Source organism: Miscanthus floridulus, chromosome 2, assembly GCF_019320115.1.
Source record: "Miscanthus floridulus cultivar M001 chromosome 2, ASM1932011v1, whole genome shotgun sequence".
NCBI classification, from domain to species: Eukaryota; Viridiplantae; Streptophyta; class Magnoliopsida; order Poales; family Poaceae; genus Miscanthus; species Miscanthus floridulus.
In genome coordinates this window covers 129,295,335-129,367,423 of record NC_089581.1, presented here as the reverse complement: position 1 = coordinate 129,367,423, position 72,089 = coordinate 129,295,335, and the positions used below count along the sequence as shown (strand labels likewise).

General features: G+C 44.6%; 2 protein-coding genes across 4 annotated transcripts; one reads left to right on the top strand and one right to left on the bottom strand.

Moving 5' to 3' along the window:
- Positions 1-19,857: 19,857 nt before the first annotated feature.
- On the top strand, positions 19,858-22,162 carry LOC136529793 (co-chaperone protein p23-1-like). Of its 2 annotated transcripts, XM_066522863.1 has the most exons (6): positions 19,869-19,968; positions 20,504-20,687; positions 20,772-20,931; positions 21,022-21,050; positions 21,122-21,197; positions 21,883-22,162. In XM_066522863.1, the coding sequence occupies exons 1-6, from the start codon at positions 19,964-19,966 to the stop codon at positions 21,954-21,956; spliced, it is 528 nt and encodes a 175-aa protein (XP_066378960.1). In that variant the 5' UTR covers positions 19,869-19,963; the 3' UTR covers positions 21,957-22,162. The 2 variants fall into 2 exon arrangements, with proteins under 2 accessions (XP_066378955.1, XP_066378960.1); XM_066522858.1 differs by having other exon boundaries at positions 19,858-20,687.
- A 2,368-nt stretch (positions 22,163-24,530) lies between these two features.
- On the bottom strand, positions 24,531-27,917 carry LOC136529765 (probable F-actin-capping protein subunit beta). Of its 2 annotated transcripts, none has more exons than XM_066522839.1 (8): positions 27,567-27,917; positions 27,074-27,144; positions 26,158-26,271; positions 25,904-25,986; positions 25,756-25,817; positions 25,450-25,569; positions 24,963-25,058; positions 24,531-24,848 (listed from the first exon to the last, which is right to left on the bottom strand). In XM_066522839.1, exons 1-8 carry the CDS (start codon positions 27,693-27,695, stop codon positions 24,765-24,767), a joined length of 759 nt encoding a protein of 252 aa, XP_066378936.1. In that variant the 5' UTR covers positions 27,696-27,917; the 3' UTR covers positions 24,531-24,764. The 2 variants fall into 2 exon arrangements, with proteins under 2 accessions (XP_066378936.1, XP_066378942.1); XM_066522845.1 differs by lacking the exon at positions 24,531-24,848 and adding an exon at positions 25,186-25,249 and having other exon boundaries at positions 24,961-25,058.
- Positions 27,918-72,089: the final 44,172 nt, after the last annotated feature.

Below are 72,089 nucleotides of genomic sequence, written 5' to 3'. Positions count from 1 at the left end.
AGGATACCTTGAGAGAGTGAATGAAGATGTGATTGGAAATCTAAGTCCCAGAGTCCTTCGATCTTGATGCAAATCTCCTCCGATTCAATCTCCCTCCCTTCTTTTTCTTGGTGGAATCACCTCGAATCGCCAATTTCGGTGGAACAGCAGTGGCGGCGTTGGCTTGGAGGGAGAGAAGAGAGATAGAGGACCAGGGCCAAGGGGTATGGGCTTTTTATAACCCCGCTCATACCTACCGGACACGTCCGGTATTTGTGGGCTGGCTTGTTCTTGTTCCTAAATTTCATTCACTTAATTCCAATCCCCTTCTCTATCATTTCTTGATCCAAAAACATGTATGTCCTTGATCCAAATAAGGTGTAATTACTTTTCTTATCCAAATGCCATGAGTATCACTACTCTTTTCCAATTATTTGGCATATATAGATTTTGATTACTTGAGAGAGAGATTGTGAGACATAGTAGATTGTGGACTTAAGAAAGCCATGTCATGTGTAATTAGCCAATCAAACAATCAAGGAGAGCTATAATTATCACATGACAAGGCTAGGTCACAAAGACCAAGATTCAAATAGTTTTTTCAAATTCACACCACCTACACATTCTAGTTATGGGTTTTGAAAAACATCTCTCCTATGTCACACAAATGCACATTCTAACATATAAAGGGCCTTAGATGCACTTACAATGCATGTATGTAAAAACATACCTTTGCCTTGAGCCCACAAGAATACCACTAAGTAAGATACATAGCATGATAATCTTTATGTTGACCTTAATTGCCAAATAATCATGCTAGATACGAAATCAATTTTTCATCCAAAGGACTACAAAGAATGCTAGATAAATTTGTTAGTCCACAAGGTACAAAATAGAAACTGAGCTCCCCCTAAATAAGTGCTTTAAGTAATTTGAATGACTTTCAACTAGCACTTTATTCTATTAAGAATTTGGGAGTCAATTTTCTATTTTGAACCAGCAACCAAATAATTTGCCATATTTAAATTTGAGTTCAAGAGATGCTCACAATTCACTTAGATTTGGTAAATCACAAGCTTCTGAGTAAATTAAGGATATATGAAAATATATGGATCAAAGACTCAGTTGCAATCCAATTAGTGTTCTGGTTCCTGCAATACCAGACACGTCCGGTAGGTATACCGGACACGTCCAGAATACGCAGAACAGAAACACTTTCTTTCTAGTCCCTAGCCATACCGGACATAGTCCAATAGTAATACCAGACACGTCTGATAGGTGCAGGACAGAAACAAATAAATTCGTTGCTTGTGATTCTTCGTTTAGGTCTATTATTTATTGTATACCTACATCTCAACAAATGAATTGCTCTACTAGAGAGCTATTAAAAGCAATCATATGGCAAACATGATAATTATCAAGTAAAACTAATTAGCCACTTTCAATTTTCACAAAAATGTCCTATTTGTGAGTCATTGAGCACAAAACAAACAAAGTGGCTATCCTATAACGGTTTAAGTACTTGTTACCAATGGTGAAGATGAAGTAAATGATATATTCATTAAATTATCTTCGGGTCAACCATATAGGAGATTATGATGAGAATTGATTGATAGATTGAGTGAATATTTTCAATTTACTTGCTCAACCCCCCCCCCTCCGAAGCCTTCATCTCATCACCAAGTACCTACATCATTAACCTAAGCACACTTTGGTACCCAACTCTTGTTGGGTCCTTTTGGGTTAGTCAACAAGTGCTTAGGCACCCAAATGGCTTTAGCACTAGTTTGTGGTGAACACATCACCTTGCTAGTGCTAACTCCATTTGTGGTCTTCCTAAGCATATCATTATAAACAAATGTGTTCGGCTTAGGAGCGTTACCATTTGGGCATTCATAGCTTAGATGCCCCTTTCTTCTACAAGCATAGCATATGCGGCCTTTGTTTGCTCTATGCTTGTTTTGCTTGTATGGACATCTATCAACCTTGTGGCCCATCTCATTGCATCCATAGCATCTTCTTGTTGCAACTTGGGCTTCCTTTCTTGCCTCTTTGTACATTGGGCATTTCTTGGTAGGATGCCCCAATTTCTTGCTCATGAGACAAGCGCTTTGTCCATCACTTTTCTTTTGGTTGGCCAACTTGTTTGAGGCCTTTTGTTCGGCCACTTCACACTTGTCGGCCCAACTCTTATGTGGACACATGGCCCACTCATGTCCATATAATCCACAACCATAGCATAACCTTTTTCCATGTTTCTTGCTCTTGGTTGTGTTGGCCTTACTTGAAATGTGATTCTTTTGTTGGGTTTTGGAGGAAGCAAGGTTTGAACCCTTCTCAAGCTTCTTCACCATGTTATCACGGTTATCTTGAGAAGGTTGTGCTTTCTCCTTACCCTTCAACCGAATCACATCTTTCTTTAATCTTTTCACCTCTTCTTTGAGCTCTATGTTTTCTATGAGATTTAGCTCAATCGAAGATTGGCTTGCTTGAGGAGCACACTCATTAGTACAAGAAATATTTAATTGAGATGGTGTACTAGTGAGTGAATGTGTAAGAGGTTGAGAAAATTTTACCGATGTGATCACAACCTCATGAGCTACCTCAAGCATGATGCTTGATTCTACTACTTCCTCATGAGAGCACTTTAGATGAACATAGTTTGCTTGTAGCACATTATACTTGCTTGATAGTTCATCTAGCCTTGCCTTGAGCTCAAAGTTTTCCTTCTCTAGTTGTGAAACACTAGAAGAGGAGTTAGTAACTAAAGCATGCTTCAATTGACAATTTTTCATACCTTTCACTTAGAGCCTTTAGTTCTTCCATCTTGGAGATGAGAAACAATTCTTGCTTTTGAAGTGATTGCTCTTGCTTCTCAATCTCTTCTTCAAGCTCATCATTCTTTTCAACTATCTTCATGATGATGAACTTGTCCTTGCAGTTGAGATGATCAAGGTTGTAGTTGTCTTCAACTTCAACATCACTCTCATCTTGATCATCCACTTAGTGCTTTCTCCTTTTCTTGATCTTTCTTGTTACTCTTCTTCTTGCTTTTCTTGGCCATGAGACACAAGTGATGAGTATCATGAGATACTGAGGTTGACTCATCACTTGGTCACCACTGGGCTTGAGCATCATTGCATAGACAGCCTGCTGCTCCTGCTACCTCGGCCATACCGAATACGTTCGGTAGGCATACCAGACACAGTCAGGTATGTGTAGGCAGACAACATGTCATGCGCTGCTTGCACTTCTGCTCAGGCTCTTGAGGTCTTGTGAGGCTTCTTCGCTACATGAAGACACAATGGACATACTTTCCATTGACTCGATCTCAAGTGCATCATCACATTTGGATTTTCCATATAAATCAAAAAGTCTAGTCCAAATGAGATGAGCACTCTCCTGGAGGTGGTTGTCCATTGAAGATTGCCTCATCTTGAACCTCTACACTCAATGTACTCAACATGACATTAATAGCTTGAGCATTGAGTTGCACGCATATCTCTTCCTCTTTTGACAAATTTTTGTAGTTGCTCCAATCAACTATAGGAAGAGGTATGCTTGCATCCTACAATATGCTCAACAAGAGGACTAATATCCCTAAAAGCATTGAGTACATGAATTGACCAAGGTAGAAAGTTTGAACCATCATTTTGGAGAAGCACCGGCTCCAACTCGATAGGCGTCGACATCCTTTTCTCACGGCAGTGAAGCTTTAGGTGAGAACCTTGCTCTGATACCAATTGAAAGGACCTAGGATGCCAGCCTAGAGGGGGGTGAATAGGCGTTTCTAAAAATTAACACCTTTAAATGCGGAAACAATTAAAAATAGAGTTCTAATATGGAAACTCCAAATTAAGAGTAATACCACCCCTCACAAGTTAGCCACAGAGTAAACAATGTATAAAGAATATATCTAGAAGTTACAACCCAGCAACACAAAGTTAGAACAGAGAATGAATATATTCAACATAGGCAGGAAATACCGGACGTGTCTGGGATCTATACCGGACGTGTCCTATATACACGGTTTCAGTGGAACAGCCCTAAACTTGCTCCTTTCGATTTCTACCTTCAAATCAAATTATAGGTACCTACTAGATATGACAATATACCCAGATAACCTGCACAAGAGCAAGAGCAACATAAATATCAAATGAAATGCTAATTGAGACACGATATTTGTTTTACCAAAGTTCAGACTCGTTCGAGTCCTACTCTCCGTTGAGGGGGCTACGGGCGACCCAGCGAAGGTCAGCCCTAGAGGGTACCACGAAGGTCACTCTAGTTGGAGTCTTTTCCAACTCCTTTTTCCTCCTTCCACTAGTTGATTTGAGGCAGCAGAATCGACCGTTACAAACTTTTCGAGGCACACCACAATCTCTTGGGTGCTCTTCGGCGATGCCTAACCATCCTAGGACCGAAGATCAAGAGTAACAAATGCAAATCATGAAATAGACAATATGCACAAGTGCTCAAGTGGTGGCTTCTCTCTTTTTCAATTCTCTCTTAACCCACAAATGGATTTTGCGATTTGGATCACACACTCACTAAGAGAGGGTTTGGAGAGTTGGCAAGGCTCAAAAACGTGTATGTGTATCAGTAGAATTAGCAGCCTCCAAAGGTGGGGGCTTGGGGGTATTTATAGCCTCCTTGAAAAACTAGTCGTTTTTATAGCCATTGCCATGCATACCAGACACGTCCAGTGTGACTTACACTGCGCCAACGGTAATAGAGTTACATGACGTTGTGAGGCGTAGGAACTCCCGATGAATGCCAGAACTTCCGACCATCAAAACTCCTAACTCACGTCAAAACTCCCAACCCGCAGCATATTTGAAAACACGTAACTGAGTTAAAGTATGTGAGGTGTCGGAACTCCTGACTCATGCCGGAACTTCTGACCATCGGAACTCCCAACCCTCAAGATTTGAAAACTAGCGTTGGCCTCTGGCCATCCATATCGGACATGTCCAGTATGAATACCGGACACGTCCGTATGACCACCACAGTGAACTCTCTAAGTTAGTTAAGCGCAAGACGTCGGAACTCCCAACAACCAACCCAAGATCAATAATATTACCATTGCTGGGCAAATACCGGACATGTCCAGCAAAAACCAGGTTAGCTCTTTTGTCTCTCAAACACTCAAAACTCACATGGGTTGGCTTGAACACTTATGAAACATTATCTATCAACATGATGCATCCCTCTTAATAGTACGACATTCCTATTAACTCAAATTTAAAAGTATAACGAATTTAAACCTTTGAGTTGATCTCTTTCAACCGAACCCGTGTATTCCATTCTTCATCAAGTGAGGGTGCCAACATGTCAACTTTAATCTTTTTCACTTGAGCATAGCCATCTTGAGCACGTGACTTGATTCCATTCATTAAATATGAATAACTCCAAATGCATCAAGTCACTTTCAACACTTTGTCCAATATAGATTTGATCCTCCACATCAATATGACCATCATAGCTTGATTAGTACCTCAACTAAATGCAAGTACTTTCTTCTTCACCCTAGCTAGGTTCTTCGACCGCCAAGCCGTCGCTTGCCCTTCACCCTTACTTAGTACCTCAAAGCCTTTCCTTGCTATCTTCATCATCTCAAGCCATCAAGTCACATCTTATGTTGAATCATCCATTCATTTGTATTGTTATCTTTTTCATTTTAATTTAGCAAGCTTCAAATATGAGACCATTCCATATGCAATCCCTCATGTCTCATCAACTAATTTTTACCAGGCTTGCTTTCACATAGTATATAGAAATCCCATAATAAATAAGCCTTTGTATGAATTCCATTTGCATTGTTGTCTTGTGCTTGAACTAGATTGTTTATACAACAACACATCATTTTGGCTTTATTAAGTACCTGTGAGATAACCTATTACCTAGTCCACACTTAGCAAACAGGGTTAGACCTTTAATCACGTTGTCATTCAATCATCCTAAAACCCACTAAAGGGCTAGATGCACTTTCACTCACCACCGCCATCGCATGGTGGGCTGTGGGCTAGACATGGTTTGATCCTCGGTGGGTTTTTCGTCCGAATGAGTTGAGTTGATGGGTGTCTTTATTGTTCCTTTGTGTAAATCAGCGTCGGAAAGCGCCTTTTGGTGAAATTTTCCATGCATTTATGTTTATGTCCTGCAAAACAAATGAGGGCACCAAAACTCATGGAACTTGTTAGATAAAATAATATTTTGTTATAATGTAGCCTGAAATGTTGTCATTTTAATACACTTTAGTGGGCAAAATATTTGAGTTAAGGACCGCCAATAGCTGCCTAGGTTCTAATCCTATCAACTAGCGTATCAACTAAGTTAGGAAGGTAAAGCACACAACCAAGGTATACACAATGTAAATGTGGAAGCCTAATTGAGATAGAGATGTAAACTTCCATCGATGACTCTGGTATTTTTACCGAGGTATCAAAAAGCACGCAAAACTTTTCCCTAGTCCTCATTGGAGTCCCTCGCAAGGAAGTCCTCACAAGGGCCAAGCTCCAAGTCAGATAACTTTGTGGATGGCATTAGATCATCCCCATGCGCAAATGGGTCTCCGAAATGCCTCTCCTAGACCGCTCCTCATCGTTGTAACAACCCAAAAATCCACACACCAAAAATACCAACTACAAATTTTTTCTCAAAACTTCCATGTGATGATGTGTGTCATGTATAGTAACCCAACCTAAGAAATGCATTAGGTCTAACCCCAACCCAAGTTAACACATAAGCATGGCATGTCATTAGTTAATTGTGTTTATTTAAATTCTAACAAATAAGTGTTGCATACATTGAATGTGATTTGGATTTCCATTTGAGTTATGATATGCTTAACAGCTCCAATAAATTAGGTGCACCAATTTGGAATTCAAATTTTAGAACCAAATTTGAATTCAAACAAAAGAGATGAAATGAAAAACAGAAAAAAGGAAACGAGGAAGAAGGCCTCGCAGCACAGGCTGCTCGGCTTCGCGGCCCAGCTAGCCCAACCGCGCCCACCTTGCACCGGTGCACCCGTACACAGCCCATGAGTCAGCCCAGCGCGTTGCCCACGCCCGCGCACCCGTCTGTCTCGCTCGTAGCCACTGGCCGCTGGACCCCGCATGTCAGCCGCACCCCCCCCCCCGTCTATAGTGTCATCTTCCTCACCCATGCCTCAACCGCCTACACGATCGGTGCCCAACAGCTATGGCAGGGGCGGGCTAGGGGGTCACGCCCGGGGCATGACCCTGTCCCCTTGCGCCACGCCCACGCAACCTCGCACCACCGTCTGATGCGATGCATCCGCCTCCACCGCACGATGCCATCTGCCCTGGGAGGCACGGTGCTCAGCTATAAAGCCAGCCCGCACGCCGCTCACGCCTGGCACCCTAGCTCCTCCCTCAGCCTCTGCCGCCGCTTGGTGGCACAGCAGCCACACCACACCAAGAGTAGAGGGCCGAGAAGGAGATCGTGAGAGGAGGATCGGAGCCCCGCACGCTGCTGAAGTCACCGGAGCCAAGGGCGACACCGTCGTTGTCATCATGATCGCGGGTCGGCACTGCACGGCACTGCTTCCGGAGCTACATGGCCGCAACTTGACATTGCACCGCCATCCTTTCTTCCACAGCACCCACGGTGAGCCCCGGTTCATTCCCTGCTCGCCACTGGACCTTGCTACTCCGGCCATGGCGCTCCATACCATGAGCGCGTAGGCCAAGGCCATCCCTGGCCTCTAGGCACATGAGCACATCACACTCACGTTGACCGTGACCATCCCTAAGCCCTTGGATGTTGTAGGCCTCTCTAGGTTCCTCGGACGCCATAGCCGAGCACGCATGCTGCGCTCACAACGCCGTCGCCATGACGCAGCCACCACCAGTCCGAGCACCCGACCACTAGTCCGAGCACCAAACCACAGGTCTGAGCACCTGACCACCAGTCCGAGCACTAGACCACTGGTCCGAGCACCCGACCACCAGTCCGAGCACTCGACCACCAGTCCGAGCACCAGACCACAGGTCCGAGCACCCGACCACCAGTCTGAGCACCAGACCACAGGTCCGAGCACCCGACCACCGGTCTGAGCATCGACCGCCATGGCCAGTACCGCCGGGGGCGCCTGGCGCCTCCTTGACTTGCCCGTTCCATTCGCTGAAGCCATGGGTAACTCACGCACACACCGCAACCACCCCGCAGGAGCCCGTAGTGACCCACGCGCCTTGCCGTCGTCACCATGTCGCCGTGGCCGCCGGGAAGACCCTACCGGCCACCTAGGAACCGGAAGTCCTACCCTGAGCTCTGGACGCCCTCGCCGCATCCACACGGATCCGTAGGAGCCTACATGCCCCACTATGACGCCCTTCGAGGCCATAGCCACCACACTAACGCCACCGACATGATCGGAAGGCCGTCCGCCATGGCCAAAGCCATCGGAGGCCCTAGAGGACCCCTCGACCTACCCAACATGCCCGCTGGAGCATTGTGATGCCCATGCGCACCATAGAGCCGGCCAATGCCGCTGCACCTGCGCCATTCCCGCACGCCGGTTGTGCTCGAGCCACCGTTCGCTGTGACCAGTGACTTAGGATGCACCATCCGTTGCCCTGACTCCACCATTGCAGTCGCCGTGGCACAGGGAGGCTTTTCCCCACCTCTATTGGATGCCTGAGTCATTATGGGAGCTCGCCAGTGAGCACGTCGCCGGTGGGAGCGCGCCATGGAAGAACAGAGGAGAAGGGGCAAGGTGAGCAGCGCAGCCCTGCACCCGGTGCACATGAGTCGAGCCGAGGAGAAGAGACGGTGGACTTGATCAACCATGCGCCCTGCCATAAGTCCATGGACCATAAGCATTGGTCCACCATGAGCCACACGGTGTGAGCCACACTGTGGACGAAGCCCAATAAGAGCCCACAGCCATGACGTGGCAGCGTCAGCATGCCACGTGTTCGGCCCAGCCTGGCCCACACCGGCCCGACCTGAGCCCACCAAGGCCCGTTTGAGACCGGCACATATTGACCGTTGACCTATCAATGTTGACCGTTGACCTGGCCCCACATGTCAGCAGCACAGACATGCTGGACCCACACGTCAGATGCTGACATCACGAGGGACCCACATGTCTGCGACCCAAGAGCCCTTAAACCCACCTATCAGCTCGGAATTGAGACAATGACATCATGCTGACGTCAGCATGCCACGTGGACCAGTGACACCGTGACACGTGTCAGCCTAGGATTAATTCAGCCTTTATTCAATTCCAGAAAGGATTTAAACTTCAGGAATTCATAACTAATTCATACGACCTCAGAAAAATACGAGACCATGACCAAAATTCATCTAAAATCAAGCTCTACGCAATGAACTCATGTTTGAGTGCATTTGACTCTTTTGAATTTTCATTGCTTCTTTGTGCTACTCTATAGACGCCGCTAACGCGACTATAATGCAAACGTTGTAGACTCGAAGGAGAACCTAACAGATGAGGACCATGAGTATCGTGTGGAGTACGGAGATGACTATACTGAAGGTGCCACATCCCACCCAATCTCATAGCACCTATTACGCATGGCTAATATAAAACTGCTATCGCTTTACTTTACTACTACAATTATACTATGCTAGGACTTGCATGGTAGTATGCTTGCTTGAAAGCCTTTACCTTGACGCAACCATACCCCTGCATACCCTGCTATTAGGCTAGACACATGCTTACTGCTATATATTTCATTACTCATACTTCTACTACGCTTATACTACGTGCGTGGTGGATACTGGTGTTATCTGGACTATGGGGAGAGTGTTGCGTGTGTGACTTGGGTGTGTGGAGGGTGAGGGTTGTGTCGACCAAGTTGGAGTATACGACGAGCCTGGGGCAAGTCTTACTATGGGATGCTACCTGGGCACCCCTGGAAATGGATACCTGTGGTGGGTAAATGGTATATGAGGTGGACTTGGGTGTGAACCTGTGACGGGTGGAGCCTGGGATGGAGGTGCTGTGGTGGCACGATGAATGGAAACCCTGATGGAGACATTCTGGCTTGGTCATCCCTAAGGACTTACTAGTACTCAGATTCACCGGGAAGCCTTACGTACCACTCGCCCTATATGGTGCGGGATGGCTGGACTACTTGGTAGGATATTGCCACTACTGTTAGGTTGATAGCGGATAGTGTAAGGAGGTACAGGGCACAGAGGATTTCCCCCACACCCTTCCAAGACTTCATGGAGACCTTGTGGACCCGGCTCATGACTCACAGTTTTAGCCACCCCAGACTTGACTTGGGGTGAACCAGGGCTGAATGGTAGAGTGGCATTATCCTAGGCTAGCAAGCGGCCGGAATCAGCCTAGTTGACGACGGTCAGCGAGGAAGGCAGATCTTGTGGTTATGTAAAACCTCTGTAGAGTGTATGGTTGATCGATCGATACATGTGCTGACTTGTTGGCTATGGACCTTTCCTAGGTGTCACTTAAACTAGATAGTGAGATGAGTCCTTCTCTTCTTCCTCCGTGAGAGAGTGTCGGTCGTAGCTAGGGGCTACAGGCCTTGAGACAGTGCCGAGAGGGAGTTGGCCTGTCGACTGAGCGATGGTATGGTATGGTATGGTGATGGTATGGAGATGGTGGTGTATCGATCCCAGGATCGAAACCTGGCGTGGAAAAGGGAATGGGGTGGAATAGGTGTGGGAATGGTGTTCAAACTGGACAAACTATTACTATTTACTTGATATGATATTGCATAGGAAACCCTAGCCTTATAGGTTCACTTTGCTTATACCCATCTTGCATCCAATTTCCACAAAGCAATGCTCATAGGGATGGGAGTGGCCAGTACAAATCGTACTGATAAATTTTGGCACACAGGTTCTACTGAGGAGTATAGCTCCGAGGAGTTTGACGGATGAGGGGTTCGTGCCTACGCTCGAGTTTGGTGATCTTATCTTCAAGCTATTCTGAATGAATGCTACTTTTGATTCCGCCAATGCGGCGATGTAATAAATTATGTAATTTCGCACTATTTGTACTCTGATATTATCGTCGTATGGATGTGATATTTGACTGAAATTTGGGTAATATGATCTACAATGATCTTATTACACTTCGACGTTGTGGATTTCCCTTCATGGAAATTGGGTCGTTTCAATCGTCTTCACTATCGAGCTTCCGGCCAAACCACCGTGAGCCTCATTCCCTTCGGTACATAGTGGCGGCCACATCACAAACGCAATTGGTGTGGTCTCGCAATACTACAAGCCCTATCGAGTGCAAACATGGTACGCACAAGCACCTTTCTATTCGAGGTGGGCAAACCTCACTACACACTAGGCCTAAACCTAGAACAAGCGCAATTAAGTAGTTGGCAAAATAGTTGAGTTAAGGACCGCCAATAGCTGCCTAGGTTCTAATCCTATCAACTAGCGTATCAACTAAGTTAGGAAGGTAAAGCACACAACCAAGGTATACACAATGTAAATGTGGAAGCCTAATTGAGATAGAGATGTAAACTTCCATCGATGACTCTGGTATTTTTACCGAGGTATCAAAAAGCACGCAAAACTTTTCCCTAGTCCTCATTGGAGTCCCCTCGCAAGGAAGTCCTCACAAGGGCCAAGCTCCAAGTCAGATAACTTTGTGGATGGCATTAGATCATCCCCATGCGCAAATGGGTCTCCGAAATGCCTCTCCTAGACCGCTCCTCATCGTTGTAACAACCCAAAATCCACACACCAAAAATACCAACTACAAATTTTTTCTCAAAACTTCCATGTGATGATGTGTGTCATGTATAGTAACCCAACCTAAGAAATGCATTAGGTCTAACCCCAACCCAAGTTAACACATAAGCATGGCATGTCATTAGTTAATTGTGTTTATTTAAATTCTAACAAATAAGTGTTGCATACATTGAATGTGATTTGGATTTCCATTTGAGTTATGATATGCTTAACAGCTCCAATAAATTAGGTGCACCAATTTGGAATTCAAATTTTAGAACCAAATTTGAATTCAAACAAAAGAGATGAAATGAAAAACAGAAAAAAGGAAACGAGGAAGAAGGCCTCGCAGCACAGGCTGCTCGGCTTCGCGGCCCAGCTAGCCCAACCGCGCCCACCTTGCACCGGTGCAACCCGTACACAGCCCATGAGTCAGCCCAGCGCGTTGCCCACGCCCGCGCACCCGTCTGTCTCGCTCGTAGCCACTGGCCGCTGGACCCCGCATGTCAGCCGCACCCCCCCCCCCGTCTATAGTGTCATCTTCCTCACCCATGCCTCAACCGCCTACACGATCGGTGCCCAACAGCTATGGCAGGGGCGGGCTAGGGGGTCACGCCCGGGGCATGACCCTGTCCCCTTGCGCCACGGCCCACGCAACCTCGCACCACCGTCTGATGCGATGCATCCGCCTCCACCGCACGATGCCATCTGCCCTGGGAGGCACGGTGCTCAGCTATAAAGCCAGCCCGCACGCCGCTCACGCCTGGCACCCTAGCTCCTCCCTCAGCCTCTGCCGCCGCTTGGTGGCACAGCAGCCACACCACACCAAGAGTAGAGGGCCGAGAAGGAGATCGTGAGAGGAGGATCGGAGCCCCGCACGCTGCTGAAGTCACCGGAGCCAAGGGCGACACCGTCGTTGTCATCATGATCGCGGGTCGGCACTGCACGGCACTGCTTCCGGAGCTACATGGCCGCAACTTGACATTGCACCGCCATCCTTTCTTCCACAGCACCCACGGTGAGCCCCGGTTCATTCCCTGCTCGCCACTGGACCTTGCTACTCCGGCCATGGCGCTCCATACCATGAGCGCGTAGGCCAAGGCCATCCCTGGCCTCTAGGCACATGAGCACATCACACTCACGTTGACCGTGACCATCCCTAAGCCCTTGGATGTTGTAGGCCTCTCTAGGTTCCTCGGACGCCATAGCCGAGCACGCATGCTGCGCTCACAACGCCGTCGCCATGACGCAGCCACCACCAGTCCGAGCACCCGACCACTAGTCCGAGCACCAAACCACAGGTCTGAGCACCTGACCACCAGTCCGAGCACTAGACCACTGGTCCGAGCACCCGACCACCAGTCCGAGCACTCGACCACCAGTCCGAGCACCAGACCACAGGTCCGAGCACCCGACCACCAGTCTGAGCACCAGACCACAGGTCCGAGCACCCGACCACCGGTCTGAGCATCGACCGCCATGGCCAGTACCGCCGGGGGCGCCTGGCGCCTCCTTGACTTGCCCGTTCCATTCGCTGAAGCCATGGGTAACTCACGCACACACCGCAACCACCCCGCAGGAGCCCGTAGTGACCCACGCGCCTTGCCGTCGTCACCATGTCGCCGTGGCCGCCGGGAAGACCCTACCGGCCACCTAGGAACCGGAAGTCCTACCCTGAGCTCTGGACGCCCTCGCCGCATCCACACGGATCCGTAGGAGCCTACATGCCCCACTATGACGCCCTTCGAGGCCATAGCCACCACACTAACGCCACCGACATGATCGGAAGGCCGTCCGCCATGGCCAAAGCCATCGGAGGCCCTAGAGGACCCCTCGACCTACCCAACATGCCCGCTGGAGCATTGTGATGCCCATGCGCACCATAGAGCCGGCCAATGCCGCTGCACCTGCGCCATTCCCGCACGCCGGTTGTGCTCGAGCCACCGTTCGCTGTGACCAGTGACTTAGGATGCACCATCCGTTGCCCTGACTCCACCATTGCAGTCGCCGTGGCACAGGGAGGCTTTTTCCCCACCTCTATTGGATGCCTGAGTCATTATGGGAGCTCGCCAGTGAGCACGTCGCCGGTGGGAGCGCGCCATGGAAGAACAGAGGAGAAGGGGCAAGGTGAGCAGCGCAGCCCTGCACCCGGTGCACATGAGTCGAGCCGAGGAGAAGAGACGGTGGACTTGATCAACCATGCGCCCTGCCATAAGTCCATGGACCATAAGCATTGGTCCACCATGAGCCACACGGTGTGAGCCACACTGTGGACGAAGCCCAATAAGAGCCCACAGCCATGACGTGGCAGCGTCAGCATGCCACGTGTTCGGCCCAGCCTGGCCCACACCGGCCCGACCTGAGCCCACCAAGGCCCGTTTGAGACCGGCACATATTGACCGTTGACCTATCAATGTTGACCGTTGACCTGGCCCCACATGTCAGCAGCACAGACATGCTGGACCCACACGTCAGATGCTGACATCACGAGGGACCCACATGTCTGCGACCCAAGAGCCCTTAAACCCACCTATCAGCTCGGAATTGAGACAATGACATCATGCTGACGTCAGCATGCCACGTGGACCAGTGACACCGTGACACGTGTCAGCCTAGGATTAATTCAGCCTTTATTCAATTCCAGAAAGGATTTAAACTTCAGGAATTCATAACTAATTCATACGACCTCAGAAAAATACGAGACCATGACCAAAATTCATCTAAAATCAAGCTCTACGCAATGAACTCATGTTTGAGTGCATTTGACTCTTTTGAATTTTCATTGCTTCTTTGTGCTACTCTATAGACGCCGCTAACGCGACTATAATGCAAACGTTGTAGACTCGAAGGAGAACCTAACAGATGAGGACCATGAGTATCGTGTGGAGTACGGAGATGACTATACTGAAGGTGCCACATCCCACCCAATCTCATAGCACCTATTACGCATGGCTAATATAAAACTGCTATCGCTTTACTTTACTACTACAATTATACTATGCTAGGACTTGCATGGTAGTATGCTTGCTTGAAAGCCTTTACCTTGACGCAACCATACCCCTGCATACCCTGCTATTAGGCTAGACACATGCTTACTGCTATATATTTCATTACTCATACTTCTACTACGCTTATACTACGTGCGTGGTGGATACTGGTGTTATCTGGACTATGGGGAGAGTGTTGCGTGTGTGACTTGGGTGTGTGGAGGGTGAGGGTTGTGTCGACCAAGTTGGAGTATACGACGAGCCTGGGGCAAGTCTTACTATGGGATGCTACCTGGGCACCCCTGGAAATGGATACCTGTGGTGGGTAAATGGTATATGAGGTGGACTTGGGTGTGAACCTGTGACGGGTGGAGCCTGGGATGGAGGTGCTGTGGTGGCACGATGAATGGAAACCCTGATGGAGACATTCTGGCTTGGTCATCCCTAAGGACTTACTAGTACTCAGATTCACCGGGAAGCCTTACGTACCACTCGCCCTATATGGTGCGGGATGGCTGGACTACTTGGTAGGATATTGCCACTACTGTTAGGTTGATAGCGGATAGTGTAAGGAGGTACAGGGCACAGAGGATTTCCCCCACACCCTTCCAAGACTTCATGGAGACCTTGTGGACCCGGCTCATGACTCACAGTTTTAGCCACCCCAGACTTGACTTGGGGTGAACCAGGGCTGAATGGTAGAGTGGCATTATCCTAGGCTAGCAAGCGGCCGGAATCAGCCTAGTTGACGACGGTCAGCGAGGAAGGCAGATCTTGTGGTTATGTAAAACCTCTGTAGAGTGTATGGTTGATCGATCGATACATGTGCTGACTTGTTGGCTATGGACCTTTCCTAGGTGTCACTTAAACTAGATAGTGAGATGAGTCCTTCTCTTCTTCCTCCGTGAGAGAGTGTCGGTCGTAGCTAGGGGCTACAGGCCTTGAGACAGTGCCGAGAGGGAGTTGGCCTGTCGACTGAGCGATGGTATGGTATGGTATGGTGATGGTATGGAGATGGTGGTGTATCGATCCCAGGATCGAAACCTGGCGTGGAAAAGGGAATGGGGTGGAATAGGTGTGGGAATGGTGTTCAAACTGGACAAACTATTACTATTTACTTGATATGATATTGCATAGGAAACCCTAGCCTTATAGGTTCACTTTGCTTATACCCATCTTGCATCCAATTTCCACAAAGCAATGCTCATAGGGATGGGAGTGGCCAGTACAAATCGTACTGATAAATTTTGGCACACAGGTTCTACTGAGGAGTATAGCTCCGAGGAGTTTGACGGATGAGGGGTTCGTGCCTACGCTCGAGTTTGGTGATCTTATCTTCAAGCTATTCTGAATGAATGCTACTTTTGATTCCGCCAATGCGGCGATGTAATAAATTATGTAATTTCGCACTATTTGTACTCTGATATTATCGTCGTATGGATGTGATATTTGACTGAAATTTGGGTAATATGATCTACAATGATCTTATTACACTTCGACGTTGTGGATTTCCCTTCATGGAAATTGGGTCGTTTCAATCGTCTTCACTATCGAGCTTCCGGCCAAACCACCGTGAGCCTCATTCCCTTCGGTACATAGTGGCGGCCACATCACAAACGCAATTGGTGTGGTCTCGCAATACTACAAGCCCTATCGAGTGCAAACATGGTACGCACAAGCACCTTTCTATTCGAGGTGGGCAAACCTCACTACACACTAGGCCTAAACCTAGAACAAGCGCAATTAAGTAGTTCTAACTAGCCTAAGCACTTTACAAAGCACTCACACTAATCACCTAATCTTCTCTTAAGCACTTGTGGTGGTTAGAACACTTGGTGGGGTGTCTCAACACTCCTATAATCTCAACACACTCCAACAATTCCAAAATGGCTAGTTGGGTCATATTTATAGCCCCCAAATGAAACTAGCCATTTGGAACTTGGACAACCTTCGCTACGGACTGTCAGACGGTCCGATGTTGGATTGTTAGATGACTAATCTTATCAGAGTTCGATGTCTTTGTTTCATGTGACCGTTAGCTAGCCATTGTCGACCATTGTCATCGTCTGAGTCACTGACGACTAGGCCATGTCATCAGATGGTTCGACGTTGCCCCTCGGATGGGTCCAACGCCCCAAAACCTTCTCTAGAACCTCTCTGTTGCCCATCAGATGCTACCTCTGATGGTTCGTCCCCCTAACTGTATACAAGGTCTTACGCCTACTGCTCTGCTTGCTGGCTTCTATGAATAGTGCTACTAGTTAGTCCGACGCCTTGATTCTCCTTTGTCCAACACCTACCTAGCTAACGCTAAGCTAGGGTTTCCCCTCTGCCAATTGGTCCAGCGCCTCAATGCTCCGATGACTTGTGCATGGACCACGTTAGGACTTGTAGAGATGAATTCTCTAACCATATCAAGGAGTTAAAAAGATATTTTATAGAGACGTTAGTTGCTTGCCTATGCATATTGATACACATTTATAGATACATTTATATAACGTGTGTTATTGTGTAGTTACGTTGTATAGCAGTGCTTCGTTATGTGTTAAGATTAATAGAGACGTTCTCATAGATATACATCTATATTATGTGTGTACTAACATAGTCCATGTTGTGTATAGTGACAAGATATCGTGTACTAAGAAATATAGAGATGGTTTAGTAGATACATTTATAGTGTGTGCCTACCAAAATAGATACATTGTACAACGTGTGGTTGAACTTGCAACCTTTTGCATGCAACCTTACCACCACTACCACTATGACAAGTATGGTTGAGCAACTAGAGGTAATAACTTTACGTGTCTATACGCTATTGGCGATGAAAAATGAGTCTAACACCGTGTCATTTTGAGATGTTTTCAATATCATTCTAAAAAGTGTCTTTGCATACCTATTGATAGTGAAAATGTGTCTAATGTTGTATCATATTGAGATGTCCTTCAAATTGTTTCAAGAAGTGTCTTTATGTACTCATGTAGAGACACTTTCGGCCTACTTTACTACGAAAGCATGCCTAGAGCGACTTTTTCTTGTAGTGTACTTGGCTATTTCCCAAGATGCCCTTACATAAAGCACTTGTCCAATTCCCCCTAGGGGCAAATCTATCCAAGTTTTTCTTTAATTGATCCAATGGACCCAAAACCTTCTCAACTCTACTTTTGTGCATCGACATAAGCTCCAAAATTCCACCACATGTCTATTGATCTCACAATCTCCAGTTTTGAGGCCCGAACCGGTCAAACCTGCCATCGATGGTTTTAAGGCCCAAACCACTAAACCGTCCATGCCTGGTTCTAAGGCCCAAACCAAAAAACCCTCATCCAATAATTTTGAGGCTCAAACCATCAAACCGTCCATCCCTGGTCTTGAGGGCCAAATCAGCAAACCCTCATGCATGCCTCGCCAAAGCATGACTAACTGATGTCAATGCATGTCTGACATTCATGTCCTCGGCTCGGCGACCCAAGTGCTTGCGACACCTCGCTGTGACCTGGTCGAACCCCACCCTATGACTTAGTCAACGTCGTCTCCATTACCCATGTACTCTTTCTCTTCATGTTTCTAATGTGAGCCACACACTGTTTGTTCTCCGGCCTCTGGTCCTTTGGCTCAAGCCTTCTCATCCGGCCTTCACTGCTCCCGGTCCATCGCACATTGACTCCACACTTGACCTTCTCCATTGCCGCTGACCGTCTTGGCACACCCAACACTTGCACATTCACAAGCCAAGAGACATGTTGCACAACACACTCAATGTAACAGAACATGATGCCTTCGTTAAACTATTAGCATAACCAAGCATATATGAATATGAACTCAACTAGAAAAGCCTTAAACCTCTCAAATCTTATGTCAATCATTCATCACGCATGGATCATAGACGAGACCAAGACACTTCTCAACTTTGGTCTCTCATATATGGTATGTCAACTTTGGTCTCTCATATATGGTATGTCATATATCCTCTATTTCATCAATATATCTCTCATCGTTTTGTTAATAGGCAAACGAGGTGCTTTAGACTGTCTCCAACAAGCCATGCATACCGCTACCCAAACCCATTTTGCGTCCTGCACAGTAAAAAAACAGCATCCAACAGAATAGGCAAAGGGAGCGCCTATTTTGGGTAGAAGGAGAGAGGGAACCCAGATATGCGTCCTCTTTTCGTCGTATCTCTCCTCGACCCAAATCCTTGCGCCGTCAACATGTTGGGCCCGTATGAGGTGGCGAGGAGCGACCGGCGCGGTGAGGCGGGTTCACGACAGGGAGCCGCCGTCGCGGCAAGGTGGGACCGCGATGGGGAGCCGTCGGCGCAGCGAGACGGGTTCGCGGTAGGGAGCCACTGGCGTAGCAAGGTCCGCCTCGAGGCGCTGCCGACGGGTACCGCGACAAGGCGGCAGGCACGGCATCACCCACGTCGGGCCTCGGTCGATCCAGGGACAGCCGAGCAATGGAGACGCGAAACCCTAGGCTGGCGTTGTCGTCTCGCCAGGGGCCGGCTGGCTAGCCGGCGTGCCGGGGTAGGTCACCGCACGCGCGCATCGCGGGGATCAGTGGCGTTCGGGGCGAGGAGCGAGGAAGAGAGAGAGGGCAAGGGGAGAGACCAATAGAGGTAGAGAGAGGAGGAGGAGGTCAAGAGCAGAGAGAGAGGGAGGAAGGAGGCGGAGGGGGAGGGGCCACCGACGTGCCACCCGCGAGGGCGGCCATCGCCGCGCCAAGGTCCGGGCAACGCCGAGGTGCGCTCGCGCCGCCGCTCTATCCGTTTCGGGAGATTGGGAGGAAGAGGGAGGGAGGGGAAGAGAAGTGATGAGGGGAGAGAGAGGAGAGGAGTTATTTTTATCGTTGTACCGTAGATGACGGGGAAGTGATTTACGTTGTTGTTGGAGAAGCTAAATTTTCATCCTGTTCGCTTGTTGGTTTCAACCAGTCCAAACCAGCTAGCCAACAGTATTTTCCTCTCACAATAAACCAGCCCCAACTAGTCTAAACCAGCTCAGAAACCAACCAGCGAATAGGACCGTTTAGGTGCGAACCTATTTTCCTGTGCATGACTCAAACTAGAGAACGGGTGTTTTTGTTTAGGTTCTGTACACAGTCTTATACCCTCAGTCTTGTACCCTCCTGCTGCCCCCCCCCCCCCCCCCCCCCCCCCCCCCCCCCCCCCCCCCCCCCGCGTGCATCCTCTCCCCCATCGGCGGTCTTCCCCCAAGTCGTCTAAACCCTAATCCCCAAATCCCCGACGCAGACAACACGACGCGCACCTGCGTTCGCGAGGAGGAAGCATGAGGCACAGCTCGTTGCGATCTTTCCGTAGTTCTTGTTCTTGGATTCATGAGACGTGGTGTGGTTGTTTTTGGTGCTCTTCTGGTTGCGGTGTGTGTGGGACGTGTGATTGTGTGCGAATAACATGGCGCTATTTTGCTCATAGGTTCTCAGAGGGTCGCCTGTTCTAGTTTGTTGGGTAAAATTGACTTGGAGACACGGATGCGCCTGAGAAATTTGTTGTTACTGACTTGTTTAGCGTGGTCGCTAGGAAATCTGAAACTATCAATCTTCTGATTGATGTAGCCATGCTCTTGATGCTTTCCGTAGTCCTACATCTAGCGCTTATGTTTGTGCTTAATACTGCTTCCTTAATCGGGGTGAAATATGAGATGATTGCGTCAAACGGCCAGTAACCTGCAAGTTGCTGGTGTTGCGAGATTCGAATATTCTGTGGTAGCATCTCTTGGTTATGCAATACCTGCTTAGAGGATGAGATATATATGTTGATTTTTTAATATGGTTTTGAGGAATTTCATGGGTCCGATTTTGCTTTGCAGTCGCCACCCAGTCACTAAGTGGGCACAGAGGTCCGACAGGGTGTTCTTGACGATAGAGCTGCCCGATGCCAAGGATGTGAAGCTGAACTTGAAGCCTGAAGGCCATTTCAACTTCTCGGCAAAGGGCTCAGATGACTTGCCCTATGAGTTTGACCTTAAGCTGTTTGATGCTGTGAATGTGGAGGTTGGTTTACTATTTAACACATGCTTTCTCTTGTGGATGTAGCATTTTTTCAGGTTCTAATTCTATCGGTCTTGCTGTTTGCAGGAGAGCAAAGCAGCTGTTGCCCCAAGGACCATATGCTACCTGATCAAGAAAGCTGAGAGCAAGTGGTGGCCAAGGCTGCTGAAAAAGGAGGGCAAGCCACCTGTGTTCTTGAAGGTTGACTGGGACAAATGGCAGGATGAGGATGATGAGGATGTTGGATGTTAGTATTTCAGTTTTGGTTGATTCTGTTTTTGTTTCCTTACTACTATTTAATTTAGCTTGAAGTGACATATTATTCATAACATTGCAGTTAATGACTTTGGTGATATGGACTTCTCGGTAAGTGTCTAGTGAAAGTTTTTTTGATGATTAAGATGGGAGCAAAGTTTCATGGTGCCTTGTCATTGTAGAAACTGGACATGGGAGGTGATGATGATGACGATATTGAGGAGGATGAAGATGATGTGGTTGAAAGTGCTAGCAAAGGTACATCATTCTCCTTGTCATCCCAATTGTTTATTTACTTAAGGGCAGCTGTTCCTAGATTTAGCCATGGATTTACACTATCATGGGGGTACAAACATTCTACTACATATTTGGGTGGTTTGGATACTTGAATAATCTCTTGTTGATAGTTAACTTGTAATCCAGAATATTTCTGAGGGTGTATTGACATAGTAGTAGAAGCTCTTGCAACCTCAGTATGGCTCATGACTCTTTTCAAGTGACATCAACAGTAGCATACAATAGCTCAATAGCTCACATCAGTATCACCCTGTCAGAAAACAATGACGGTTTCTAGAATTTCAATTTTCTTAGGTTGTTGCTACATCTTGATGTTTGGCTGCTAAAATTTGTGACAACGATATCCTTAAATGTTCTGTTGACTGTCGTGGACACCACATTTCAAGCTGCTAGACCCAGTCATTTGCTGCGTGTTGCTTCTTAGGCAAGACTGTGCCAGTCTTATGTGTTGATTTCTGCACAGTGATGTATGGTCTAAGTGTAGTGGTCAAGTGTTGACTTGTTTACCAAAGTGATGTGGGGAGTCATATTAGAAGTCCAAATTGTTTTGCTCCTGAAGACCATTTCAGCCTTCACTGGTTCCATTTCTTTGCGTTTTGAAGACATTCTACTCTGGTACTAATCTTGTTTTGCGGATAAAATGCAGATGAAGAAGGTGGTAAGATAGAGGAGAGCAAGGGGGAGAACGCAGCAGCAGCCGCAGAGGAAGTGAAGCCATGAAGAAGCATTTGAGTTTGCTCCATGCCATAGGTGTCTGCAGTATCTAGCTAGGCTAGATGTTCCCTTAGATTTTTGGTGTAAAATCTGATGGATGAATCACTCACTGCCTATGAAGTAAAGAATACAAAACAGTTGTGCTGTTTTAGTTTTTGGCTGAACCTTGTGAACTGCTGATATGATATTTGGTCAGAGCTTATTTGCATCCATCATGGAACGTGACTCTTGATGACTCTTGATGCCGCTCGTCAGACGTCAGAACATGTGATACTGCTTGAACAGGTGTGATGCTGATAGTGTAATCAGAATAGAGGAACCGACACTCCGTAAAACTGGATGCAAGTTACCATATCACTATGTCGACCTCCCAGCTCGACTCAAAAATCGACCTAGGTCGGCCAGGAAATTTTAAGGAGTGGCATGCCACCTAATTAATTTTAAGGAGGAGTGGCATGTCACCTAAATAATTAAAATTAAAATAATCAAAATGACATCGACATTTATGTTCATGTCAAAGAAAACCGTTAAGTTGATAAGTTTATAGAGAATATTATTACTTCTGACACTATTGTGTTATTAAAATATAGTTGATGATGCTTATTTGATGTCATTAGTATATTTTCTTTTGTAAAAATTTAGTTAAATTTAAAATTATTTGAGTTGGGTAAAGTTAGAGACTAACAAGTTTCTAAGAAAAATATAGTAACTACTCCCTCCATTTAAACTATACACTATTTTATCTTTTTATAGATAATTAGTAGCTTTTGTTATACACTTAGATATATGTTATATTTAAATATATATAGTAAAAACTATGTGGCAACCTTCGCCTCAAAAAGGTGTATATCTCATCTCCTGAGAAGTCAACCAATTTTAAAATAAATTTGACCAAATATTTTTAAAAATAATGTAATATATTTTGATGGTAAACATAGATAGAGATATAAATATTCGTACTGCTTTTTTTTATAAATCTAGTTAAATTGGAAATTAATTCTCTTCAAAAACGATCTGTGCATTCTTATCGAGACGAATACAAAGGAGGGAGTATCTATCTATCTGTCTAATTTGTCCAATGGGCATTATTATTGAGGCGAAGACAGAGGAGGGAGTATATATCTATATCTATATTTAATTCTCCAAAAACGATATGCATGTTCTTATCGAGATGAAGACATGATAGAGTATCTATCTATATCTATACCTAATTTCTCCAAAAATGATATACATGTTCTTATCGAGAAAAAGACAAAGGAGGGAGCATATATATATAGATATATATATATATATATATATATATATATATATATATATATATATATATATATATATATATATATATATATATATATATAGATAGATAGATTCTCCCTTCGTTCTAAAATAAATGCACATCTCACGATTTGAGGAGCCGACCAATCTCAAGTTTGACTAAATTTATAAAAAATGGTATCAGTATTTGTATCTCTAAATAAATTTACCATAAAAATATATGACGTGGTTAACAAATGATGTCTATTTAGTATCATAAATATTAAAATATTTTGGTCAAATTTATAATTAATTACTCTTCGAAGTGAACACTTATTTTAGAATGGAGGGAGTAATATTAAGGAGCGAATTGATTCTTTTGGTCCAGCTTTTTTACTTTCCAAAGGCACCTCGCCCTCTGTTTTGTACGTGACCTGAACTCATACAAGTCAGAACAACTCGTATCCCGCAATGATACGAAGTCCGATTTTAAAACATATTGGTTTCGTTGCAAAGTACCGATAACACTAGAAGACACCGTTGGGAAACTGTTGGTACTGACACCCCCTACTTGGCTACTTGATCGCTGACGTTGGACATGGTTGGCATAAGAGAATGGCACAACCGGAAAGAGGCATCTTCGTTGTGGACAAATGGAAAGGTCAAGGCGGACTGTAACTGTTTCCAGGTAGACCGAGGCAGATCGATCGGCTGATAAGCTTGCTGTTTCTTCTGAAATCCAAAAGCCCGTCGCCCGTCGGAAAGCTGTGCCGGCAACCCCCACTTGTGTGCAGCCTGGGCATAAGCATGCCCAAGCAGTGCAACCAGCTGTTCGGGCTTTGATCGACATAGTACTTGTGAAACCTTGGGACCAGTACCGGAACTGAAAGTCCGCAAGAACTCATTCTGAGCCCAGCTTTGTCCTCCGGTCCAAAAAATTAGGAGGTGTTTGATTGGAGAAATATGGTAGTCCTACACCTCTTTTTTTATTTGATTTGTGCAACAGAATAAGTTCATCCAGCACCACTTCATTTCCTAAGCATTTGGACCACCAAATTTAAAATTGGACTCACGATGCACCCCCTTCAGCCTGTTCGGCTGATGTTGATACGATCCTATACGATCGTGGATTATTACTGCTGGCTGGTTTGGTGTGAAAGAAAAATACTGTTCTGGCTAGAAATTTCCGATCGTTTACGACCCAGTGAACAGGCTCTTATCCGGTATGAGTTGGCTCCTCAAACTAAACACCATATTTAATGCTTTGACAGATTGCAAGGCCAAACACAACACCATCAGATCTTCAGAAGATAAAGAACGCCAACAACAGAATTTTGCATGGAGATTCATTTGTTGGTAACTCAGTTCTGCTCCAAACACTTGCTCCTGTCAAAACACTTTGCGGATACAGCTGACCATGGTTCGCTCAATGTTTTCCATTTAATCACAACAGCTCCTATGATAGATATCTCAACAAATGTCGATACAGATGCAGACAACTAACTATGAAGCACAGACAGACCACGCCTAGAGTGAAGATTGACACTTCTATGCACTGGCTCAGCTGTCAGGTAGTCTCATATTAAGCACTTCTGGTGGTGGCCGAAGAGTGCAAACCATTTCTCTGGTCTTCCCGAAATAAACCTGCCAACAGAATGATATTGCATGCAGCTAAGGAATTGGCAAGTTGCAAATGACGTCGGCAACTTTGGAAGATCTCAATATTCGCCATAATCATTGTCAATGCAAAACTGTTACCTGGTCCAGTGAATTTCTCAGCTTCCCCTCCATTTCTTCTATCATTTTCCCCATATTAACAAGGTGTCCATCAGCTACATCAAGGGTCATACTCATCTGCAAATAGAAACAGATAGTTGTCACATTAGCTTCTTCCAATTGTCTATATACCTCGGTAGGATTTCTAATCAAAGAAGTAATGCCCTACATAATGCTTATTTAGTTCAGAAACAGATTATCATACCTAGTTTGGTAGTTCCTAAACAATTGAAAAGTTGCTAATTTCTTGTTAGTTCATAATAGCTAGCCTACAAATTCACAAAAAAAAAAAATCAGTGCGTATTGTTAAGTGCACGAAGTCTCAGACGTATTAAATAAACAACAAGAGCAGTGGAAAATAGGGATGAGAGTTAGTTGTGCCCCTAATTAGAAGTAAGACACGGTGCCCATGGTATGGAAAACATTTAATACTAGATGGACTAAGAAGAGAACAAGTGGGAGACAGAACCTGCCGTCTAATTGATCCAGACAAGTTGAAGGTTCCAGACTGCTTGTTGTCTGTTGTCAATGAGAGCATCACAGTGCTGTTCAAGCAGTAATGTGCCGCTCCTTCTTCTTCAGGACCAACCTATTAACATCAAACAAGTGTTTAACTGTTACACCAAAACTTAACAAAACAGCAACACCTGGAGACAGAAATGAGGCAAAAAAAAAAAAAAAAAAAAAAAAAAAACTATTTGCCAGCAAAGGTTAACATGAGGAAAACAGATAGTCTAATAATTGGTTATTCATAAGCAAGGCTTCCATAAGTTACCTGAATAACATGAATAGCATCCCATGAACCAATCTGCATGTACCCTCTTTTTCCTTGTCCGTCTGAAATAGCCAATAAGAAATTCAAGTAAAATGAGGTTTAACCGGTCTAATTTAAAAACTATATCACTTCAGGCATTTGTGTAGACCTTTCTTAATTAAGAAGCATGCGATAAACCCATTATCTTCATCCTCCCAAATGTAAACAGATGAGATGCCACCTTCATAGTACCTAATAGTTAACGGGAGATCTTGTTACTTGTTTTATATCCACATGATAGATATCATCAAAAAGAATAAAAGATACTAAACTAAGGACCATGCTGATCATAGCCATCTTTCATATTGCATTTACTTAGCACTGCTGCTTTAAGGAGACAACAACATGTAACACGAATCTTACTGATCACGATACACTGAGAAAACTTCATTTGCCTCAACCTCAAGATTCCTCATCTCTTGAGAAGGAACTGTCCCGTCTTCCAAAGGGGGATCATATTTGTTTGACCAAGGAGATCTGCAAATCGACCACACAGTCAGCAAATGACAAAACAAAAGAGACCCGCAAGATTTGAAGTTTGCCCAACTACCCAACTGAATCAGTAATTGTTTTTATGTTGATATAAATACTGAATCAGACTCATTAAAGCATCCATGGATCTCGCCCTGCGCACTAATTTTATTGATTGGGAATGCCAGACAGCTTTAGGTCGGAAATAAGGGCTTCCTTCAAAAAGGATTTAAAGTTCTGTCGTGGGGTCATGTTTACTCGTTCAGATCAGGCACTGCAATGAGCCTTTTTGCAACATGCGCTACAAAATAAAAATAGTCCAGTCTAACAACTACTGCCCCCAACCTTCCAATGCTAATGGAGAACAAGAACATGAATAAAATGTAAGGCCTCATTTGGATCCTTGGAATTGAATCTATTCTAATAATCATAATTTAGGCACAGATCAATTAAGCTAATATGGTTGTATGCGAAATATATTTGTATACTACCTATTGGCCATATGAGAGAGATACTTATATGCTGCATTTCTACTGTAAGGGAGCGAGCCGAAGAGTATGCTATAAGTTGCAGAGTAGAAACATAGCATGGTGATCTATAGAATCTCCCACCCTATGAATTTAAGATAGACTTAGTACATCTAAACTTTGGAAAGTTATGGAATGTCAAATTCCAAGCCAAATAGCCTGGAAAGTTGTGGAATGTCAAATTCAAAGCCAAATAGCCTGAGGTTCCAATTCCTCAAAAAAAAAAAAAAAACGGCCCCTAAATGGCTAAATGTAATCATAGGGGAAATCTTGATTCTGACCTGTAGGAGTCAGCGTCACGATTATATTCACATAGAATGTATTCCTTCAAGCCCTCCTTATCCATGCAAACCTGAAAAACAATAAACCGTTTGACCCTGTGTTTCAGTATAAGAGGATGGAAGCACAGTGAGATGAGAGAGAAGCAACGAGAATTGAAGAATCTAACAGCACGCGACAGGGAAGCATTCATTCGGCGGGTAGCATGATTTGGATTCAGTGCCACTGAAACGTGTAAAAATGGGTTTGGACCAGCGCGATGCCACCTGACCTCGATTCAGACGAACCCATGCGCACTACAGGCGCGAAGGCAAGGAACACGCATTTCTTGACGAACACGGTGCAAAATGGCAGGGCAAACAAGCCCACGCCCGGCGGAGCGTCCAATTCCGGCGAGCGATTTGAGACGAAGGAAGCAAATGCGTTGGCGCAGTTTAATCCCTATCCGAACCAGAGGAATTAGAGGCCCGAACCGGGACGGCGGAGGAGGGATACCTGGAGCGGGAGGTCGACCTGGGAGAGGAGGTCGAGGGAGTGGTCAGGGAGGAGGGAGAGCAGCGCGTTGAGCGCCGTCTCCGCGCTCCGCGGCGGCATCCGCCGCATCAGATCCATCGCCGCCTCCATGCGGAACGGCTCTCTGCTCGCCTTATTCTTCCTTCCTGCCCACCACCCTCCTCTCGTAGATCCCTCGTTTCTTCCCTTCTCCTCCTGCTGCCGCTACGACGTCGTCGTCTTCCTCTCCACTCGCTTCGGTTTCGTTGCTTTCGTCCTAATTCAGCTGGTCGTCCCTCAACCTGCTGCTCCTGTGGCTCTCCGATGGCCTTTCCATTTCAGTCTCTTTTGTTATCTTTCTTGGATCCCTCTCTAATCTCTGTTTGCTGCTCATGTCACCAAACTGCGTTTTTTGACGGTTTAAGATAGGACTACAGGAGATGGTGAATTTTTTTTAATTTTAACCATTTTTTTAATATAATTTTAAATCTAACATTGTCGGGTTTTTTTTAAAAAAAATTAACACTTTTGACCGTGCCTATTACCCTGGCGCGGCCAAATGCCTATGCCGCGCCATGCATGGTGGCGTGGCAGAAGGCTGATGTGGCGTGGGCCGGTCTGGGGGACCGATGACGTGGCAGGTCCTGCCGCGCCACCGACCTTGGCGCGACAGTGTTGCGCCCTGTTGCGTGGCGCGGCTGGACCAAATATACCGCCCGAGCAGCCACACCACCTGGTCGCTGCGCCTGCCGCCCGCTTGGGCTACTTGATGGTTGAATCGAAATGCGTCGCGCCAGTATTTTGTTGAGTTTTTTTTTACGGCCGAATAGAGAATTTGATAAGCCAATGATTAGTTTTTCGTCTTTCATAATACGGTTATGCACCATTTTAACTAATCAATTACGAAAAATTGCCACCGGCGTCTAGATACGCCGGGACTGCCAGTTCCCAAACGCAGGGTACTTAATCTCGCCGATAGTGCTGCCGCGACTCAAAGAAACGAATAAGAATCAAGTTGACAAGCTACCACATAACATATTCATTGTTTTGACATAAGTTTGAGATAACATAACCAAATAACCCCGCAAGTTTCGGATGTCAATATTCGTTTGACCTAACAAACTAAGACTCAGGAGTGTAACGATCCCTCGGACGCCTCTATCTCTTCGGATTTATTGGCAACACATTGTGAGTGTAGCCAACGTCGGTATGATTGCGTCGACAGTGCGTACGATTCGTACCCTGTAGGTATATGATACGCACGATTACTTATAATTCTTTATGATCGTTAGTTCATGGAGCGTACGTATTTAAATAAACTATCTTTGATAGTACCTATGAGGCTCCTTGGGTACTAAGCGGGGCACCACCTAGCTGAGACATGCCGATCTCGTGCTGTGGCCAATCGTCCCACTGGTCGTGCTGTCTACAGAAGCCCGAGGGGTCGTCGTCATCGTCGTCCTCGGTTGCAGGGTCCTTCCCAGCGCTATGATGTGGTGGTGTACGCACCGCGAAAGTGGCACCCAACTGCGTCGAAGTCATCGGCTGAGAAGGGCCGGCTGGTGTCCTCAAAGAGGCTGAAGACATGCCACCCGACCGCGCCGGGAGTGGCAATTCCTTATAAGGAGTGTCCATGCAACTCAGCTTCTGAGCTAGCTTCCTATAGCTCTTCTTCACCTTCTGCATAAATAGACATTAAAGTTAGTGCATTACCCAAACGCATATACACTAAAGAAACATTTTCGAAACGGATAAGTTTATGTTTACCTCCATAAAAGCCGCGAGAATGTCTGGCCCCTGCCCTCTAGACCCGTGAAGCCGGAACGTTGCTTCGTTGAACAACATTGACAATTATGTCGCCTGGGTATAGAAATACAGTTGGATAGTTTTAGTACACATAGTTAATACCAAAAGGATAACAAATTATACCATTTAAGTATCTTATCATGTATCTTTAAAGCGGGGCTCTCTGTAGCTGTGTGTCCTCCCTAGTGGTAACGTTGTACACATCTTCGATGACATCTTTCTCCGAGTCCTCATCAATCGCCACGTCAGTGTACGGGAGCTTGATATGTGTCCTCGTAGACATGTAAAAGCCACCATAGGTACTCGTCGAAGGTGTAGTGGTCGTGTGGAGGACCTACAAGGACCGCATGTGGTACCCTGGTCTGCCACAAATGGATGTACGAGTTGTGTGTCACGTGCCAATCCTTGGTCTTGTACCTCTTCCTACGGTCAAACCTGCAACAAAACGATGTTGGTTATACCAAACACACCTCTGAATTATAGCATTGTTATTAATCGATAACGCACTCGTGCAATTCTTGATTGGTGGAGTAAAGCGGTGGTGGGCATCATGTCATTCTTCCAAACTGTTTGTAGACCTAGATGGGCAAGTGAATCTCGACCACATGGAAGAAAATAAGAGGGACGTCGTAGCGATACTCATGTGACTCGTTGAAAGCTCTAGTTTGGTTTTGGTGAATTGATAAAACCCTAAGTGCTAACCTAGTTTATCAAGTGATCATGAGATAGGTAGCACACCTCAAGTGGAGAAGCTAATGAAGATCATAACATGACAATGGTGATGGCATGGCGATGATCAAGGGCTTAAACTTGAAAAGAAGAAAGAGAAAAAACAAAAAGCTCAAGGCAAAAGTATAACTTGTAGGAGCTATTTTGTTTTGGTGATCAAGACACTTAGAGAGTGTGATCACATTTAGGTTTGATAGCCGTACTATTAAGAGGGGTCAAACTCGTATCGGAATGCGGTTATCAAAATTGAAAGCTCTAGTTTGGTTTTGGTGAATTGATAAAACCCTAAGTGCTAACCTAGTTTATCAAGTGATCATAAGATAGGTAGCACACTTCAAGTGGAGAAGCTAATGAAGATCATAGCATGACAATGGTGATGGCATGGCGATGATTAAGGGCTTAAACTTGAAAAGAAGAAAGAGAAAAACAAAAAACTCAAGGCAAATGTATAATTTGTAGGAGCTATTTTGTTTTGGTGATCAAGACACTTAGAGAGTGTGATCACATTTAGGTTTGATAGCCGTACTATTAAGAGGGGTGAAACTCGTATCGGAATGCGGTTATTAAAATGCCACTAGATGCTCTAACTCATTGCATATGCATTTAGGATCTAGTGGAGTGCTAACACCCTTGAAAATGTTTGTGAAAATATGCTAACACATGAGCATAAAATGATACACTTGGTGGTTAGCACATTTGAGCAAGGGTGAAGAAGACGGAGGAGATGCCAGCGTCGGTCAAGTGATCGAACGCTGGATATGAATGCACCGGACGTTGACTGCCTGCGTCTAGTTGTGCTGACTCGGTGGTACAGTGGCTAGGGTTTACCACTGGACACTGGGTTGTGTCCGGTCGAGGTGGACCAGACGCGTCCAGTCGAGGAGAAACAGATTTTGACCCTTACTGTACTCGACCGGACGCTAGGGCTTCAGCGTCCAGTCAGTTTTGCCGAATCGTCCGGTCAGCTTCATAGCCGTTGAAATCTGACAAACAGCGTTTGAAGCTGGTGACGCGTGGCATCTATCGGGCGATCGGACGCTGAGGGCTGGCGTCCGGTCAGTTAGACCAGAGCGTCTGGTCAGAGCGCAGTGTGCCCAGTGAAGGGGTACAACGGCTCTATTTCGTGGGGGTTTCTATTTAAGCCCCATGGCCGGCTATGGCTCACATCTTTGGCCATTTTCATTGACATAGCAACCTTGTGAGCCTAGCCAAAGTCCTCCCACTCATCTCCATCATTGATTCATCATCATAGTGAGATTGGGAGTGAATCCAAGTGCATTGCTTGAGTATTTGCATCTAAAGGCACTTGGTGTTCGTGTTTTCACTTGTTACTCTTGGTGGTTGCCGCCACCTAGATGGCTTGGAGCAGCGAGAATCATTGAGCGAAGGGTGGTGATTGTCTCTGGCTCCGATCATAGTGATTATGAGGGGTTCTTGACCTTTTCCTAGCAGAGCGCCAAAAGGTACTCTAGTGAATTGCTCGTGGCTTGTGTGATCCTCATCTTGTGTTGGTTGTGCGGCACCCTATTGAGGGTTTGGCGTGTGAAGCCAATTAGCATATGAACCTCCAAGTGAGTGAATCGCCAAAACGAGGACTAGTTTGCTGGCAAGCAAGTGAACCTCGGTAAAAAATCATTGTGTTTATCATTGATTCTGAGGTGATTGGTCTTCATTGTTATTCATCTTTGTGATTGATTGGTTCCTTCATCTACAAGGCAGTATAATCTTCTTGATCACTCTCTTTACTTTATCGCAAACTAGTTGTCAAGCTCTTTAGTGTAGCTAGTTTTGAGAGCTTGCTTGCTTGGTTAGTGTGGCTCTTTAGTTAGCCTTTGAGAGCACACTAACATAGAGTAGTATCATAGCTATTGTGTGATTAGATACTATCTAAACTAGAATTGTGGTAGGTGGCTTGCATTTTGAGTAGGCTAGCGCAATACTTGCTTCGCCTCATAATTGTCTAACCATTTTGTTAAGTGTTGTTGTAGAAATTTTATTAGGCTATTCACCCCTCCCTATAGCCATTAGGACCTTTCAAGTGGTATTAGAGCCGAGGTCACCGTTATTTGAGGCTTAACAACCTTCTGTGTTAAAATGGCTCAAATCAACAACACCAAGAAACCACCCCAATTTGATGGCTCCAACTATCCCTATTGGAAGGCTAAGATAACAACTTATATCAAGTCAATCAATAAGAAGGTTTGGAAGGTGGTAGAAACAAAAATTGAGATTGAAAATCTAGAAAATCCCACCGCGGCCGAAGAAGTACTTCTCCAAAACAATGACATTGCTCTAAGTGCTATTCATGATGCAATTGATAAAAGAACATTTGAGCAAGTCAAAAATATTGAGATAGCTCATGAGGCATGGAAGAAGTTGGAAGAGTCATTTGAGGGCACTCAAGCCGTGAAGGGTGCAAAGGCTTACATTCTTAAAGAAAAGTTTGCAAGCTTCAAGATGAAGAATGATGAGAGTGTGCCGGAGATGTTCCATAGGCTTCAAGTGCTTATCAATGATCTCAAAGCACTTGGAGAAGAAGTGAAGGATAAGGACTTCTCCCACAAGTTCTTGAGATGCTTACCTTCAAGATTTGGTACATTGGTCAACATTCTAGTAAGAAGCGGTTTGGACACCATGACACCAAACCAAGTGTTGGGAGACATAATGACCGATGATACATATAGATATGATGATGAGAAGGAAGAAAAGAAGGAGAAGAAAGATGAGAAGAAGGATGAGAAGAAGAAGAAGAAGAGCGTGGCATTCAAAGCCACATCATCCAAGGGTAAAGCAAAGCAAGAAACATCAAGTGAAGAAGATGAATCATGGGATGATGATGATGATGAGAAGGTGGCTCTATTTGTTAAGAGATTTGGCAAGTTCATGGTGAAGAAGGGCTACCATGCTAGAAGAAAGAAGTCTTCATCCAAGAACAAAGAAGAGTTAAGAAGGTTCTTCAAGTGTGGAAGCAAAGATCATCTTGTTGCTCAATGTCCATACAATAGTGACAATGATAATGACAACAAGAAGATCAAGAAGAAGGACAAGAAGGAAAAGAAAAAGAAGAAGGACAAGATGGCCTTCAAGAAGAAGAAGGGTGGTTCCTATGTAGTCACTTGGGATAGTGATGCTTCCTCAAGTGATGATGATGATGATGATGATAGTGATGATTGTCGCAGAACCGACCAATTTATAAGAATACAAGTATAATGGCAATCCGCAAGCGGTCGCACTGTCATACTTGAACCCATACAAACCCGGTAGTCCGTCGAGTACCACGACGGGTCTCGATAAACGATTTACAACAACCAAGATCGTACAGGATTCAACATACATGCCACATATTACATAAAGTTCACAGATACGTTTCATCATCAGAGTACGAATAAAAGTTATTACAAAACAAGTTTGATAAACAAAAGCGGAAGCAAATAAGTTTGAGATAAAGTCTTCCAACATAGTTTACTACAGGGCCAAACCAGATCACGGTCCACAAAAGCAAGGATAGGAATTACTAAGGAAGCCTGCCCAAGGCTTACTCCTCATCCACAGCGGGATAGAAGCAACTCTTGCAATAACCATGATACACAGTGCCATCTGCAACAATGGGAAAATAAACCCTGAGTACGAGAAGGTACTCAGCTAGACTTACCCGTCATGAACCAGAAATAAAATGACTCCAAGGATTATGCACGGCTGTATAAGTGGACGTAACTTGACAACATTTTGCGAAAAAGGCAATTAACCATTGTACAGTTGTGATTCTTTTATCAAGTTAATTATAACTATCCATTTCTAGGTTAGCAACTATCCTATGCCAAACATGTGGTATATTATTTAGAATCATACAATAGTAACCATAGCAAGTATTGTAATTCCATATTCATTTGAACCATCATGTTTCATAACACAGTTACTACGATGTTGGAGCTAGCCAAGTTTCTCACTATCCGGGAGAGACGGCGATTCGAATCGATTTCAACCAGCTGGGAATTTATTCCTAACACAAACCCAGGCAGACCAGATCAACGGTCACCTTAGGTCACCTTTGGTACAACTCCGGTACACATTTCGCGGGTTCGTACTGCGCCACACAATCTGGAACACCAGATGCCAGGATGCTCAGGCCAAGCCTGCCCTTGGGCTCAGTCTGATCGTTCCCCGGAAGGAGCGCACAACAGAACGATTCCCGGCCTGAGTTGAATTACTCGGCTTCGCGGTCGGAACGAGTTATCCGGCCAGCTAAATGAGAGGCATGCGTTCAATCTTGTCAGAAGTTCCAACAACAGTACGGTCCTTGATCGACACAGACGGGGATAAGTCCACACCCAAGACCTCCATGCCTTGTTGCTTCCCTATCGACCTCCCGTCCGGTCTCGATTTACTTTTACCACATGGTTCTGTTCCACGATAGCAGATATAGCCAACCGTGCTCCGGTATCCACCTATATCTCGCAGGTGACAGGACATCACCCGACTTCTACCGGTCTAAGCATGGCTAAGCATAAATTCGATCCTGGACCTATACCGGTTAAAGGGTTAATATCTGGACAAGGAATGTACATGCATCAAGTGGTTTCATTCAACTCTTATAACCTAATGCATCAATCATAAATACGTAAGTAAACATTTGTAAATTACTGGGAGACTTATAATGCTCCGGGGCTTGCCTCGCAGAAAGGAAGTAGGACGATGGTCAGAGCACTCCGGAAGCTCTTCAGGGTTCTGCTCCACGCCTTCGGGAGCGGGGACTTGCGGATTCTCCTGCGGGTTCCCTTCCTCGGCTTCTTCAAATTCCAGCAACATGATCTCTTCCTCCGATCCTAGATGCATGAGTATGGTATGAGTATTACGAATGCATAATGTTAACAAGTGCATCACGTTGTTTGAGTAGGTGCATATCTCTTCTCGCTTACTACTTAACTACTTCTACAAAGCATCGACTATGCCATTAACAGTATCTACTTGTTTTACTCATAACTGGAGTTCTACAAATTCAAAAGCAGTGATCCTGGACTTTCTGGAAAGCTTATCAAATTTTCTACAACTTTGTTATTAACCATTTTTACAGTCCACATCAGTTTCAACATGCAACTCATCATATTCTAGAATCAGTCCGGAAATGACTTAACACGCAATATAAAGTAATAACACATCTACTTCCTGTAATCATTCACAATTTTACAACCTAGAATCCACCAACAGTTTAAGCATACCAAACATAGTTAAGATAATATAATGGCAAAGCCCAAACTATTTATTAAATTGCCTTTATTATTTTATTTAGATATCTAGGTTAAATAATAAATATATAACAGATGTGCTGAATAAATTCTCAAAAATTTACAGAGCCTTAATAATGCTATCAAAGGACTACTATAAAAATTTCATGTCATTTTGCTGAGTAGAACATCCTATACAAAAATGATAAGGAAGCAAGGCTTGAAATAGCATAAATGGAAAATCCTATTGAAAAGTGTCAAGCAACAGATTTCTTATTTTTCTTAACATCCATATGGTACTAGTATCACCTCCAACTAATTTCATGAATTTTGGACTTATAATTAATTTATAAAAATTCATGCAAGGATTAACTGTTTATAAAAGAAAAATCTATAACTATAGATCTACACATGCACTGGTCCTCAAATTTTTATCCAAGCTCATGTTTAACAAGAATAGCCTACCACAAAAATTTCATAATTTTTGGAGCACAGGAACTCTAGATATAAAATAAACAAATTTAAATGCATTCAAAAGCACATTTGAAATCCCTATTTAAATCTCCAGAAATTTCTACTGTTGAACCCAAGAACATATTTTTCTTAAATACTACACTTCCTAAGGAACACAACCATATTTATTTCAACATTTTTGGAGCTAGCAAACTGCAGATACAAAAATAACAAAACAAATCAAAAACTGGATTCAAAATGGTTTAGCCTACACTACTGCTGTCGCTGACAGGTGGGACCCGGTGGTCAGGGGACCCCACATGTCATCGACACGGAGCAGGGCAGCGGCGCTGCGCGGTGCTGGCGTGGCCAGAGCTCGCCGACGGCGAACTCGCCGGCGGTGACATCATAACACGATGACCTACTCGACTTAGCGGAGCGATTGAGCTACTTAGGTGGCCTTCTCATCGGAGCTAGCGGCTACGGCGGCGGCCACGGCGGGGTGGAGGTGCGGGTCGACGGTGAAACGCCGGTGTGGGCTACGGGGGTTCAAATCAACGCGTGGACAAGCATCTATGAACGCTGGGGGACCTAGCGCGCTAGCTAACGGAGCGGGAGGAGGACTGTGGTGGCGTGGCCACGACGACGGGGCTCACGGCGGAACTCCGGCGAGCATGTGCGCGCTGCGGAGGCTTACCAAGCGCGAATGGCGGGCACGGGAAGAAGCTACGAGGTGCTGGGGAGACGGTGGTGCTATTGCGGTGGCGCGGGAGTGGCTAGGCACGAGCTGCGCGCGGCTATGGCGACGGCGGAGCTGAGGGCGCTCGACGGCTGCTGCTGTGAGGAAGAGAAGGCGCCGGGAGCGAAATGGGAGCGCGGGCAAGTGCGGGCGGGCGCTGGCGTGATGAAGGCGCGCTCGGGCGCGGCGTGGCCTGCGCGGTCAGGGCGCTGGCGACGCGCGGCCGCCGCCGGGGACACGCGGCGCACAAAGCCTGAAACCGGTCGGCCATGATCAAACGCGATTCAGTTTCGTCAGTCGCGCGATGGCCGAGCCTGACAGCGCGTTTTCTCGTTGATTTACCGGCTAAACGGTGGCTCCTTCGTGCAAATGTACTGAATAGAAGTTGTAGAACCATGTACCATCTCCAACTTTTGTTAAGGCAGCATACTCTAATTCGCAACCTAAACCGAGTAAAATCATGCTCAAAGTCGGCTTGTCAGGCTGACAGTCGAGCAAACACTTAGAAAATTTGTTAAGTGTTGAAATCAGGATTTTGATGATTCTTGTGATCCAATTTCAAACATGTTAGGAGCTGAATCAGTCAAAGGCCCAAAAATCAAAGTTGTTCCTTATGTTAAACACTTCAACTTTGCTTTAGTGAACTTCTCCATGCAAGGTCTCTAACACCTAGTTCAACTTTAGTCAAATATGTCACTTTGAAATCAAGATACACATTCAAACCAAGGCTAAATGACCAAACTAGCCCTAGCACTAAATACCAAAGTTGTTCATGATGATACTCTAAACATGTTTAAGCAATTCACAAGGTCACACAATCATTACATGTATTAGTCACTCATGATCATATGTATATGTTACAAGGAACATGAAATAACAAGCAATGTTTCATATGTTTCGATCAGATGTTTCAATTGTAAATGATGATTTATGAATGCTTGATGCTCATGCTCATGGTATGAAAGTCAAGTTATGCAAGGCTAACACCCGAGGTGTTACAGCCCTCCCCCTTATAAAAATCTTGTCCCGAGATTTGCAAGACCTACCATTCTTGGAAAAAGGCGGGGTAAACTTCTTGCAGATAATCTTCTCTTTCCCATGTAGCATCTTGTTCACTATGATTGTTCCACACCACCTTATAGAACTTAATGATCTTACTCCTTGTTACTCTCTCCATCACTTCTAATACTCGAATTGGCTTTTCTTCATAGGTCAGGTCCGATTGGAGCTGCACGTTGGTGGGTGCAATAGCTTCTTCCGGTACTCGAAGACATTTCTTTAGCTGAGACACATGGAACACATCAAAGATTGCACTCATCTCTGGTGGTAGTTGCAGCTTGTACGCAACGTTTCCTTTTCGTTCCAAGATTTTGTATGGCCCTACATATCTTGGTGAAAGCTTCTTTTTCATCCCAAATCTCTTTACACCTTTCATGGGTGATACTCTCAAGTACACATAGTCATCTACTTCAAAAGTTAGTGGTCTTCTTCGTCTATCGGCATAACTCTTCTGTCTTGATTGAGCTGCCTTCATGTGTTGTTGGATGATACGTACTTGTTCTTCGGCTTCATTGACAAAATCAATACCAAAATATCTCCTTTCACCGGGCTCAATCCAATTCAATGGAGTTCTGCATTTTCTGCCATACAAGGCTTCAAATGGAGCCATTTTGATACTCGCTTGATAACTGTTGTTATAGGAGAATTCAGCTAAAGGTAGCCATTTCTCCCATGAACCTTTTGAAGATATAACACAAGCCCTAAGCAAATCTTCTAGGATTTGGTTTACTCTCTCTGTCTGTCCTGAAGTTTGCGGATGATAAGCTGAACTTCTTATTAGCTTGGTTCCCAAAGCTTGGTGTAAGTGCTCCCAGAAACGAGCTATGAACTGCGGTCCTCTATCCGATATTATGATCCGGGGTACTCCATGCAACTTCACGATCTGGGAAACATATAACTCAGAATATTTACCTGCGTGATATGTTGTGTGAACTGGTACAAAATGGGCTGACTTTGTGAGACGATCAACAATGACCCAGATTGAATCGTGACCTTGGGGCGTCGTTGGAAGGCCTGTGATAAAGTCCATACTGATCTCCTCCCATTTCCATCCTGGAATAGGCAATGGCTGAAGTAATCCAGCGGTTTTCATATGGACGGCTTTCACTCTGCTGCAGTTATCACATCTAGCAACATAGGCTGCGATCTCTTTCTTCATCTTAGTCCACCAAAAACGATTTCTTAGATCTTGATACATTTTACTACTACCCGGGTGGATAGACAATTTGGACGAGTGAGCTTCTTCTAGAATCTGATTCCTTAGCTCACGGTCTTTCGGCACCACTAGCCGGTCCTCAAACCATAATACACCTCTTTCGTCCAATCTAAAGTGTTTTGTTTCTTGCTCTTGCACTTTTCTCTTGATGTGACTTATTCCTACATCTGTCTGCTGTAGATCTATGATTCGGCTCTCAAGCGAACAACTGATTGTGATATTGTGGAGTACGGCAGGATGTAACAAGTTGAATCCATCTTCCAATAGTGCTTCCATAGTGTTGCAATGGGACTTCCGACTAAGTGCATCAGCTACTACATTTGCTTTACCCGGATGGTAATGCACTTCCAAATTATAGTCCTTAATCAATTCCAACCATCTACGTTGTCTCATGTTCAGTTCTGGCTGGGTAAAGATATACTTGAGGCTTTTGTGGTCAGTATAGATATGACATACATTGCCCAACAAGTAATGTCTCCATATCTTTAGTGCATGGACAACGGCTGCAAGTTCCAAATCATGTGTAGGGTAGTTGGCTTCATGTTTTCTCAGTTGCCGAGAGGCATATGCAATTACTCTCCCTTCTTGCATAAGTACACATCCCAAACCTATTCCTGATGCATCACAAAATACATCAAAAGGCTTTTCAATGTCTGGTTGTGCTAGCACTGGTGCTGTAGTCAACAAGGTTCTGAGGGTATGAAAAGCTGTTTCACATTCGGGTGTCCACTTGTATTTCTCATCTTTCTGAAGTAGTCTGGTCATAGGCTTAGCTATCTTTGAGAAGTCTGGAATAAACCGACGATAGTATCCTGCTAACCCTAGGAAACTCCGAACTTCATGCACCGAAGTTGGGGCTTTCCAATCCATGACCTCTTGCACCTTTGATGGGTCTACTGAGATTCCATCTCTGGATAAAATGTGACCTAAGAAAGGTACTTTGCTCATCCAGAATTCACATTTACTAAACTTGGCATAAAGCTTATGTTCCCTGAGTCTGGATAGGACAATCCGCAGATGCTCTTCATGATCTGACTCAGTTTCCGAATAAATCAATATGTCATCGATAAACACGACCACGAACTTATCAAGTTCGGGCATGAATACCGAGTTCATTAGGTACATAAAGTAGGCTGGAGCATTTGTTAGTCCGAAAGACATAACCAAATACTCGTATAAGCCGTACCTAGTAGAGAAGGCAGTCTTCGGTATATCCTCCGGTCTGATCTTTATCTGATGGTAACCTGATCTTAAGTCAATTTTGGAGAATACTTTTGCCTTCGCTAGCTGATCGAACAAGATGTCGATGCGGGGTAACGGATATTTGTTCTTGATGGTCACAGCATTGAGTGGTCTGTAATCTACACACATTCTCAGTGACTTATCCTTCTTTTTCACAAACAATGCTGGACATCCCCACGGAGATGGGCTAGGCTGGATAAGACCTTTGTCCAATAGATCTTGCAATTGAACCTTGAGTTCTGCTAACTCATTGGGTGGCATTCTATAGGGCCTTCTGGATATGGGTGCGGTACCTGGCACTAATTCGATCTTAAATTCCACATCCCTATCCGGTGGTAGACCTGGTAATTCCTCTGGAAATACATCCGGAAACTCACAAACCACTGGGATATCACATATGGTGGTGGCTTGGATAGCACAGGCTAAATGTTGGGGTTCGAAATCGCGGGAGAGTGGAACTAGAAAAGCATTCCCTCCCGTGGGTTCTCTCAACATGATAGTACGGGTGCTAGTGTTAATAAGAGCACCATGATACTTCATCCAATTCATGCCTAAGATTACACTTATCGACAATCCCGGCAATATTATCAAATCTGTGGTGTACTCCCGCCCTTGTATCAAGATGAGTACATTTTTGACTATCTTTTTGGTAGTAACAGTTCCCCCTGCTGAACTTATGTTAAAACCCCCTTTACTTACTTCAATTATTTCTTGATCATGTCTAGATGCAAATGCTTGACTCATAAATGAATGAGAAGCTCCTGAATCAAATAAAACAACAGCGGGGTGTTTGTTGACAAGAAACATACCAGCCGTGACAACTTCTCCGGCGGGCACTTCCTCCACAGCGGTATAATGCACTTGTCCCTGACGTGCCCTGGCATTCATCTGCCTTTGATTGTTCTGATTTGGGTTGCCATTCCTCTTGGGGTGGGGGCACTCCTTGGACCAATGACCTAGTTGGTTGCAGTTGAAACAAGGTTGATTACTTTTGAATCCGGTGGAGCTGTCCTGATTACCATTCCCTTTTGGTAGGGCAATAGTGAACGCCTTACGAAATGGTTTCTGTGGCCTGTTATTCTGAGCTTTCGGTGGTGGAGGCCTGAACTTGGATGCAGGTGGACGAAATGGTGGCCTAGCTGCGATAGGCGCTTTTGACTAAAAAGATCCGGATGCACTGGCCTCATATGCCCTCTTGCGACCCTTAGCAACTGCATGCAGGTTGTTGTGGTTTTCTTGGGTCAAGGCATCACTAATAAACTCATTGTACGTGGCACATCGAGAATTTGCCATAGTCTTCATTAGTTTGGTACCCCAACCCTCGCTTGAAACTCTCAATCTTTTTCTCTTCAGTATCCACGAAACTTGGAGCATATCTTGACAAGTTGTTGAATGCGTGCATATATTCTGTGAGTGACTTGGTTCCCTGAGTGAGCCTCATAAATTCTGCTGCTTTCATGCGCATCAGGCCCGGGGGAATATGGTGTCCCCTAAAAGCCAGCTTGAATTGATCCCAGGTCACTCTCGCATTAGCAGGTAGAGACGACAGAAAGTGCGTCCACCAGATTCCTGCTGGTCCTTGCAATTGATGAGAAGCATATTCCGCTTTCAGGTGCTCTGTGACCCTTAGCAGACGAAATTTCTGCTCGATGGTATTCAGCCACTCATCGGCCTGCAGTGGTTCCTCAGCCACTTTGAAGATCGGAGGCTTTGTGTCCAGAAACTCCTTGAATGAACTGTGCTGATTTGGCTCGGCCCCGGGTTGCTGTGGGTGGCCACGAGCAGTGTTTTGCGCGATGAGGCGCAAAGCTTCTTCCATTGTCCTCTGGCTACCCAAGAATTGGGTAAAGAACTCCTGAGCAGACGGTGGCGGTGGGGGGTGGCAAATCATCCTGGTTGCCATCCTGACCGCTACTAGCTCCAGCACGGGTGCGCGTCATCTGCGAAGTTGCAACAATAAGCGATTATTGGTCGATGCCAAGAGATTGCAGACGAATTAGGTACTCATGCCAAACTGAAATTACTGGAGAAAGATTCTCGAAAGCACAATAAAAACAGAGGCATAATAATTCATTCTCGCAACATGACATCACCAATTTGACCACTTATCGTGCTCATAACGCATGCAATTTAAAGCGTGATTACCGACAAAGAACTAAAATTGCATTAACGTTTACCCAAACGTGCGATTAGCATTACATGATAGTCTGGTTACTAATGCCAACTTGGAACTACAGGTCCATTACATAAATAAAGGTGATACATTAGTCTTCCCACTACACGCTAAGTGATCTAATCCTCATCATGATCACTATCGAGGTCAGATGCAGAATCATCTTCTTCCCCAGGTTCTACTTCTTCTTCAGGTGCCACTTCTTCTTCTTCCTCGTACCCTTCTAGATCCATTTCTGCGGCTCCAGGTGGTACATAAGGGTGGAGCTGATTGTGTAGTAGGTGAACCTCTTCATGCAGATTATCATTGTACTCTTCCGCATTGGCCAGCTGCTGTTCCAGCTCAAACTGTCGAGCTCTCAGGACATCTTCCCTGGACCAGGCTGCATTCCGCTGATGAGTTAACCTAGTCATCTCTTCGGTGAGCCTTTCAATCTCGGCGTCGTGCTCCCTCTGAAGCTGACGTCGGTCCTCGCGGGCATGACCAAGAGCACCAGACACACGTCTGAGGCTACCTTCAACTCCATCTAACACCCTCATCATTGCAAACATGGCGCTCATTGCAGGGTTATCGCTGTTCTGCCTTTCTGCGGCACCAATTTCTAAGGGTCTTCCTCTTGCCTGCTGCCATGAGTCAGTGGAGGGGTTACCTCTTGGAAAGACTCCAACCAAAGCGGCTGCCAGCTCCTGAGGAAAACGATCCATGATATCCCTCAGGATCCCAAAAGCTGCCCTGCCAGCTGCTTCTTCAGCAGTCCTACCAGTCGACTCATAACACCAGCCTGTCCACTCAGAATCGTCACCTCGGGGGCGGACAACGGCCTCCACAGTAACTAAGAGACCTTCTCCCAACCGCTCATTCGCCCAGAAGTAGCGGGGTTCCATTCCATCAGGATAGCCTACATAGCTGAGCACTCTCCACAAGAGGGTAGGCATCCCAAACTCTCCAAGGAACGTGTGACGTTGACGGGTACGTGGAGCAAGCTGACGGCTAGGAGCTCTACCTCCGGTGGACTTGCGAGCAGTCTGCTTGGTGCGTGCCATCTGCACCATCAACATGTACCCTTTGGTGAGACAATGCCATATTGGATAAGAGTTACATAACCGAGTAAGAATCTTTATAAGAGAGGAACAATTGTAATTATGTGAATGGTATTTTAACATGATGCATGCTCGTGCCGTACGTCCTCACAAACTTAGGAAAAATTTGTTTCTAACGGTAGACACGGTGGCATACATACGTTCTCTCATAATAGCGTAACTAGTCGAGCTACACGTTTCGTTGTTAGTGTACCTGCATAAAATTTCATTTCAGCCCTAAACCCATAAAGAATATGCAGAATGTAATTGTAAATACTTCCATATATGTATCCCCATACATATACTTCCGTATCAATCTACCCAACAATAATTTAAACCCACAATTAAATACGTACCATGTACACATGCGAGCATGTATACATAGCCGTACCAAAGCTAACTCTTCCCGACCGCACGCTCACATCTTGCGGTCATACACTCATCTTACCTTGGCGTAGAGGCATTTGATCCATACATTACCACTCAAGTGAATGGCATCCATACTATAGCACGCCGTATGGACGACGAAGTAAAAACCCCCATGTTAGTACTTAAATAGCCACCTAATAGTCCTTAATCTGGGCATAAGGAAGGTGATCATTGGCACACTTTAGATTTCAAATACCTATTATATAGCTATTAGTTGTTAGAGAAGGGTTTTTGGAAAACAAAAACTTTTGTTTTAAATACACTTGTGACAATTAACGTTGAATCTTGCTCTAATACCAGCTGTCGCAGAACCGACCAATTTATAAGAATACAAGTATAATGGCAATCCGCAAGCGGTCGCACTGTCATACTTGAACCCATACAAACCCGGTAGTCCGTCGAGTACCACGACGGGTCTCGATAAACGATTTACAACAACCAAGATCATACAGGATTCAACATACATGCCACATATTACATAAAGTTCACAGATACGTTTCATCATCAGAGTACGAATAAAAGTTATTACAAAACAAGTTTGATAAACAAAAGCGGAAGCAAATAAGTTTGAGATAAAGTCTTCCAACATAGTTTACTACAGGGCCAAACCAGATCACGGTCCACAAAAGCAAGGATAGGAATTACTAAGGAAGCCTGCCCAAGGCTTACTCCTCATCCACAGCGGGATAGAAGCAACTCTTGCAATAACCATGATACACAGTGCCATCTGCAACAATGGGAAAATAAACCCTGAGTACGAGAAGGTACTCAGCTAGACTTACCCGTCATGAACCAGAAATAAAATGACTCCAAGGATTATGCACGGCTGTATAAGTGGACGTAACTTGACAACATTTTGCGAAAAAGGCAATTAACCGTTGTACAGTTGTGATTCTTTTATCAAGTTAATTATAACTATCCATTTCTAGGTTAGCAACTATCCTATGCCAAACATGTGGTATATTATTTAGAATCATACAATAGTAACCATAGCAAGTATTGTAATTCCATATTCATTTGAACCATCATGTTTCATAACACAGTTACTACGATGTTGGAGCTAGCCAAGTTTCTCACTATCCGGGAGAGACGGCGATTCGAATCGATTTCAACCAGCTGGGAATTTATTCCTAACACAAACCCAGGCAGACCAGATCAACGGTCACCTTAGGTCACCTTTGGTACAACTCCGGTACACATTTCGCGGGTTCGTACTGCGCCGCACAATCTGGAACACCAGATGCCAGGATGCTCAGGCCAAGCCTGCCCTTGGGCTCAGTCTGATCGTTCCCCGGAAGGAGCGCACAACAGAACGATTCCCGGCCTGAGTTGAATTACTCGGCTTCGCGGTCGGAACGAGTTATCCGGCCAGCTAAGTGAGAGGCATGCGTTCAATCTTGTCAGAAGTTCCAACAATAGTACGGTCCTTGATCGACACAGACGGGGATAAGTCCACACCCAAGACCTCCATGCCTTGTTGCTTCCCTATCGACCTCCCGTCCGGTCTCGATTTACTTTTACCACATGGTTCTGTTCCACGATAGCAGATATAGCCAACCGTGCTCCGGTATCCACCTATATCTCGCAGGTGACAGGACATCACCCGACTTCTACCGGTCTAAGCATGGCTAAGCATAAATTCGATCCTGGACCTATACCGGTTAAAGGGTTAATATCTGGACAAGGAATGTACATGCATCAAGTGGTTTCATTCAACTCTTATAACCTAATGCATCAATCATAAATACGTAAGTAAACATTTGTAAATTACTGGGAGACTTATAATGCTCCGGGGCTTGCCTCGCAGAAAGGAAGTAGGACGATGGTCAGGGCACTCCGGAAGCTCTTCAGGGTTCTGCTCCACGCCTTCGGGAGCGGGGACTTGCGGATTCTCCTGCGGGTTCCCTTCCTCGGCTTCTTCAAATTCCAGCAACGTGATCTCTTCCTCCGATCCTAGATGCATGAGTATGGTATGAGTATTACGAATGCATAATGTTAACAAGTGCATCACGTTGTTTGAGTAGGTGCATATCTCTTCTCGCTTACTACTTAACTACTTCTACAAAGCATCGACTATGCCATTAACAGTATCTACTTGTTTTACTCATAACTGGAGTTCTACAAATTCAAAAGCAGTGATCCTGGACTTTCTGGAAAGCTTATCAAATTTTCTACAACTTTGTTATTAACCATTTTTACAGTCCACATCAGTTTCAACATGCAACTCATCATATTCTAGAATCAGTCCGGAAATGACTTAACATGCAATATAAAGTAATAACACATCTACTTCCTGTAATCATTCACAATTTTACAACCTAGAATCCACCAACAGTTTAAGCATACCAAACATAGTTAAGATAATATAATGGCAAAGCCCAAACTATTTATTAAATTGCCTTTATTATTTTATTTAGATATCTAGGTTAAATAATAAATATATAACAGATGTGCTGAATAAATTCTCAAAATTTACAGAGCCTTAATAATGCTATCAAAGGACTACTATAAAAATTTCATGTCATTTTGCTGAGTAGAACATCCTATACAAAAATGATAAGGAAGCAAGGCTTGAAATAGCATAAATGGAAAATCCTATTGAAAAGTGTCAAGCAACAGATTTCTTATTTTTCTTAACATCCATATGGTACTAGTATCACCTCCAACTAATTTCATGAATTTTGGACTTATAATTAATTTATAAAAATTCATGCAAGGATTAACTGTTTATAAAAGAAAAATCTATAACTATAGATCTACACATGCACTGGTCCTCAAATTTTTATCCAAGCTCATGTTTAACAAGAATAGCCTACCACAAAAATTTCATAATTTTTGGAGCACAGGAACTCTAGATATAAAATAAACAAATTTAAATGCATTCAAAAGCACATTTGAAATCCCTATTTAAATCTCCAGAAATTTCTACTGTTGAACCCAAGAACATATTTTTCTTAAATACTACACTTCCTAAGGAACACAACCATATTTATTTCAACATTTTTGGAGCTAGCAAACTGCAGATACAAAAATAACAAAACAAATCAAAAACTGGATTCAAAATGGTTTAGCCTACACTACTGCTGTCGCTGACAGGTGGGACCCGGTGGTCAGGGGACCCCACATGTCATCGACACGGAGCAGGGCAGCGGCGCTGCGCGGTGCTGGCGTGGCCAGAGCTCGCCGACGGCGAACTCACCGGCGGTGACATCATAACACGATGACCTACTCGACTTAGCGGAGCGATTGAGCTACTTAGGTGGCCTTCTCATCGGAGCTAGCGGCTACGGCGGCGGCCACGGCGGGGTGGAGGTGCGGGTCGACGGTGAAACGCCGGTGTGGGCTACGGGGGTTCAAATCAACGCGTGGACAAGCATCTATGAACGCTGGGGGACCTAGCGCGCTAGCTAACGGAGCGGGAGGAGGACTGTGGTGGCGTGGCCACGACGACGGGGCTCACGGCGGAACTCTGGCGAGCATGTGCGCGCTGCGGAGGCTTACCAAGCGCGAATGGCGGGCACGGGAAGAAGCTACGAGGTGCTGGGGAGACAGTGGTGCTATTGCGGTGGCGCGGGAGTGGCAAGGCACGAGCTGCGCGCGGCTATGGCGACGGCGGAGCTGAGGGCGCTCGGCAGCTGCTGCTGTGAGGAAGAGAAGGCGCCGGGAGCGAAATGGGAGCGTGGGCAAGTGCGGGCGGGCGCTGGCGTGATGAAGGCGCGCTCGGGCGCGGCGTGGCCTGTGCGGTCAGGGCGCTGGCGACACGCGGCCGCCGCCGGGGACACGCGGCGCACAAAGCCTGAAACCGGTCGGCCATGATCAAACGCGATTCAGTTTTGTCAGTCGCGCGATGGCCGAGCCTGACAGCGCGTTTTCTCGTTGATTTACCGGCTAAACGGTGGCTCCTTCGTGCAAATGTACTGAATAGAAGTTGTAGAACCATGTACCATCTCCAACTTTTGTTAAGGCAGCATACTCTAATTCGCAACCTAAACCGAGTAAAATCATGCTCAAAGTCGGCTTGTCAGGCTGACAGTCGAGCAAACACTTAGAAAATTTGTTAAGTGTTGAAATCAGGATTTTGATGATTCTTGTGATCCAATTTCAAACATGTTAGGAGCTGAATCAGTCAAAGGCCCAAAAATCAAAGTTGTTCCTTATGTTAAACACTTCAACTTTGCTTTAGTGAACTTCTCCATGCAAGGTCTCTAACACCTAGTTCAACTTTAGTCAAACATGTCACTTTGAAATCAAGATACACATTCAAACCAAGGCTAAATGACCAAACTAGCCCTAGCACTAAATACCAAAGTTGTTCATGATGATACTCTAAACATGTTTAAGCAATTCACAAGGTCACACAATCATTACATGTATTAGTCACTCATGATCATATGTATATGTTACAAGGAACATGAAATAACAAGCAATGTTTCATATGTTTTGATCAGATGTTTCAATTGTAAATGATGATTTATGAATGCTTGATGCTCATGCTCATGGTATGAAAGTCAAGTTATGCAAGGCTAACACCCGAGGTGTTACAATGATCACAAGACCATCAAGAAGAAGGTTCTTGCAAGTATCGCCATCAATGAGAAGCCTTCTCTCTTCAAATCTTCGTCATGCTTCATGGCTAAGGCCACTAAGGTACAACCTTGTGATGATGAAAGTGATGAAGAACATGTTGATGATAATGAACATGAAAATGAAAATGATAGTGATAGTGATGATGATGAACCTACTAAGGACAAATTATTTGACATGCTAGAAGATGCTAAAGAACACTTTGACATTAAGAGAAGGGAATGCAAGAGCTTGAATAAGGAGGTAAAAGCCCTTAAGCAAGCCCTTGATGAGCTCAAAGCAACTCATGCGAAGCTAGAGAAAGCCCATGAGAAGCTTGGCAAGGCTCACAAAAGGCTTGAAAAAGCTCATTCCACTTTGCTTAATGAACAAGATAAAAAGAAGCATGTTGAAACTTATGATATAAGTGTAACTTGTGATTTAATTGATACATCACTATCTATGCCTATCATTGTTGCTACTACTAACCCTTCTTATAGCACTTCCACTTCTATCTCATCTAGTAGTGAAGGTCTCACTTGTGATGCCTTACTAGTGGTTGAGAATGAGAACCTCAAGAAGGAGGTCACTAAACTCACTCACACCTTAGCTAAGGCTTATGGTGGTGAGGACCGCTTGCTTATGTGCTTGGGTAGCCAAAGAGCTCCTCTCTACAAAGAGGGATTGGGCTATACCCCCAAGAAAGGCAAGGCGGCCTTTGCTTCTCACAAGACTAGTTTTGTGAAGAACAATGGTTGGTTTTACACTAGTTGCAAGCAAGTGGGTCACAAAGAGCAAGAATGCAAAAATAAGAGCAAAAATGCTAATGTATCCTCTATTAAGCTTGATTCATGATATATGCTTACTAAGGGTACAAATGGTGTGAAGGCTAAGTTTATTGGTAAACCTTGGATGGGCTCAAAGAAGAAAGCCATTTGGGTTTTAAAGAGCTTAGTAACTAACCTTCAAGGACCCAAGCAAGTTTGGGTACCTAAAAAGAATTGATCTTCTTTTGTAGGTCAATTACAAAGCTAGAGGAAGGCATTGGGTTCTTGATAGTGGGTGCACTCAACACATGACTAGTGATGCAACAATATTCAACTCAATCAACATAAATGGCAATGATGGTTATGATAGTATCATATTTGGTGACAATGGTAAAGGCAAGGTCAAAGGGCTTGGTAAGATTGCAATATCCAATGACATGAGCATATCCAATGTGTTGCTAGTAGAGAGCTTGAATTTCAACTTGCTATCCATGGCTAAATTATGTGATCTTGGATTCAAATGCATTTTTAGGGTAGATGATGTAGAAATCATAAGTGTAGATGGCTCTAATTTGATCTTCAAAGGTTTTAGATATGAGAATCTATACTTGGTTGATTTCAATGCAAGTGAAGCTAGATTGTCAACATGCTTGTTCACTAAATCTAGTATGGGTTGGTTATGGCATAGAAGGCTTAGTCATGTTGGAATGAAACAATTGAATAGATTGATTAAACATGACTTAGTTAAAGGCTTGAAAGATGTTGTGTTTGAAAAGGATAAGCTTTGTAGCTCTTGTCAAGCCGGCAAACAAGTTGGAAACACCCATCCTAAGAAAAGCATGACGAGCACTAGTAAAGCATTTGAGTTATTGCACATGGATTTGTTTAGGCCAACACAATACACTAGTATCAGTGGAAACAAATATGGCTTTGTGATAGTGGATGACTACACTAGATACACATGGGTATTCTTTCTAGTAGACAAAAGTGATGTGTTTGCAATATTCAAATCATTTATCAAGGACATTCACAATGAGTTTGAAACAACCATCAAGAGAGTTAGAAGTGACAATGGTAGTGAGTTCAAGAACACTAGAATTGATGAATTGTGTGATGAATTTGGAATTAGACATCAATTCTCGGCCAAGTACACACCCCAATTAAATGGCCTTGTTGAGAGGAAGAATAGAACACTCATTGATATGGCAAGGTCTATGCTTAGTGAGTACAATGTGAGTCAATCTTTTTGGGCTGAAGCTATCAACACGGCTTGCTATTGTAGCAACCACCTCTATTGTCACCGATTGAAAGAGAAGACACCATATGAGCTCTTGATTGGTAAAAAGCCCAACATTGCATATTTTTGGGTCTTTGGTTGCAAATATTATATCTTGAAGAAAGGTACTAGATTAGGCAAGTTTGACAAGAAATGTGATGAAGGATTCCTACTTAGTTACTCCACTACAAGCAAAGCATATAGAGTTTGGAATTTGGATAGTGGTACTCTTGAGGAGGTTCATGATGTTGAATTTGATGAAACCAAGGGTTCACAAGTAGAGAATGAGTACTTGGATGATGTTAGAGGCATTCAACTTTCAAATGCCATGAAGAACATGTATATTGGTGAATTAAGGCCTAGGCAAGTGAATGATGATGAAGATGATCAAGTGCAAGTGCTCTCTAACTCAAATGTGCAAGATGATACAAATCAAGTTAGTGCAAGTGACTCTCATGACAATGAACAAGATCAAATGGCTAGTATATCATCTCAACCCAATGATCAAGCAAGTGCAATCAATCAAGTTCCAATACTCCAACCAACAAATATTGCAAGAGATCATCCTTTGGACACTATAATTGGTGATATTTCAAGAGGTGTACAAACAAGATCAAGATTAGCATCATTTTGTGAACACTTCTCATTTGTGTCATCCATTGATTCATCATCATAGTGAGATTGGGAGTGAATCCAAGTGCATTGCTTGAGTATTTGCATCTAAAGGCACTTGGTGTTCATGTTTTCACTTGTTACTCTTGGTGGTTGCCGCCACCTAGATGGCTTGGAGCAATGAGGATCGTTGAGTGGAGGGTGGTGATTGTCTTCGGCTCTGATCGTGGTGATTGTGAGTGGTTCTTGACCTTTCCTCGGCAAAGCGCTAAAAGGTACTCTAGTGAATTGCTCGTGGCTTGTGTGATTCTCATCTTGTGTTGGTTGTGCGGCACCCTATTGAGGGTTTGGCATGTGAAGCCAATTAGCGCGTGAACCTCCAAGTGAGTGAATCGCCACAACGAGGACTAGCTTGCCAGCAAGCAAGTGAACCTCGGTAAAAAATCATTGTATTCATTATTGATTTCGAGGTGATTGGTCTTCATTGTTATTCATCTTTGTGATTGATTGGTTCCTTCATCTACAAGGCGGTATAATCTTCTTGATCACTCTCTTTACCGCAAACTAGTTGTCAAGCTCTTTAGTGTAGCTAGTTTTGAGAGCTTGCTTGCTTGGTTAGTGTGGCTCTTTAGTTAGCCTTTGAGAGCACACTAACATAGAGTAGTATCATAGCTATTGTATGATTAGATACTATCTAAATTAGAATTGTGGTAGGTGGCTTGCATTTTGAGTAGGCTAGCACAACACTTGCTTTGCCTCATAATTGTCTAACCATTTTGTTAAGTGTCGTTGTAGAAATTTTATTAGACTATTTACCCCCTCTAGCCATTAGGACCTTTCAAAAGTGCCACTAGATACTCTAACTCATTGCATACGCATTTAGGATCTAGTGGAGTGCTAACACCCTTGAAAATGTTTGTGAAAATATGCTAACACATGTGCACAAAGTGATACACTTGGTGGTTAGCACATTTGAGCAAGGGTGAAGAAGTTAGAGGTGAAATGGTGTTGGTCACAATGATGCTGGCGTCGGTCAACTGACCGGACGCTAGGTCGCTCTGCGACCAGACACTGAAGGGCTATGTCCGGTCGTGTTGTCGGTCGGCACAGTGATTAGGGTTAAGCACCGGACGCTGGGCTGTGTCCGGTCAAGCATGACTGGATGCGTTCAGTTGGCAAAAACATGTTTTGGACCCTTACTGGAAACGACCGGACACTGAGGGTCTAGTGTCCGGTCAGCTCTATCAGAGTGTCCGGTCAACATTTCGACTGTTGAGATCAAACGTTCACTGTTGAACGCAAGAGACACGTGGACGCCATCAGGCGACCGGACACTGAGGAGCAGCATCCGGTCACCTCGATCTATACCCAGTGAAGGGGTACAACGGCTTTATTTTGTGGGGGCTTCTATTTAAGCCCCATGGTCGGATGTAGCTCACAATCTTTGGCCATTTTCATTGACATAGCAACCTTGTGAGCTTAGCCAAAGCCCTCCCACTCATCTCCATTGATTTATCATCATAGTGAGATTGGGAGTGAATCCAAGTGCATTGCTTGAGTATTTGCATCTAGAGGCACTTGGTGTTTGTGCTTGACTGCGGATTTTGCTTGTTACTCTTAGTGGTTGCCGCCACCTAGATGGCTTGGAGCAGTGAGGATCATTGAGCGGAGGGTGGTGATTGTCTCTGGCTCTGATCATGGTGATTGTGAGGGGTTCTTGACCTTTCCCCGGTGGAGAGCCAAAAGGTACTCTAGTGGATTGCTCATGGCTTGTGTGATCCTTATCTTGTGTTGGTTGTGCGACACCCTATTGAGGGTTTGGCGTGTGAAGCCAATTAGCGCGTGAACCTCCAAGTGAGTGAATCGCCACAACGAGGAGTAGCTTGCCGGTAAGCAAGTGAACCTCGGTAAAAATCATTGTGTTCATCCTTTGATTCTGAGGTGATTGGTCTTTATTGTTATTCATCCTTGTGATTGATTGGTTCACTCCTCGACATGGCGGTATAACTATCTTGATCACTCTCTTTACTTTATCGCAAACTAGTTGACAAGCTCTTTAGTGTAGCTAGTTGTGAGAGCTTGCTTGCTTGGTTGGTGTGGCTCTTTAGTTAGCCTTTGAGAGCACACTAACATTGGGTAGTGTCATAGCTTTTGTGTGAATATACACTATCTAAACTAGAATTATGGTAGGTGGCTTGCATCTTGAGTAGGCTAGTGCAACACTTGCTTCGCCTCATAATTGTCTAACCATTTTGTTAAGTGTTGTTGTAGAAATTTTATTAGGCTATTCACCCCCTCTCTAGCCATTAGGACCTTTCAAGTGATATTAGAGCCGAGGTCACCGTTATTTGAGGCTTAACAACCTTCCGTGTTAAAATGGCTCAAATCAACAACACCAAGAAGCCACCCTAATTGGATGGCACACATTATCCCTATTGGAAGTCAAAAATGACCACACACATCAAGTCAATCAATAGAAAGGTGTGGAAGGTGATAGAAACCAAAATTGAGATTGGTGATCCGGAGAATCCTACCATGGCCAAAGAAGTGCTTCTCCAAAATAATGACATTGCTCTAAGTGTTATTCATGATGCAATTGATGAGAGGACATTTGAGCAAATCAAGAATATTGAGATGGCTCATGAGGCTTGGAAAAAGTTAGAAGAATCATTTGAGGGCACTCAAGCCATGAAGGGTGCAAAGGCTTACATTCTCAAGGAGAAGTTTGCAAGCTTCAAGATGAAGGAGGATGAAAGTGTGCCAGAGATGTTTCAAGGCTTCAAGTGCTTATCAATGATCTCAAAGCACTTGGAGAAGAGGTGAAGGACAAGGACTTCTCCCACAAGTTCTTGAGATGCTTACCTTTGAGATTTGGCACATTGGTCACAATTCTAGTGAGGAGTGGTTTGGACACCATGACACCAAACCAAGTATTGGGAGATATTATGACCGATGATACATATAGAGATGATGATGAGAAGGAAGAAAAGAAGGAGAAGAAGGATGAGAAGAAGAAGAGCGTGGCATTCAAAGCCACATCATCCAAGGGCAAAGCTAAGCAAGAAACATCAAGTGAAGAAGATGAATCATGGGATGATGAGAAGATGGCTCTATTTGTTAAGAGATTTGGCAAGTTCATGGTGAAGAAGGGGTACCATGCTAGAAGAAAGAAGTCTTCATCCAAGAACAAAGAAGAGTCAAGAAGGTGCTTTAAGTGTGGAAGCAAAGATCATCTTGTTGCTCAATGCCCATACAATAGTGACAATAATGATGACAACAAAAAGAATAAGAAGAAGGACAAGAAGGAAAAGAAAGAGAAGAAGGACAAGATGGCCTTCAAGAAGAAAGGTGGTTCATATGTAGTCACTTGGGATAGTGATGCTTCCTCAAGTGAAGATGATGATGATAGCGATGATCACAAGACCACCAAGAAGAAGGTTCTTGCAAGCATTGCTATCAATGAGAAGCCTTCTCTCTTCGAATCTTCATCATGCTTCATGGCTAAGGCCACTAAGGTACAATCTTGTGATGATGAAAGTGATGAAGAACATGTTGATAATAATGAACATGAAAATGAAAATGATAGTGATAGTGATGATGATGAACCTACTAAAGATGAATTAATTGACATGCTAGAAGATGCTAAAGAACACTTTGACATCAAGAGAAGGGAATACAAAAGCTTGCGTAAGGAACTTATAGCCCTTAAGCAATCCTTTGATAAGCTCAATGCATCTCATGAGAGGCTAGAGGAAGCCAATGAGAAGCTTGGAAAAGCTCATAAAAAGCTTGAAAAGGCTCATTCTTCTTTAATTGATGAGCAAAATAAAAAGAAGCAAGTTGAAACTTGCAATGTAGGTTTAACTTGTGATATAATAGATGAATCACTATCTATGCCTATCATTGTTGCTCCTACTAACCCTTCTTATAGCACTTCCACTTCTACCTCATCTAGTAGTGATGGTCTCAATTGTGATGCCTCACTAGTGGTTGAGAATGAGAACCTCAAGAAGGAGGTCACTAAGCTCACTCACACCTTAGCTAAGGCCTATGGTGGTGAGGATCGCTTGCTTATGTGCTTGGGTAGCCAAAGAGCTTCTCTCTACAAAGAGGGATTGGGCTATATCCCCAAGAAAGGCAAAGTGGCCTTTGCTCCTCACAAGACTAGTTTTGTGAAGAACAATGGTCGGTTTTGCACTAGTTGTAAGCAAGTTGGTCATTGTCGATGTTTTACCACCGATAGCCTGCCACGGGGGTACCCGAGGCAGTATGTTCGGGCTTCGGCGTATGCCGAACTCGATGGTTTACGCAAGAGACAGCCGATTTATCCTGGTTCAGGCCCTCGATCATAGATCGAGTAATAACCTTACGTCCAGTCGGCCTTAGCCTTTGCGTTGGATTGATCGTAAAGTATTGTATCGTATAATTGTTCTCTCTTTTGACAGGAGCATTGCCCTCCTTTATATAGTCAGGAGGCCAGAGTCCTAGTCGGTTTACAATGAGATTTCCTAGTAGGATTACTTGATAGTTCTACTACTAAGATTTACATGGGAAGAATCCAAGTTGAACTAGATCTTCTCTCTCCCTTGCGGGGTATCCTATGGGTCCCGTATCGACAAGCCCCCGAGCACTTCATGGTTGAGCTCTGAAAGTCTCGCTCTGCCCCTTCAAGTCTTGTTGAGTAGGAATAAGATGTCATCCGAGTGCTTTCTGGAGTGAAACCTTATAGCGCTTCTTAGGATCTTTGAGTGGTGAGTGCTTTTCTGAAGAAAAAATACATCCATCTGGTTGTAGCCCCCGAGCCTCTTGCTATTTGGAACAAGGAGCTGGAGGATCTTGTCTTGAAGTTGTTTCGATTGTTCGTTGAAGTTTTATCAAAAAGAACTCGAATATGGCTCGTTCCGGGTTCTTTTTATCGTAATGTCTTGAAATGGTCTGTGTTGAGGAAGTCTTTTGGTGACGTGCGCTTTTTCAAAGAAAAAGTGCACTCACTGAGTGTAGCCCCCGAGCCTCTTGCTATTTGGAACAAAAAGTTGGAGGGTCTTGATCCTTTATGTTGTTTGAAAATTTGTGTTCTGAAGTAGTCCCCAAGACTTGGATTAAATCATCGTCCGAGTAGTCTCGCGGCATCCTTTCGAAGTGGCCTTTTAGTCTTGGATTAAACCATCATCCGAGTAGTTTTGCGGCATGCAGCCTCTGAGCTTATGTCCGAGTTCCTTTTTGGTGAAATTGCACTCACTGAGTGTACGAGCCTCGTGCTTTTGGGTTTATCCCGCAGCTCCGCGCTTTCTTCGAGTTCTTCTCTTTAGAAAAGAAGTCGGATGAAGAGTCTTGATGTATCGTCGTCATTGTAGTCTTGAGTTTCTTGTATTCTTGGTCCTTTGTCTTTGGTTCTGAGCCTCCGGAAGTAGTTGAAATGAAAACCGGGTTCCCTAGCTTAGTGTTGATTAGGCTATGGTGCTGTTCGAGCCTCCGAGCGTATATCCGTGTTGTTTTGTTCAGGAAGAAATCGGATGCGAGGTCCTGGCGTATTCTTTGATGGTCTGCTATTGCCAGATGTAGTTGTATGGTGGTGGTTGAGTGTAAATGCCTTTTGTTCACGGGTTGTATTGTGTTGGTATATTCTTCCGAATATGCCCGTCTTCGAGTACTGCTTCCTCTTGCCTGAGTCATCTATTATTGAGTCCTGTCTTTTCACTGTATCTTTTGTTAGGCTTATTTCATTGGTACTCCTAGTCCATGTGCGCCGATCCTTTGGTCTATAAATACTGTCCCGGAGTGCTTGTTTTCATTCATTGGATATTCTGTTGAAACCTTGGTGGTCATGAACATGGTAGTTTATGAAGTAGAGCAGCCCCCGGGCATGTTTTGTAGTTCCTGTGTGTCTTGTCGTAGCTGGAGGAAGTCTTGTGATAGGGATTAGAGGTAGGCTAATCCCGCGACAGCATTGTGCCAAGATGTACATGGTGGTAGTTGGAGGAAGTCTTGTGATGTGGGCTTCATTCCTTCATCCGGCAGTTCTGGGTTGATCCTCGTCGCCTATCTTGAGACCGTCCGGTGTAGATCAACACCATATCCAGCATCACATCGGTCTTGGGTAGACAGATGTCTGCCGGCCTTCTATGCTCCATGTTGCCCTGCCGTGCTGTCGATTTCCGCCTTGGATGCACTGCGTCCGTCCTTTGAAGAAAACAGTGTAACTGATGGCGGTTTGTCCTTCCAAGTAGCAATTTGGGACACGTAGTCGTTCCAGAGCCTAGTCGTGTCTGTGTTCCTCTTTGCTACTTTGTTTTTCGTGGTGCTGAGTTCGTTGGGTCTTGTAAGATTTGTAATCTTCTATTTTTGAAGTCGCTTGTAATGTAACGAATCTTGTCTTCTGAGTTGTCTTTGACTTTTCTGTTGTGATCCCTGTCGTTCGTGAGACTACTGAGTTCTTTCTTACATAACCGGGTTCTTTTGTTCCTCATGAGGTAGCCCTTTCTTTCTTCTTTCTTTCTTCTTGGTTTGACGGGTTGTTCTTGTATCAATCTGATAACCCTGCCGTGGCGTTGGACGAATAAGTCTGAAATCTGCCCGTTGGTTTGTACCATTGTGAGGATTCGTGCCCTCCGTCATTTTAGCTGCGTTGGTAAATGGACCGTTGCGTTCCCACATTGTGTTTTAACGGGCTTTGTGGGCCGTTTGTATCACTGAAAAATCTATTTAAAGATCTTTTATCTTCCTTTCCCTTGTCGCCCAGCTCTTGCCTTTAAACCCTAGCTCTCAGAGATCCGCCGCCGTCATTGTCGCCATCACCCGAGCACCATCATTCTAGCTTCATCTTCCTTAGTGCCTTTTTTTGCTTCCGCCAGTTCATGGGAAAGAAGAAAACCGCAAGCAAGTCTCAGGCGACCTTCGTGGATGAGGAGTCATCCCTGTCTTTGATTGAAAACCAGGAGTTCATGGCCATGAGGGCAGCTCAGAAGGTTTGGCCGGCTCCAACAACAAGCGAAGACCAGCTGCGCGAGCTCATTAGCGACGGCTTGATCCAAAGCAAAGTCATCGCTGAATGGAGAGTTCCGGGCGAGCATCGGGTTCCAGCTCCGGGTCCTGGTGAGATTGTCCTTTTTGTTTCCTTTGTCCGCGCTGGACTTTGTCTTCCTACTTCCACCTTCCTTCATCAGTTTCTTGGTTATTTTGGGGTTAGTCTGAACCATCTAACCCCTAATGCCATTCTCCATCTTTCTGTTTTTGTTCACCTTTGTGAAGCCTTCCTTGGGATCCCTCCTTCTCTATCTCTTTTTCGCTTTTTCTTTCGTTTGAAACCTCAACCCCGCCGTGAAGAAACCAGCGCCCTCGGTGGTTGCGGGATTTAGTTTCGCCAGGGTCTCAAAATTAAGTTTTTTTATTATGACCTGGTTGATTCTGTCAAAGATTGGCGTGCCAAGTGGTTCTACGCTGCCAATTTGATCCCTTCTCTTGTCATTCACTCCGGATCTGGTCCTGTGGTGAATGACCGATGGGACAAGAAGCTTGAGTCACCTACTAAGATTCAAGCGATCCAGCCACTCCTTGATAGGATTAGCATGCTGAAACAGCAGGGTTTGACCGGCTTTGGTATTGTTTCAAGCTTCCTTTGTCGCCGGGTTCAGCCTTTGAAAGAGCGGGAGCATCTCGGCTTTGAGTATTCTAGGGCTGAGGATCCTTCACGCATGGTCCTAGCTCTTGAGCTGACCGGTGAGGAGGTACTCGAGCACCTCCAGAAGATGCTGAAAGGAGTGAGCGTCATTCCTCCTGCTGTCTCTGAGTTCTCGGCCATCAACCCGCCCCCAGCTGTGAGTTGTCTATCTTTTTGTTTGAGTTCTTTATGTACTCTTGCTACATCCGTTCTTGCTTAGCTTTTCCTTGTCTCGGTGTTTTATCTTTTTTCGTAGGAGCTTGGGCAGAACTTTGTCAATCCGATCCCCCTTGATGTTCTCCCTGCCGTGGCGGAGACTAGGGATCGTCTAGCTGGTACTTCTGTAATTAGTAAGTCTCAAACCTTTACAGCCCTTCCTAGGGTTTCTTTCAGATTTGTTGATGTATATGAAGAATATGTTCCTCGTCTAGTCCCTCGCGGTCCTCGCAGTGTCCCGAAGAGGGGGCAAATGGACGGGTCTTCATCTAGCTTGCCTATCTCCAAGAAGCCTCGCAAACCAAGTACTCCCTCAGGTACTCCAGTTGTTGCTAGCATGCTCTTAGGTGAGCACATTTAATACTCTTTGTTCTTTTATTTTCATGTTTCTCTCTTGAACAGAGTACTTTTCATCTCCTTTTCAGCAGGTGCTCTGGTTTCGTTGGCTGAGGAAGAAGAGGATGATGAAGTCCCCCTCATCATGCGGCGGTGAGTTGTTTTTCATATTCTTGTTGCATTGAATTTCTCCTCTTTGTTTTGAATTTTAGTCTTGAACTTTTTGAAGTAATCGGAGGTCGGGTGTGAGTTCTTCTGAGGCTCCCGCGCCGACTTCTTCTGAAGCTCCGGTGTCGAGTTCTTTGGTTGCCTCTATCCCGAGCTGTACCGCTCCTCCGATGCGGAGTTCTTCCATGGCTCCAGCCCCAGCTTCTTCCGTGGCTCCGTTGTCGGCTGTCCCGCTCCCGTCGCCGGGTGGCAGGGACATCTTCACCGTCGTGGTTCCCCCTGCGAGGCTTTCTCTTGGCTTCGCGAAGAAAAAAGTAGTCAGGCTTTGCCGTCGTGGTTCCCCCTGCGAGGCTTTCTCTTGGCTTCGCGAAGAAAAAAGTAGTCGGGTGAGTAGATTCTAGCTTTATCTTTTTGGCTTTTATCTTCCTTCCTCTGGTTTTTATTGGTGCTTCCTTTTATCACTTTTCTATGTTTCGTCTTCTCTAATTTCTTCATCGACTTCTTCTCTGCCTCCCGCCGTGCCAACGAGTTTCGAGCCTCGAGACTCACAACATTTTGTTGATGAAGTCGCCGCGGGGGCTTCAGAGCTACCTGGCGGAGTTGCGGAATTGGTTGCTTCGAAGGTAACTATGGCTGTCGCGCTGGGTCCTTCTGAGGGTTTGGCTCTGGCTTCCCTGGAGGTTGCTTTGGTCGCCCCTTCTTTGCCCCAGCCGGCCTCTCCTTCCCCTTCTCTTGCTTCCGGTGGCCCCTCCTTTTTCGGTGACGTGGTGCAACAGTTCGATGCCACTCATCGGTTATCGGAGCTGACCGCAGCCTGGGGGAGCTTGTCGACCCTCGCAACTTCTTTTAGTGAAAAGCTCTAGGTAGGTTTTACTGCCACTCCTCTTTTGCATGCTTGTTTTTCTTCTATCCTTATGCCTTGTTTCTCTTTGCCTCTTTTTGCTCAGTCTTTCTCTCGTGATCATTCTGGCTTCTTCTTCTCATCTGAAAATGAGAGGAAGTTGTCTTCGGAGGTGGACGCTCTGAAAGCCAATCTTGACCTCCTCCGGGCTGAGTTGGAGATGGAGCGTCAAATGCACCAAAAGGAGGAGAAAGCCCTTCGCGCCCGGGTAGTGGAGACGGAGAAACAGAGAGATGCTGCGGTGGAGTCTACGAAGAATGAATGCAAAGGTGCCGCGGGTTCTGCCTGTTTCTTCTTGTATTTTGACTTCTTTTTTTGCTGACTTGTTCTTGGGTGTCCTGTCTAGCTCTCCGAGTTGAGAAGCAGAAGCTCTCGGAGAGTATTGATGAAATGAGGGCCCTTGTCCGTTCTAGTCATAATAGAGCTGAGGAGGTAATTACTCATGCTGAGGAAGAACTCGCCCTTGCTAAGCTGATTAGGCGCAGAGCTGATAGAGATCTTGTGCAGGCCTAAAAAACTATTGAAGGCTTGTCCGAGAAGCTGGCGACGGCTACTGAGAATTGGAATGTTTTGTGGAAATCTTTTTGTTCAGTAGCCGATGTCCTCCGGACTCCAGCGGATGACGGGCAATCTTGGGCGCAGTTCATTCCCCGGATTCCGACTCATTTCCAAGAGTTCACGAAGAGGTGTGCCCAAGTATATACCAAGAATGTGCTGGCCCAGGTCCGGGTCCTTGCTCCAGAGGCGCCTCTCTCCAAGATAGCAGAAGAAGCTGAAAGCCAAGAATATCTTGACGCCGTTGAGAGGATGGAGTCTGAGGTCGAAGGTCTAGCCAGTAGGGTTGTAGATAGTCTAAATATTGACATTTCCCTTTCTGATGACAACGCCTGACTCGATTGAGCATCCCCTTGTAATATTACACTCCTTTTTAAATGAAGATTCTTTATTTTTGTTGATGTATTCTTTGCCTGGGTGCGGTTGAAGTTACTTTTTTGTCCTGTTCCCGTCTCTGCTCCGCAAAACAACTCTGTGCATTATTCTGACGAGACCCCTCGATTTGTCGAGTACTTTTCTTTTCTTCCTCCTTTGTGATCCGTCGAGTGCTTTGTCTGTGCTATGACTTGTTAGATGTAGATCTTTGTGTTAACAACCTTTCGCCTGCGCTATGTAAAACGACTCGATATAGAATGTTGCCTTGACAAACTTCGGCATCCGAGTGCTTTCTTGAATGGCGCTTGTGCTTTCTGGATGTAGCCCTCGAGCCTCTTGCTTTTTGGAACGAAGTGCTGGAGGGTCTTTTGAAGTTAAATTTCGGTCGACTCAGCCATTTTGCTTTTTGTTTCGGGTGTTAGCTTTTAGCTACCCTCATCGACGAGCTCAAGCGTTTTTTCAGCTATTTTGCTCTCGGCTAGGATGCTCAGGCATGTTTTCAGCCATTTTGCTTTTTTGTTTTGGGTGTTAGCTTTTAGCTACCCTCATCGGCGGGCTCAAGCGTTTTTTCAGCTATTTTGCTCTCGGCCGGGATGCTCAGGCATGTTTTCAGCCATTTTGCTTTTTTGTTTCGAGTGTTAGCTTTTAGCTACCCTCATCGGCGGGCTCAAGCGTCTTTTTAGCTATTTTGCTCTCGGCCGGGATGCTCAGGCATGTTTTCAGCCATTTTGCTTTTTTGTTTCGGGTGTTAGCTTTTAGCTACCCTCATCGGCGGGCTCAAGCGTTTTTTCAGCTATTTTGCTCTCGGCCGGGATGCTCAGGCATGTTTTCAGCCATTTTGCTTTTTTGTTTCGGGTGTTAGCTTTTAGCTACCCTCATCGGCGGGCTCAAGCGTTTTTTCAGCTATTTTGCTCTCGGCCGGGATGCTCAGGCATGTTTTCAGCCATTTTGCTTTTTTGTTTCGGGTGTTAGCTTTTAGCTACCCTCATCGGCGGGCTCAAGCCTTTTTTCAGCTATTTTGCTCTCGGCTGGGATGCTCAGGCATGTTTTCAGCCATTTTGCTTTTTTGTTTCGGGTGTTAGCTTTTAGCTACCCTCATCGGCGGGCTCAAGCGTTTTTTCAGCTATTTTGCTCTCGGCCGGGATGCTCAGGCATGTTTTCAGCCATTTAGCTTTTTGTTTCATGAAAACAACTCATTGAAGGTCATGACAAGACATGCTGTGGATGAATGCCATCTTTATTGATCATGAGTATAAACTACTACATATGTTGTTGAAGAGTATTGCTTTTCGTCGATTGTGAACGTTGGTCCCTTGTGGCTTGCATATCTGTTTTTTCTTGAGTTGTTTCTACGCGTAGAATCTTCTTAGCTGGCTGATGTGCCATGTATTGCTGACTTCTTTTCCATCTTCAGTTATTAACTTGTATGTGCCTGGTCCGGTGACTTTTGTGACAATGAAGGGACCTTCCTATGGACTGAGTAGCTTATGTCGTCCGTCAGTCTTCTGTATCCTTCTTAGTATTAAGTCTCCGACTTATAGTGATCGAGGTTGCATACTCTTGTTGTAATGCCATCTTAAACCTTGTAGGTATCTGGCTGATTGGAGGGTAGCGTTTACTCTGATTTCTTCTGAGCTGTCGAGTTCTAATCTTCTTGTGTGTTCCGCTTCTCCTTCATCGTATTGCTCTATCTTTGGGGATGTCCAGATCAAGTCGGCGGGCAGTACGGCCTCTGACCCGTAAACTAGGAAGAAAGGTGAGTAGCCTGTTGCTCTGCTTATTTGAGTTCGTAGTCCCCATACTACTTTCGGTAATTCTTCAATCCATTTGGACCCATAGTCCACTAGTTCTTCGTATAATCTTGGCTTTAATCTGGCTAGTATGAGTCCATTGGCCCTTTCTACTTGTCCGTTGGCCTCTGGATGTGCAACAGACGCATAGTCTATACTGAAACCACAGTCTTGTGCCCAGCCCTTGAATTCTATAGCTGTGAAAGGGGAGCCTAGATCTGTGATGATTCGATTGGGCATGCCGAAGCGGTGCATAATGTCTTGGATGAACTCAACTGCTTTGGTTGCGCTGTACTTCGCGAGTGGTTTGTATTCAATCCACTTGGTGAATTTGTCGATTGCTACGAAGATGTACTTGAAGCCGCCTTTTGCTTTTTTTAGGGGTCCTACTTGATCTAGCCCCCAGCAGAAAAAAGGCCAAGCGGGTGGGATGCAGATAAGATTGTGAGCTAGTACATGGGCTTGTCTTGCAAACATTTGGCAACCTTTGCATTTTTTGACAAGCTCTTCTGCGTCTTTCAAAGCGGTTGGCCAGTAGAATTCGGTGCAAAATGCTTTGCCAACTAGTGTCCTTAAAGCGGCATGATTTCCACAGCAACCTGAGTGTATTTCATCTAGGATTTATTTGCCTTCTTCAAATGAGACACATTTTAGTAGTACTCCTGATGATGCTGCTCTTCTGTAGAGTTTATCCCCTACTAGAACATAGTTTTTGCTTCTGCGAACAACTTGTGTGGCCTCTGCTTTATCTGCTGGCAGTTTATTTTCTTTGATATAGTCAATGAAAACTTGGGTCCATGAAGTGTTGATTATCAAGATCTAAACGCCTTTAGCCTGAATTTCATGTGTTGTTTCACCGGGTTGTTTGATAGAGGGAACTGATAGCTCTTCTATGAATACGCCGGGTGGAACTTTTGCTCTGTTTGATCCGAGCTTGGCAAGGACATCTTCTGCAATGTTGGAATCGTGTAGGACGTGTAAAATTTCTAATCCTTGGAAATGTTTTTCAAGTCTCCGTATTTTAGCACAATAAGCACCCATATTTTCTTTGGTGCAATCCCAATCTTTGTTGACTTGGTTGATGACCACTGCTGAATCACCGTATACGAGTAATCTTTTTATTCCGAGGGTAATCGCCACTCGTAGCCCGTGGATGAGGGCTTCATATTCTGCTTCGTTATTTGTAGCTTGCTATAATATCTGAAGGACGTACTTGAGTTGTTTTCCTTCTGGAGAAATGAGGAGAATGCCTGCATTGGCCCCGCCTAGTTTGAGTGATCCGTCAAAGTACATCTTCCAATGGTCAAGGATTATATCTGATAAAGGCTGTTGAATCTCTGTCCATTCGGCCACGAAATCGGCGAGGGCTTGAGATTTGATTGCTTTCCGTGGGGTGAAATTGATGTCAAGAGCTCCAATTTCAACTGCCCACTTGGATATGCGCCCCATGGCATCTTTATTGTGTAGGATGTCTCCGAGTGGAAAATCTATCACCACGGTAATCTTGTGGCTTTCGAAATAGTGGCGAAGCTTCCGTGAGGTAATGAGTAGAGCGTAGAGTAGTTTTTGTACATGCGGGTACCGGATTTTGGATTCTGACAGTACTTCGCTGATGTAGTATACGGGACGTTGCACTTTATACACGTGCCCTTGTTCTTCTCTTTCTATGACTATTGCTGTGCTGATTACGGTAGGAGTTGCCGCAATATATAGCATCATATCTTCATCTTTCTTTGGAGGTGTCAGGATAGGCGATGAAGTGAGGTATTCTTTAAGTTTTTTGAAAGCTTCGTCGGCCTCTATTGTCCACTCAAACTTGTCTGTCTTCTTTAGTAGTTTAAAGAAAGGTAACCCCTTTTTGCCGAGTCTTGATATGAAACGGTTGAGGGCCGCCATGCATCCTGTTAGTTTCTGCACATCTTTGACACCTCTAGGTGGGCCCATTTCTGTTATAGCTCGAATTTGCTTGGTGTTGGCTTCGATCCCGCGCTGACTGACCAAAAATCCGAGTAGTTGTCCTGAGGGAACTCCAAATACACATTTATTTGGGTTCAATTTCCATCTCCATTTCTTCAAGTTTTCGAAGGTTTGCTTTAAATCTTCAATTAGAGTGTCTGGGTTCTTTGTTTTCACCACCACATCGTCCACGTATGCCTCCACATTTTCACCGATTTGATTCCCAAGGCAAGTCTGGATAGCTCTTTGGTACATGGCGCCAGCATTCTTTAGTCCAAACGACATGGTCTTGTAGCAGTAGGCACCAAATGGGGTGATGAAAGATGTCTTGCTCTGGTCTTCTTCTTTTAGTGCGATCTGGTGATATCCTGAATAGCAATCGAGAAAAGATAATAGCGCAGATCCTGCTATCGAGTCAACTATCTGGTCAATGCGTGGTAGCCCGAACGGATCTTTTGGGCAATGTTTGTTGAGATCTGTGTAATCGACGCACATACGCCACTCGTCCGTGTTTTTCTTCTGTACAAGGACCGGATTTGCTAGCCAATCTGGATGAAGGATCTCCTTGATGAATCCGGCTGCCATTAGTTTTGTTATTTCCTTTTTAATTGCTGCCTTCTTGTTGGGTGAGAATCGTCGTAGCCGTTGTTTTACAGGTTTGGAGCTTTTGTTAACATCAATTCTGTGCTTAGCCAACTCCCTTGGAACTCCTGGCATGTCGGCTGGCTTCCAAGCGAAGATATCTTTGTTGTCCCGAAGAAAGTTGGTGAGCGCGAGTTCCTATTTTGCCGAGAGGTGAGCACTGATAGTTGCTGTCTTGGAGGTATCGCCTGTGCCTAAGTCGATTTGCTTGACGTCGGCTTCTTTTGGTGGTGCGATGATGCTGGGCTTTTTAGCTGATATTTCTAATTCTTCTTGGCTTGTTTCTGCAGTGATTGCGGCTATTTCTTTTCTTCCATTATCGGCTTGCGCTTTAGCTGCAATTTGGATCGCCTGAACGTCGCAGTCAAAAGCGTCCTTTAAATCGCTTCGAAGAGAAAGGATACCGTTGGGTCCTGGCATCTTAAGCAGTAAGTACGGATAATGTGGTATTGCCATGAATTTGGCCAGTGTTGGACGTCCGAGGATTGCATGATATGATGAATCGAAGTCGGCGACTTCAAATTTGACAAACTCTGTTTGGTAGTTTGAAGGAGTTCTAAAGGTAACAGGTAAAGTAATTTGTCCGAGTGGCATGGCTGCTTTGCCGGGTACTATTCCATAAAAAGGTGTGCTTGTTGGCGTAATCATCTCGGCGAGTTGTAGTCCCATTTTCCTTAGAGTTTCTGAAAAGATGATGTTAAGTCCAGCTCCTCCATCGATTAGTACTTTGGTGACGGTCATACTAGCAATAGTCGGATCTAGAACCAGTGGATAATGGCCTGCATTTCCCACGCTAGTCCATTGGTCTTCTCTGGTAAATTGGATATGATACTATGACCAATTGAGGTATCTTGGTGTAGCCGGTTCTGCTGTCATAATGGTCCGTAGTGCTCGTTTTTCTTGATGTTTGCTTCTGCAATCCGGAGCCCCTGAGAAAATCACTACTACTGTTCCCCTGGGTTTTTGGAATCCTTTGTCCTCGTGGTTGTCTTCTTCTCTTTTCTGATTGTCCTCTTTGGTGTTTTCCTTACTATCTTTTCTTGTGTATCGATCATTGAAAGTGTAGCAATTTCCGATGGTGTGCCTCCCACTAGGGTGCAATGGGCAACGTATGTTTTCAATGTCATCATATCTTCTGGGTTTGGGAAACTTCTTTGATTTGTCGGCCATTGCCACAGTATTGTCTGGTCTACGTTTTCTTTCTTGATGTCTGCTATTTTGGTGATTTTGCTTGTCCGGGTTGTCTTGGTTGCTTCTGTCCGGGAACCTCTCTCGTGTTTTTTCTTCTGCAGTAATCATCTTTTCTACTGTACATCTGAATTCTTCATTGTTTCTCGGATTTTCTTTGCAGAAGTCTTGAAATTGCCATCTAGCTATGATTCCGTGAGAGAAAGCTTCAATTACTTCTCGTTCGGTAATGTCATGCACTTGAGCTCGTAGTTCGCCGAATCGTCGATAGTAGTTTCTAAGACTTTCACCTCCCTTTTGCTTGAGTCCTTTTAGTTCTGCATGAGTGATTGGGTGTGTAATGATTCCTGCGAAATTCTCACAAAAAGCTCTTTGCAAATCCTCCCAATTTCTGATAGATCCTGGATTTAGTTTATCGAACCATTAGAGGGGCATGGCCTCCAGTGCCATGGGGAAAAAAGGGTTTTGATATCGTCGTCTCCTCTGGCTAGTTCAATTGATTGTGAATATATTCTGAGCCATTGCTTTGGTTCAGTTTTGCCATCATACTTGGAGTGATTAGACGGTTTGAATTTGTGAGGTAATCGCACCAATGCGAGCCTATTCGCGAAGCAGGGGAACCTGTCGTGTGCCTTGGTTTCTTTGAATTCAGATTCAGCACCTTCCTCTGGCCAACTATTGTTCTGATGGGAACAATCTTGCGAGGTTATCTGGGTAGGTACCCTGCTCCTAGTCTTCCTTAGTTGTTCAAATCGGTGGCCTTGATTATGTTCCTTCCTACTTCCTCCGTCATGGCTTCCACCCGGCCCAAGTCTTTCGAAAGCGGATTTCCTTTGATTTTGATCTTCTTGCCGGTGGGTTGTTGATCTGGCGGGTAGTCTTGATCGAGCTTTCTCTTCATGCATTCTCGAGATTGTCGATCGGAGCAAGTCCTGGAGCTGTTCATACTTCTCACCAGGATGCGAAGTTGCTCCAAGTTCTTCTAATGCTTCTCGAATCTTATCGTAAGGCGTATTCGCCGTGCATCTTCCTTCGACTTCTCGTTGCGATTTTCTTTTGTCGTACTCAGCCAATTCTGACTCGTATCTGATCCAAGCTTCCCTGCGCTACCTAGCACGGTGTTGGCGCCCTTGCTTCAACTTGTTTTTTCTTTCTCTAGCTTGTTTCTGACTATCTGTTTCTCCGTCATAGCCCTGGGCAAAGGGTGATATGTTGGATTCTGATTCATCTGATGATCTGACATCGGGTGCTTCCGGGGGATTTAATGGTGACCGCGGTCGTCGAACCATGAGCACTTCTCGTGCATGAGTCATTCTGTTATTGGCGTTAGTTTTCATGCTGTCGGAGTCGCTGATAACTTTAGTGGATGCCTCAGTGTCGTAGATTGAGTCTCCTTCTTGGTAAGGTAAAATAGCTGTTGTTGTTGTGCCGACTAGTTGGGTTCCGCTACCCTCAGGAACGAAATCCGGCCAGTGGATGATATAGTCCTGCGATGTTATCATTAGCACGAGACTCTCCTGAGCTCCTGTCAGTGGTATCCTGAATCTTGGATTGAAAAATCTTTCGACCTATCCCTGATAGGATTTTGTCATGTTGTCGAGCCCAAATAGAAAAGAACTCGACTTCTTGAGAGAATTCTGGGGGTAATCCGAGTTGTTTTGGGTTGTGCTCTAGAACCTTGCCAAAAAAGAACTCGGTTTCTTGAAAGCACTCGGATAAAACTTTGCCTTGGATCTTGAATTCGAATTGGATACGAGTGGTCGTGAAATCCGATTTGACTCGGATACTATGAGCTGCGCGAATCTTCTGGTGAGCTGATCCATTGCAGTTGTTGAAATAGGAACTTCTTTTAGATGATCTAGATCTTTGAGGAGATGGCTTTGAAGCTTGCCATTGTTGTCTGCCTCGCAGATCCACGAGCCGAAGATGAAAGTTGATCCCGTTGGGAAAATTATGTTGTCGAGGTCCATCGAGCTCTCGGAAGCAAAGTCACCGAAAGCCCCTACCTGGCGCGCCAGCTGTCGATGTTTTACCACTGATAGCCTGCCACGAGGGTACCCAGGGTAGTATGTTCGGGCTTTGGCGTATGCCAAACTCGATGGTTTACGCAAGAGACAGCCAATTTATCCTGGTTCAGGCCCTCGATCATAGATCGAGTAATAACCTTACGTCCAGTCGGCCTTAGCCTTTGCGTTGGATTGATCATAAAGTGTTGTGTCGTACAATTGTTCTCTCTTTTGACAGGAGCATTGCCCTCCTTTATATAGTCAGGAGGCCAGAGTCCTAGTCGGTTTATAATAAGATTTTCTAGTAGGATTGCTTGATAGTTCTACTACTAAGATTTGCATGGGAAGAATCCTAGTTGAACTAGATCTTCTCTCTCCCTTGCGGGGTATCCTGTGGGTCCCATATCGACAGTCATAAAGAGCAAGAATGCAAAAACAAGAGTAAAAATGCTAATGTATCCTCCATTAAGCTTGATTCATGCTATAAGCTTACTAGGGGTACAAATGGTGTAAAGGCTAAGTTCATTGGTAAACCATGGATGGGCTCAAAGAAGAAAGCCATTTGGGTACCAAAGAGCCTAGTGACTAACCTTCAAGGACCCAAGCAAGTTTGGGTACCTAAAAAGAATTGATCTTCTTTTATAGGTCAATTACAAAGTCAGAGGAAGGCATTGGGTTCTTGATAGTGGGTGCACTCAACACATGACCGATGATGCAACAATGTTCAACTAAATCAACATAAATGGCAATGATGGTTATGATAGTATCACATTTAGTGATAATGGCAAAGGCAAGGTCAAAGGGCTTGGTAAGATTGCAATATCTAATGACATGAGCATATCCAATGTGTTGCTAGTAGAGAGCTTGAATTTCAACTTGCTATCCATGGCTAAATTATGTGATCTTAGATTCAAATGCATTTTTGGGGTAGATGATGTAGAAATCATAAGTGTAGATGGCTCTAATTTGATCTTCAAAGGTTTTAGATATGAGAATCTATACTTGGTTGATTTCAATGCTAGTGAAGCTAGATTGTCAACATACTTATTCACTAAATCTAGTATGGGTTGGTTATGGCATAGAAGGCTTGGTCATGTTGGAATGAAACAATTGAATAGATTGATTAAACATGACTTAGTTAAAGGCTTGAAAGATGTTGTGTTTGAAAAGGATAAGCTTTGTAGCTCTTGTCAAGCCGGCAAACAAGTTGGAAACACCCATCCTAAGAAAAGCATGATGAGCACTAGTAAAGCATTTGAGTTATTGCACATGGATTTGTTTGGGCCAACACAATATACTAGTATCGGTAGAAACAAATATGGCTTTGTGATAGTGGATGACTATACTAGATACACATGGGTATTCTTTCTAGTGGACAAAAGTGATGTGTTTGCAACATTCAAATCATTTATCAAGGGCATTCACAATGAGTTTGAAACAACCATCAAGAGAGTTAGAAGTGACAATGGTAGTGAGTTTAAGAACACTAGAATTGATGAGTTATGTGATGAATTAGGAATTAGACATCAATTCTCGGCTAAGTACACTCCTCAATCAAATGGCCTTGTTGAGAGGAAGAATAGAACACTCATTGATATGGCAAGGTCTATGCTTAGTGAGTACAATGTGAGTCAATCTTTTTGGGCCGAAGCTATCAACACGTCTTGCTATTCTAGCAACCGCCTCTATTGTCACCGATTGAAAGAGAAGACACCATATGAGCTCTTGAATGGTAGAAAGCCCAACATTGCATATTTTTAGGTCTTTGGTTGCAAATGCTATATCTTGAAGAAAGACACTAGATTGGGCAAGTTTGACAAGAAATATGATGAAGGATTCCTACTTGGCTATTCCACTACAAGCAAAGCATATAGAGTTTGGAATTTGGATAGTGGTACTCTTGAGGAAGTTCATGATGTTGAATTTGATGAAACCAAGGGTTCACAAGTAGAGAATGAGAACTTAGAAGATGTTAGAGGCATTCAACTTTCAAATGCTATGAAGAACATGGATATTGGTAAATTGAGGCCTAGACATGTGAATGATGATGAAGATGATCAAGTGCAAGTGCTCTCCAACTCAAATATGCAAGATGATACAAATCAAGCTAGTACAAGTGGATCTCATGACAATGAACAAGATCAAGTGGTTAGTACATCATCTCAACCCAATGATCAAGCAAGTGCAAGCAATCAAGTTCCAATCCTCCAACCAACCAATGTTGCAAGAGATTATCCTTTGGACACTATAATTGGAGATATTTTAAGAGGTGTACAAACAAGATCAAGATTGGCATCATTTTGTGAACACTTCTCATTTGTGTCATCCATTGGACCAAAGAAGATAGATGAAGCATTGAAGGATGTTGATTGGGTGAATGCTATGCATGAAGAATTGAATAACTTCACAAGAAATTAAGTATGAGAATTAGTAGAAAGACCAAAGGGACACAATGTAATTGGAACCAAATGGGTCTTTAGAAACAAGCAAGATCAAGATGGGATAGTAGTAAGGAACAAAGCAAGATTAATAGCACAAGGCTATACTCAAATTGAAGGTCTTGACTTTGGAGAAATATATGTCCCGGTTGCTAGATTGGAAGCAATTAGAATCTTGCTAGCCTATGCTTGTGCCCACAACATCAAGCTCTATCAAATGGATGTTAAGAGTGCATTTCTCAATGGCTACATCAATGAAGAAGTATATATTTAGCAACCTCCCAGTTTTGAAGATGACAAGAAGCCCAACCATGTGTATAAGTTGAAGAAGGCTTTGTATGATTTGAAGCAAGCACCTAGAGCATGGTATGAGAGATTGAGGGATTTCCTACTCTCTAAAGGGTTCACAATGGGCAAAGTTGATACCACTCTTTTCATCAAGAAGATTGGAAAAGATCTATTTGTATTGCAAATCTATGTTGATGATATCATATTTGGATCAACAAATCAAGAATTTTGTGATGAGTTTGGAAAGATGATGGCTAATGAGTTTGAGATGTCCATGATTGGAGAATTGAGTTACTTCCTTGGTCTTCAAATCAAGCAATTAAAGAATGGTACATTTGTGAGTCAAGGCAAGTACATTAAGGACATGATCAAGAAGTTTGACATGAGTGAAAGTAAAGCCATTAGCACACCAATGGGAACCAATGGCAACTTGGATAGTGATGCAAGTGGAAACACGGTGGATCAAAAGTTGTATCGGTCTATGATTGGAAGCCTACTCTATGTGACCGCATCAAGGCCGGATGTCATGTTTAGTGTATGCATGTGTGCAAGATTTCAAGCCTCGCCAAGGGAAAGTCATTTGAAGGCTACAAAGAGAATATTGAGGTACTTGAAGCATACACCAAATGTTGGTTTGTGGTATCC

Coding starts and splice junctions, on each gene's coding strand:
- LOC136529793 (XM_066522858.1), top strand. CDS start 20,463: ATGGTTTTGAGGAATTTCATGGGTCCGATTTTGCTTTGCAGTCGCCAC. Junction 20,932..21,021: donor GGATGATGAGGATGTTGGAT/GTTAGTATTTCA, acceptor ATAACATTGCAG/TTAATGACTTTGGTGATATG. Junction 21,051..21,121: donor TTGGTGATATGGACTTCTCG/GTAAGTGTCTAG, acceptor TTGTCATTGTAG/AAACTGGACATGGGAGGTGA.
- LOC136529765 (XM_066522839.1), bottom strand. CDS start 27,695: ATGGAGGCGGCGATGGATCTGATGCGGCGGATGCCGCCGCGGAGCGCG. Junction 27,145..27,566: donor AGGTCGACCTCCCGCTCCAG/GTATCCCTCCTC, acceptor ATTGTTTTTCAG/GTTTGCATGGATAAGGAGGG. Junction 25,570..25,755: donor ATGCTATTCATGTTATTCAG/GTAACTTATGGA, acceptor TGATGTTAATAG/GTTGGTCCTGAAGAAGAAGG.